Raw genomic sequence first — 72,089 nt, forward strand, 5'->3', positions numbered from 1 at the left:
ATCTGTTCGACCCGACTAATCTCAGACAGTTGGAAGTGAAGCTCGCATGCAGAACCAAATAAAGCCGTGAACTGTTTCTAACACTGCACAGTGACTCGTGGTGGACTGTCATCCAAGAATACCACATAAAACCAAATCACTCTTATAAAGCTCTGCTGTCCCCACGGCTTTGAGCTGGGGCTTCAGAGCTTATAAAGGGGATACTAAAACCCCTTTAAGAGACTTTGTGGCCTTGGGGTTAAGGTAACAGCTAATTGTTTCGCTTGTGTCCTGAAGATATTCTCAGTGAGCTCATGAATCAAGCATGTGACTTATGCATCAAGCCACATCCCCTCGTTCTTCTCATGCAGCACGCGGCCTGTGATTTATGGCTGGACAGTGGCCTGCAGAGGTGTTGGATTCAATGAAATACAAGGGAGAACATCTGGAAAGCCTATTAGCTTGGGCCAGTTTGATAGCGATGGCTGATGCAAGTCTGGAATTGACATGCTAGTGCACACTGAGGGACTCTGTGTCTTTCTCGTCGAATGGACATGTGTGAACCTAGGTTGTTCACATTTTAAGCAGATCAATATTAATGGTCCTACTTAAAGCGCCAGGTGAGCTAACAAGAGCCTTAAATGAGCCTCTTCCATGTGTCCTAATGTCTCCCAGATGTAGAGTACTGCAGTCATGTTGGCGTCCTTGGTTGGAAGCAAGAGAAACTCTTAATCTGAAAAATGAAAAGGCCTTGATAGGATAAAACATCCATTCCAAAGCTGCGTGACACAGCCAGTGTTACACAAGTCATTCCAGTCAAGGATAATTGGGTAAAAAGGAACATCAGCGGGGAATGTCTGAACAAGGTACCCCTGCCTCTGCTCATCTCAGCCCCGTAATAAGAGCATGGGGAGGTGTGTTGAAATACAACCCCGTCACTATTCATCCTTACCCCCTTGATGCAACAACGACTAGCATGCAGTCTGCTTTTCATTTAAGGGAATTACCTTTGGGAGGCCAGCAGACGTCTCCTGAGTTACTCTGTGTGTGTTCCTCTCATCCCTGCAGAGTTGTCTCATTAACACAGAGCCCAGCAGGCTCGGTTTAGCATAGCCCCATCTCTGTCCCGCTGAAGTTTGCTACATGGAAGCTGAAAATAATGAGTCACACATTACAAAGTCCCTGCACACAGTCGCTAGTTCCAACACCACTCCCCAGGTTACTGCAGCTCAGACCTCCAGCCTCTCTAACGAGTTGACTTTAGTGTTGAGGCCATTTAAGACTGAGAGCAAGAGAACGAGTGAGCCAGATGGGGGGAGAAGGGTGTTATGTGAAGTGAAAGAAGTAGCACTGGCTTAGTCTAATTTATGACTTTCATGAGAGAATTTGTGACAGTATGTGTAGCTAACCTAATGAGGTTTTTGACATGGTACATGAGTTCTTATAGCTTTTCAATATGAAGCATATGACCTGTTGTCTTATTTCAGTTTGGAGTGGAACAGCTATTACTCTTTTCCTCTGTAAAACATGTTTTACAGCCATTGAAACGACCTAATTATTCAATCATCAGTAGGGTGGCTACTTCCTTTAGAGCACTTATGAGTTCAGGCGTCATCTCACCAGGGTGTGGCTCATATCATTTACATTTCATTAAAGCACGCCGTGAGACATCATTGATTTCTCAGCAAACCAGGAGTTTCCATGATGCAAGCTCATGGGTGGGGGGGAGTGGTAGACGTGTCACCCATCAGGAGCTGTCAAGAGCTGTCAGAGGACAGGATCCAGACCCTTGGCCAGGAGAGGCCAGGCCAGCCAGCTGTCACCTCCTGACACTGGCTGAGACCATCCATCTGGCTCAGAGAGGCCCACCATGGGTGGAAAGAAACTCACCAGGTCCCAGACTACATGCATATGAAGGCAGGAATTTGCATGCACTAGCGGACATGTTTTACGTGCACATACACACATGACCAAACATTTTGCACCTACAATAACATATATGCAATCCTCTATGTATTAATGTAGATCTTGTACAATGCTACATGCCAGGGCTATTTTGGGTAATCACCAGCTCAATCTGTGGTGCTGTCCGCATGAATCATTCCCTCACAGATCTGGGAAACAGAAGTGACACATTGCCGTCAAGCTGAGCTGACACAAATAAACAATTATAACATTTGGCTGTAACGCTCGCTTTCACAAACAGTAACTCTCTGTCTCACAGAGTATGCTTTAACAGCAGGACTGTTTTTCCATACACCTACTGTATGCATCATTATGGAGTACATAAAAACTCTGCTCTGCTGGCAATAATATTTGAATCAGTGGCAACCTTCTCCTACTACAGATTTAGACCTGCCACAGAAGTAGATCCATCTCCCCTTGTTAGGTTTCACTGGAATTTTTTACTGCTGTGATACTTGTGTAAAGTGAAACAACAACACCACAGCGCGTTGGCCGAGCGTGGAACACATCCACACTAGCATGTTGAAGTAAGAGGGGTCAGTGGAGTTGCCAGACATATGGAGAGCATTTGGAAATGTTCAGACTCCACATCGACCACAACAGAGCCAGACAGAGTGTTGTACATCTTGTTTTGGTAACATCTCATTTTCATAAAAAGCCTAAGTAGCCACAATTGTCCCAAAAATTCTGGATCCATTTTACTAAAAGAACCACATTTAACTCTATTATCATTTAATATTTTCAATATTTTTTCATCTGAAGACTCAATTTATTGTATTAGGATGTAGGCTTTGACAGAAAAGAATATTACATTGATAATTACCCTCTCTTTTGGGTTAGATCTTAATTGTTCAATTCCATTTGGTTAGAGAGGACTAAGATTAAACAATTAACTGAGGCACAGTTTAAATGTGGGTGACCTCCATGTCAAAGCTTTAGTTTCTACCATCTGTACTGTAGTATGGCAAAAATCTTCACGTTTCCTCATTTGTGATCACACTGCATTTATTTATGTTTCCGCAAGTGTGAGAAGTAACTTGTGCCTTTTACAGTGAACTCTTAGTTAAGTTCTCAAACTGACAGCTATGCTCATACAGAAGGCTCTTGTAATTATCATAAAATGTTTTTAATAATTGCTGTGAACAACGCCACTTGATACTTGCTGTCACAGAATACCCTACAGGGGGCTCTGTGATGGTGGCAGGGAGCCATGCCATCTTTTCAGTGTGAAGACAAAGCAGCCATGAATACACCATCACACTGGCAACAATTATCTAGAGCTGTGGTCCCGACACATTATTTTCCTGCCATTACCAACAGTCTGTTAAGTATTAGAGTCAAATAAAAGTGATTATATTATGTGACAAAAACAGTTAAAAGAACATCTCAGTGCGCTCATGTAGTATGTTATTGTGGTGAAGTGATCATGATTTCTTATCTCTCTCAGGAGATGGGAGGCACCTGTAAAACATGTAAAATGTTACTGAAAAGCACAGCGCAGACTCAGGAAGGCAAAGACAGACAGAGGAAGGGAGCGGGAGACTGAGATCAATGATAATGCGATCTGATGACATAGTTGAGCGAGCTGTTCCCCTCTGGTGGTCTCGGCATCGACCAACTTAGAGAGAGTGAATTTTGTTTGGATTGGCTTTAATCTTCCCATCAGACAATACGAAGCAGGCAGTGTGCTGCAAGTGTTTTCCATTTTGCCACAAGAGAATTATGTCAGGTTCTGAAAGTGCACAAGCACAGATACGTCAGCGTGGCACACTGACAGGCAGCTTGTTCAAATAAAGAACTGACAAATCTCTGAACTGAAAGACTTGACTCTTGAGAAAAGTATTTACAGAAACACATGCACATGACAACAGAAAACAAAAACAAAGTGATTCCCTCGACTTTCCCAGACTCAGAAACTGTCTGTCCATGGTACTGAGGGGATATATATCCAGTCGCTGAAAAGGGCAATGCATGCTTTGCCACTCCAAAGTTAATTAGAAATGGTTACAGAGTAGGCTAGTTTAAAAATGTGAGCAAATGGAAAACAAACTTTTGTGACAGCTTTGCCTATGCAAAGTCAAGAGTATTCAACAGCTCATCTTTGACAAATACCATCATATGGTGCTCATTGTTTGACACAAAAAGAGTGTGAAACTAGATGAGGAGTCATACTTGTTTAAACGTATTAACGTGACATCCATCTATTTTTTTCTGTCTCGAGATGTCCATGCTCTGCAGGACCTTTATCATTAAGAGAAATGTAATAGTGTTCATTCTCTGCTTGTGCCCTGAACCCACAGGTCAGGTGGTATCAGATCACTGATTTTCCTGACAAATAGCACTAGGACAAGACTGAGCATCTACAGCCCTACTAGCAGCATTGTGAGGCTGAATTTAAAGGCTCAGCAGTGCTCTGAGTTAAATGCTAATGTCAGCATGTTGACATGCTTACAGTTACAATGCTAACATGCTGATGTTTTGCAGGTAGGCTATAATGTTTACCATGTTCACCATTTTAGTGTTTTAGTTTGCTAATGGACATTAGTTTTTCAGGCGTTTGGTCATAAACCACAGTACTGGACACATTTTAACCTGATGATGGTGCTTAATGAAGGGTTAAAGGATCATCGTTATCATCCTAAGGTGGACATGAATGTCTATATCAAACATCATTGCAATCCATTCAATAGTTGTAGAAATATTTAACTCGGAACCACAAATGTCAACCTCATGGTGGCGCTGGATGAAAAGGCAGGGGATTACTAAAGTCATACATTCTCTGGAAATCATGAAGATCTGCACAAATGTGTGCCCAGCCATATTGTAGATGTTGTAATATTATGTTTATTTTGATTTATTTGTTTAATTAAGTGTCCTTTCTGGTGCCCAGCCCATATGAGCTTACAAGACACTAGACAATAATAAACAGGATGACCACATGACAGATCAAGATGGACAGTTCCACAGATTCAAAAAGAACATTTAGTTTACATGGAAGAAATGTCCTGTTATGATGGAGTGTTCTCTGCCTTAGCAGCCAAGCCTCTCCTATAAATCATGCTAAAACAAAAATCTCCATATTAAAAAGCCAACTCAACATACCAGCTTCGGACAACCAAAACAAATCAGGGATTTTTAATGGGATCTTTTCAAACCAACAACTCCTCAAGTACACAGTGCAAAGGGCAATGGAATACAAAATGAAATCCATCCTTGACGGGGCTGGCTGCTTGACAACACCAAGATCACATAAACGTTGCTCTTCAGGAATACCTTTATATCTGCCTACCTCAATTGCCAGTGGTTCCACAGCCTCACCATTTCACCTCTCTGCTTTAAAAGATTGTGAAAAATTTGACCTACTGGTGGCGCTAGAAGAATTGTCAAGGGGTCAACAAAATCATTAGGAGTCATCTTCTGGGGACCATGAATGTCTGTACAAGATTTCATGGCAATCCATCAAATAGTTGTTGAGATATTTAAGTCTGGACAAAAGTGGTGGACAGACCGACCCATACTGTCAGCTGTTAGCATGGCTAATAACATACAGTATATTACTTAAGTCAAAATAATGTCTTCTAATGTTTTACAAAAGATGTTTGTCCACACTGTTTAGATAAAATACACACACAAGTTAGGCCATGTTCTGTGTCCCTACCACAATGATGAAAGCTGTCTCCAATGCAAATGTTCAAGAGAAACTTGAATGAAAACATGTGGATAAGTTTCTTCCTGGCCATACAGTGGAAAATATTTACATATTAACAATATGAATAATTTATGTTTTAGAGGTAAATTATTGTCAAGACATTATGTGACAGAGAAAGCTGTGACTGAGCTCCAAACTCCAGCCAGGCCACAAAGGGCTGTAATTAACTTTAAGCTGTCCTGATGTTAAGGAATCCACCATGAGACTCACACAAACATTGCTGCCACTGTGCACACCTTTCTTCAGCAGGGAGGTCTAATAACTAGTGTTTATAATGTGGTCACCAAATATGCACATGGCAACAGTGCAGTGTTTAATATGGTTGAATTATTGTTCAAGCACAACCAAACAGTACATAACATCCTCAAATTAAATTGCATATTAGTGAAGTAATGACAACATTATAGCTGTATAAATCTTTATAATGATCACATCAGGTTTCCCCCCCACAAACAGCAGGGCCTCATTTATCAAGATCACAAAGACGCTGAGATATATTTGTAGTTACTTTAACTACTCCTGACTACTGAGATCATTTTTGGTTCAGAGAGGACAGTCAAACAACTTTCAATCTACCCTACACCTATTTTATCTGTCCCATTTGTAGCATTTATAGGAATATAAGTGGTATATTAATACATGTTTCCACTGTTTTAGGTACTGCCGTGGGTATAATAATCTTCCTCCCTTGGGCGGAGTTGAATTTTACATGACCCAATGTTAGCAGAAAAATAAGAGCATACACATTGAGTTGGACCCAAATATACAGTCATAAACATCATTACCCAAGAGGGAAACCTTGTTTAATACAGTGCAATAATAACAGTGACAAACAATGCTCTGTCATTACTTCTCATACGGTAAAAGCAGAATCCAAAGACAAATCATGACTTAATAGGGGTTTTTTATAGAAATAGGAAGGGGATATTATTTCATTATAGTGTCTCAACCACACAAAAAAATTTATCCACATAATTATAGTGGACGCCCTAGTTACACACTTAAGTATGGCCCAGACAGAGCCAAGAACTTTTATTGAGCTGATATTAATTGATTTGTCCTGACCTACCCAGATCTGGCCTCCCAGGGCTCAGCTTCCTCAGTGGAGCAGTGCCAAGGCTCTGTCCTAACTCTGCATAAAAATAAATGAGAAGCTATGGGGCTAGCCTTTAAAGTCAGAGGATATTGTTCGATTTCACGTCAGCCCTCCAGGAGGCAATTTAAACAACCCAGCATGCTAATCAACCTGGTATAAAAGGCCGTTCTGGAGGGTGGCCCATTCTTCTTTTTTCCCCTCTCTCCTAGTGCAACAGGGCCAAAAAGGACCCAAACTATCAGAGGGGAAAAGTAATTGGACTTGTATATGAAGGAACATTACACTCCAGTGTAATGTAACTATACAATGTGGAAAAGCAAACAACTACTCTTATATAAAAGGATAAGGCTGGCGATTGTCTAGACTTTTCTAATTATCGACAAATATAATGTGCAGAGCCAAACCAACAATGAACTGATCTTACTTACAAGTAATGTGTGTGTATCCAAAGTCTGATAAATTCCTCTGTGCCGCAGACCTCCATTGTTGTCCAAAAGCTATTAAAAACATGTCAATGAGCCTCACCGCTGTACTGGGTGACATGTTCCTTCAACACGGACAGTAGTTTGTTTAGAAACTGCTCCAAAGACTAATAACAGGGATCACATTTTCAGTCTCCGGAGTAGTTCCGTGTAAGGCAGACGCCATTGCGCATGCTCGGGAAGGTGGTTCCCTTTGCACTGAAGTTCTTTGAGAAATTTACAATGTAGCACAAAGTCAAGAGGTTGTGATATGTAGCACAACAAGCTAGTGAAGCTCTGTAAATGGAACGGCGTTCTTGTGCATGCGCTTGTGCAGTCTGGAGACTCAAAACATGATTGCTGCTATTAGTCTTTGGAGCTGTTTCTCAATAAACTACCATGCCCAAAACTCTTCATGATGAAGGAACATGTCACCCAGTGCAATGGTGACGTGTTTTTAATAGCTTTTGGACAACAACGGAGGTCTACAGCGCAGGAGGAATGAAACATATCAGGCTTTGGATACACAATACTTGTGAGTAGGATCAATTCGTTAAGAAAAATATTGGCAGCCATATTCTTTAAAAGCGTGCCCGAGGCCAGTTGCATGTATATATGGGCCGGCATGCCAGTGTTACATTTTTCGAAATCCTGGAAAAACTCAAAAAGCCTTTTTGCTGTACAGTAATCATCATGCTAGAGCTGGGATTCTTCTATAAAAATATGTTGGCTTGAAGAAACAAAGCAGGACTCCGCTAGGGGAATCAGAGCCAGGATGTAAGCTCTCCTGCTGCCTTCGACACATTAACAATGTCTCAGTGAAACCACATTGTGACCCTCATCTGAAGAGGCAAAACCCTGATCCCCACAAATAATTCAATACTCTAATATCCCCTTGGTATTTGCTGTGACCACGGAAATATGATAGCGTTCATTCTCTGCTTGTGCCCTGAACCCACAGGTCAGGTGGTAGCAGATCACAGAGTCTTCTGTGACTCAGAGGTTAAACTAATCATGCATGACTTTCTCACATGGCCTGACCAGTACCCTTAGAAATCTACACCAGCTTGTCATCCAGCCATGGGTGAACCTGCTTTATATTCATTTACATCACTGAGGACTTCTGTTGGTTTGACTGGTGTTTACTGTAACAGCTACACTGATCGTCATTGAATTCAATTATGTAGACATACATACATTAGATTGTGCATGTCAAAATGTTATGCAACTGCCCAGTAAGACACACATTTCTTTCAACTGCACCAACAACTTCTTTGAACGTCTCACACACAGCCCAAACATGCCTACATACTGCAGCATTTGTACAACTTATCAACACCTTGCTCTGAACTCAAAGCAATATCACATACTTGTGTGTTCTTGACTTATGATAGGTTATCTGCAAGAAATTCCTGTAAAGCCACATTTCACCATCACATTTTTCATCTTTTTATTTGTCAAGCCTGTCTTTATAGCTAAGAATGTCCTTCAACCATGTCTGTGTTAATGTCTTACAAGAAAAAATAAATAAATAAATTCACATCCCAGCATAAAAATCAACCCATGACTGGAGGTAAGGGCTGATAAACACTGCCCCCTACTGACACAAAAATGTTCTTACAGTTACTTGCTGTATTTTTTTTCTGTGTGCAGGTTATAGATTAGATTTGCTGTGTTAAACTGTCAAACACAACACCAGTTTATTAGATTATTTTCCTCCTATTTCATTGCAAATGTATTATATTTCATTTCAATAATCATTTTTCTCTTGATGCATGGTTTCTTCTGTACATTTTCTGGCTCCATTTCTCAGCTTTCTTCAGGAGTTTTAAGGCAAACCCTGCAACCTTCAATAAAGATTCTGGTACTATTACTAAGATATTTCTATAAACAATTTAAAGAAACTGAAATCTGAGCTTTTAGTGTATAAAAAAACCGATATTGAAGAGGAAATAAACTGCTTACAAATCACAATCACACTAGAAATGAATTTACTGGTCAGTGCAATAAACAATACCCAAAACATCAGCAAAAAGTACAGTGAGACAAATGAATAATTAAAAATACACCCTGAACTCTGAGAAATTGGAATTATTATCACAGCAGTTAATTAGCAGAAATAAGCCAGCCTCAAGATTAATGAGTGCAAGAAGCCTTGTTTTAAACACATAGAAGAAAACACATCTGACAGTGAACCCTCATTTGATCTTTTTAAAAGTGTGTATGGGGGTTACTTTTATAATGCAGCAGTATACAGCATCATAATATTACATAGTATATTTTTCAGTCCTTTATGAATCCACAAGAATCTGATGCTAATGCTGATATTCTCCTAAATCACCTTCAATGAAGGTTTTTGATTCTAATAAACAACAAAGATCTGTTTTTAAGTTATTTTTGCACTTTAGTGTATTCATTATGAGTAAAGTCAAAAGTCATAGTTTCAGCTTTATAAGATTAGTGTTCATTTCTATTGTCAATGTAGTGTCTTCCTAATATGTTAGGTCAAAGGTCAGAGCAACGCATTTGTATGATTTGTGCACTTAAAATGATTTAAGAGTTTACCTTTTGTGAAAAACAAACAAACAATGAAAAATGATACACAAGAAACAAGAGATAAATCAAGAAAAAGTCTTCTCTGGCAGTCCCTTCCTTCAAACTATAAAGTGTCATCTCTGTAGGGTCATACATACATAATGCATGCATAATGTCTCTCTGAGACTGACTGTTCACTGTGTATAATTTGGCTGACTCTTTTGTTTGTTTAATCTTTCTTTAGTTTTGTTTTCTTCAGTTATGAAGATAGCATACTGGTATGGCTGGCTTAACCCTCATCCTTGCCGCAACATATTTAACATACAAAAAGCACCGACGGGGGGCCCTGGGGACCCCAAGAATACACTACTGTGAGAAACAACCATTATAGCAAAATGTTAACTTTTTTTCTTGTCAAAACATTATTAGTTATGCTATTAATGTCATCTGAAAAAACAAACAGATTATTATTATTATTTTAGGAAAGTTACAGTTAATTTGCATATTGTGTAAAATGAAAATATAAACTAATCTTTGATACAAATTGCAGCTTTTATCCCAAGTACAATCATTCTACAAAGCCTTCAAAATGACTGACAGAATGTCCCCTATCCCTCTGACAGTGTGTGGTACTTTAAATTAGGACCCATAGCAAACATGAACTCAATAAATAGTTCTATCTATGAAAACTGCATAGACGGAATTGGCTTTTGACTGGGGTCTCCCAGGACCCTGATACATTAGTATTTTTTAAAAAGCATTAATTAAAACAGAAACAGAAAACAATGAATGAATTCATTAGGAACAAATTGACTGACAAAGTCATGAACAATTGCAATAATAGAATAAAACACCTGTGAGATATGACAAAAAGTATACCTCTGGGGTCTGCAAGTACCCAAGTTGGTAGGATTAAGGTTAAAGGAGACAGTGAGCCTTTTATATTGTTACTTTTTTTTTTTTTGAACAAGTAGTGCACTTCACTTTTTACCTAATGTAAACTATTACTTTCCTGGCTCATGTTGCCTGGCTTCCTTCTTTTGGGCCACACTGGACCTCTTTTTTCTCTTCAACAGATTGACACTCATCTTTGTCTTCCTCTGCTGTGCTTCTGTCTGGCTGTCTCTCAGACTCATCTGAGTCATGTGTGGTCTTGCCCTCTTGTTCTGGCTCTGCCTGGGAAGTGTCTAGAGACTCTTGACAGGTATTGGTGTTACTGTTGTCTGGTGTTGTCTGGTGTTGTCAGTGTGGCACTCTGAGGCTGCTGGGAGGTAGCTACAGACTGATTCTGTGCCTTATCTATTGATTCCTGATCACCTACACCATCAGATTCTTCTGCTGAGTTAGACTCCATGTGATTTTTCTCTGCAGTTTCTCCAGTGACCTGATCTGAGTTGGAATCTTCCTTGAGGTTAACAGTGATGTCCTCAGGTGACATATGTGGAGAGCTTTGGGTCAAAGGGGGATGAGGCTGAGGAGAAGAAGGAGGGACACCACTGGCAGGAACAGACTTTTCTTCCTCATCCTCATCTGCCTCCTTTTCTGGCTCTAAAACAGACAATAAAAAGTATAAGAAATTGCAAATAAAACACTGCATCAGTCTACTAAGAATTTGCAAAGTGATTAAATTGTTCATAGGCAACTTTGGTTTAAAATTAATCAGTCTTACTCCAGGGAGGTTTTAAAAATGAGCAAATCTAAGAAGCCATCTTTCAAGTGAACCATGGTCTGCATTAAAATGAACAATAAAGTGAATCAAATAAATCCTAATTGTGCAGTCATTTTTAAAGGGTAATAACTGGTTGACTTTAATTCTTTCTTCTAAGACCCAGGACATACTGGAAAGATTTTTCTTATCTGCCATGGTCTAGAATAATCAGTAAATAATTGTAACTCCTGCTGCTACACCCTTTGTAATGTGTATCTGATATTATCAAGTATGTACAAACTAACTTAGATGTCTTGGTTTCATGCAGTGGCACTGTACTGATCCTCAGTTTCAAATCAGACTGCTATACTGTACAGTGAAAGGCATACATGCTCAAAATACTTCATCATATAAATACACACATATATTTTCGACAACTTAGTTGTTTGTTATCCAGTCTAGTTATCCAAACAAGCTGCAAAGCCATTTGAATGAGATACATTTACAAAGTAATAAAAATTATTATAAACATAATTTGTATCAGCATGTCAGAGATTAAAGGCTCTGAGAGTAATCAGTAAAGTTTTAAAGTCAATCCTAAATTTCAAAAAGTAGCCAGTGACTGCCCACAGATTAGGTTAACTGCCTGGCAGCAGCATTTTGTAGACGGAGGCAGGAGATGGTCTTAGAATAGAATAGTTACAGTGATCTAGCCAAGTCGATATGAACACATGAATTACCATTTCAAAGTCAGCAAAAGACAGAAATGACAGGAATGCAAAGGACAGTTACACACACCAAGATTACAGGTACCATGCTAGACAGAATTTTGGGGGTCATATGAGCTTTTCTCTCGGATGTTCTCTCATATCCATTACTTAACATTTGATAAACAGAGTAGAATGTGAGACCAGCCACACTCATTGCTGGGTTTTAAAAGTGAAGACCTGAGAATCATCAGCATAGTGTTAATTAATGGTTGAATTTTGTGTTTGTGAATGATTCAGTAATATAATTTGAAAACAATAGAGAACCTGGGATTGATCCCTGTTGAACACCACAGGGCAGGAGATGGGAAAGAGAAGATTTTGTCTAACAACAGAGAAACTTCTGTTGTTCATCAAAACAAATCAAGTCTGAAATTCCAACATATTTATCTAGTTGACTGATTAAAATAGCAGGATATACTTTGACTAAAAGCCACAATCAGATCATAAAAGATTTGCATTTAAAAAGTAGATTGCTAGTGACCTTCAGACCTTCAGCCTTGTTTTAAAAGAAATAAATTACTTAAAAATATTGTTTTCTAAATTTTGATAAAAGCAGAAAATCAGAAAAAAAGGTCTATAATTGCTAAAAAACTATGGAATCACTGGGCTTCTTCAACACAGTCTAATTATAGCATATTGTAAAGATCAAGGAAATAAACCAAAGACAAGGAGCCGTTAACAACTGCAGGTATGCTTTAAATGACTGACTGATACACATTTGTTCCTTTGAAAAAGGAAGCAGAAGGACCTACAAGTCCATTTCATACGATCAAAATCAATCAGCATAATATATATCTGTCAGTTAATAAACTCTAACATTACAGCACTATGTATAATATGGATATTACACAAGGATATGTACTTTTACAGTGATAGAGCAATATATATCACAATATGGGCAATTTCCTGACTTTTTTGGCTAATCCAGCAAAATAAATACCTGACAAATCAAGGTGCTTCATCATACTGATACAACAGTATTGTTCATTGAGTTGCAGCATTATCTGCAATGACCAAATACACCTTGTGATATTACAGCAATGACTATCTTGCTATAAACAGTAAAGTAAAGTGACAAGTCTCTATCCTACCATAGTATACACTGTCATATCACCCAACCCTAAATTCTGCATATCTAATTTATCATTTCATGTTCAGAAACTAGAATGTCTTTTCATTGCGGGTTAGTTTCTGCTGTGTTTTCGTGAATGCTTTTTTTCCCTGTTACTATTCTGAATCTAACTCAGACGATGTAGTTTCCAAACCTATTTGTTCAGGAGCAGTGGATGATTGCATATCATACTGCATGTCCTCACTGTCTGGTTTATTTGCCTCCTCAGAGTTCGAGGAATCACATGGAGAAAATAATCAAAAGAGTAACTGGTATGAAAATAAGTATTAGTTGCAGCGTTAGCTAACAAAAATTACCTTTCCTTGTGTCTGCTGGTGGTCTTTTGGGGGTAGTCTGTCCACCATTGTTTGCCTCAAAACGTTCTTTAACTTTCATGACGTAACCTGGAAAGAGCGAACAGTTAAAACCAGAAAAAAAGATAGGAATTAAACATAAAATGATTACTGGTTCAGTCCGTAATAGTTTCAATCAATTATGATTTGTTTCACATGCCATTCCCTGAAATTATCTAAATCTCACTGCGTTCTGTATTCTACAATGTAAAGATAAGGACTGGACTGTTCATTGCGTATAAGCTGGCTGACTCTTTTGTTTTTTAATCTTTCTTTAGTTTTGTTTTCTTTAGTTATGAAGATAGCATACTGGTATGACTGACTTAACCCTCATCCTAGCAACATATTTAATATAGAAAAACCACCGACAGGGTGCCCTGTGGACCCCAAGAATAAACTACTGTAAGAAACAACCATCATAGGGAAATGTTAACTTATTTCTTCTCAAAACATTATTAGTTATGCAATTAATGTCATCTGAAAAAAACAGATTAACAGATTGTTAGTTTGCATATAGTGTAAAATGAAAATTTATTCTTTTATTCGATACAAATTGTAGCTTTTATCTCAAGTACAATCTTTCCAAAAAGCCTTCAAAATGACTGACAGAATGTCCCCTATCCCTCTGACAGTGTGTGATACTTTAAATTAGGATCCATGGCAAACATGAACTCAATAAATAGTTCTATCTATGAAAACTGCATAGACGGAATTGGCTTTTGACTGGGGTCTCCCAGGACCCCGATACATTAGTATTTTTTAAAAAGCATTAATTAAAACAGACACAGAAAACAATGAATGAATTCATTAGGAACAAATTGATTGACAAAGTCATGAACAATTGCAACAACAGAATAAAACACCTGTGAGATATGACAAAAAGTATACCTCTGGGGTCTGCAAGTACCCAAGTTGGTAGGATTAAGGTTAAAGGAGACAGTGAGCCTTTTATATTGTTACTTTTTTTAACAAGCAGGGCAAGCTTCACTTTTCATCTACTGTAAACCATCATTTTCTTGGCTCATTTGCTTGTTTAACGTTGGTTCCAATCTTGCTTTGTTATAAAAATCTTTCCATCTGAATTTTGAAGTGGAACATCTAATAAAACAACTTTCTTTGGATTTTCTTTGGATGTTATACTGTCTTATAACTCTTTATCATTACATCTTTGCATGGAATTTTCTCTTTTGTCTCCTGTGTGTTATGTCACTTTTACAACTTCACTTTCACTATCGGCTTTTAGGGAAGCTATTCAACAACTTCACCTTTTCTTTGTTATTCAGGCTCATGTTGCCTGGCTTTCTTCTTTTGGGCCACACTGGACCTCTTTTTTCTCTTCAACAGATTGATACTCACTTTTATATTTCTCTGCTGTGCTGCTGTCTGGCTGTCTCTCAGACTCATCTGAGTCATGTGTGGTCTTGTTCTCTTGTTCTGGCTCTGCCTGGGCAGTGTCCAGAGACTCTTGACAGGTATTGGTGTTACTGTTGTCTGGTGTTGTCAGTGTGGCAGTCTGAGGCTGCTGGGAGGTCGCTACAGACTGATTCTGTGCCTTATCTATTGATTCCTGATCACCTACACCATCAGATTCTTTTTCATCTTCAGAAACTGGTTTGTCAGTTTCTTGCTGGTTATCTTCTCTTTTGTCAGTTTCTCCCTGTGCCAAGTGTGAATCTTGCTCATGTGCAGTTGTTTCTGAGCCTTTCTGGTCAGAAATGGTGGACGACTGTTCCTCCTCACTAGAGTCATCTGCTGAGTTAGACTCCATGTGATTTTTCTCTGCAGTTTCTCCAGTGACCTGATCTGAGTTGGAATCTTCCTTGAGGTTAACAGTGATGTCCTCAGGTGACATATGTGGAGAGCTTTGAATCAAAGAGGGCCGAGGCTGAGGAGAAGGAGGAGGGACACCACTGGCAGGAACAGACTTTTCTTCCTCATCCTCATCTGCCTCCTTTTCTGGCTCTAAAACAGACAATAAAAAGTATAAGAAATTGCAAAGTGATTAAATTGTTCATAGGCAGCTTTGGTTTAAAATTAATCAGTCTTACTCCAGGGAGGTTTTAAAAACAAGCAAAGCTAAGAAGCCATCTTTCAAGTGAACCATGGTCTGCATTAAAATGAACAATAAAGTGAATCAAATAAATCCTAATTGTGCAGTCATTTTTAAAGGGTAATAACTGGTTGACTTTAATTCTTTCTTCTAAGACCCAGGACATACTGGAAAGATTTTTCTTATCTGCCATGGTCTAGAATAATCAGTAAATAATTGTAACTCCTGCTGCTACACCCTTTGTAATGTGTATCTGATATTATCAAGTATGCACAAACTAACTTAGATGTCTTGGTTTCATCCAGTGGCACTGTACTGATCCTCAGTTTCACATAAGACTGCTATACTGTACAGTGAAAGGCATACATGCTCAAAATACTTCATCATATAAATACACAAATATATTTTTGACAACTTAGTTGTTTGTTATCCAGTCTAGTTATCCAAACAAGTAGCAAAGCCATTTGAATGAGATACATTTACAAAGTAATAAAAATTATTATAAACATAATTTGTATCAGCATGTCAGAGATTAAGGGCTCTGAGAGTAATCAGTAAAGTTTTAAAGTCAATCCTAAATCTCAAAAAGTAGCCAGTGACTGCCCACAGATTAGGTTAACTGCCTGGCAGCAGCATTTTGTAGACGGAGGCAGGAGATGGTCTTAGAATAGAATAGTTACAGTGATCTAGCCAAGTCGATATGAACACATGAATTACCATTTCAAAGTCAGCAAAAGACAGAAATGACAGGAATGCAAAGGACAGTTACACACACCAAGATTACAGGCACCATGCTAGACAGAATTTTGGGGGTCATATGAGCTTTTCTCTCGGATGTTCTCTCATATCCATTACTTAACATTTGATAAACAGAGTAGAATGTGAGACCAGCCGCACTCATTGCTGGGTTTTAAAAGTGAAGACCTGAGAATCATCAGCATAGTGTTAATTAATAGTTGTGAATTTTGTGTTTGTGAATGATTTAGTAATATAATTTTTTGGGATGTCTGGAATGTCTCTTTATTGTGGGTTAGTTTCTGCTGTGTTTCCCTGAATGTTTTTTTTTCTCTGTGATTATTCTGAATCTAACTCAGACATGTAGTTTCCAAACCTGTCTGTTTGGGAGAAGTGGGTGATTGCACATCACACTGCATGTCCTCACTGTAGTCTGGTTTATTTGCCTCCTCAGAGTTCGACAAATCACATTGTGGGGGCTCATTCTCTGTGGGTTCTCTGACTACATCTGCATCAGCTTCTTTGTCCTTGCTAGCATGATGGACAGGCTCAGTATTCACATCCAGATGTGAGGGAGGCTCAGGACCAGGAGAGAAAAGAGGTTTGTCTGCATTCTTCCCTAAACATGAAACACAAAGAAGAAAATAAATTGCAGAAAAAGAATGCTATTAGAGATGAAATCATACAGAAGCAGAAGTTGAGAGTCAAACAGTCCAGGTAAGTAGTGTTGAACTTACTTAAATCAATAGTTGATCAACATAAAATGGATGATTATCACTTTTAATTATGGACTTATATTTTAGTCATTTATAAAGCAAAAATGACAAATATTCACTAGTTTCATAACCAGTGAGTACTTGCTGCTTTTGTCTGGCCTATCTAATTGTTAATTGATTTTTTTACATGTTAGAGATACAATGATTAATTGATTAATCTATAAAAGGAGAAAATAATCAAAAGATTAAGTGATATGAAAATAAGTATTAGTTGCAGCATTAGCTAACAATAACCTTTCTGTGTGTCTGCTGGAAATTTTGAGGGGAAAATCTGTCCACCATTGTCTGCCTCAAAACGCTTTCTAATTTCCATGACAGACCCTGGAAAGAGTGAACAGTTAAAACCAGTAAAATTAATTGGCTGCACCCTTTATACCATGTAACAGTTATAATAACAACATTTGTGTTGGTGTAACCTTTTTTTGTCAACCAATCAGATACTTCTTGTGCTGTAAAAGAAAAAAAAGAAGATAGGAATTAAACATAAAATGATTACTGATTCATTCCGTAATAGTTTCAGTCAGTTATGATTTGTGTCACATGTCATTCCCTGAAATTATCTAAATTTCATCACTCTATTCTCTACTCATAAGCACAATTCTTGATATTTATGTTAGTCCTAAAAGGCAATGTGAGGCATCCACAAGCCAAATATTTACATACAATGAAGGTTTTATTATTATCATTTAAAATTATTTGATACAAATTTTGTTTTTTGCACTCCTGATCAGGGCTTAACAGCAGATAAATGACATTCAGAGAGAAAATGACAATGCAAAATGTTCTTTATCCATTATTAGAAATATATTCCTTATTTGCTTGCCCATGTTTTTGCCACTGTGACAGCACATATTTAAATGTTTCTTAGCAAAAGTGAAAGTTGTTATAAACCTGCCTATAGCCTAAAACAGGAACATAAAACAACCCAAATCAGAAAGTATAACATTCAGCATCCTTTACCTTTTTCAGTGTCTGGATCTGAGTATTTGGCTTCTTTGTGTTCACTAGCAGAGTCATTAGGCTCCGTTTGGACCAATGAGCGAAGTAGCTGTTTAGAGGGAAGTGTGGGTGCTCTGTCAAGGAATGGCTGATTTTCCTCAATCTCAGATGCCTTGTTATCTGACCCTGACAAAGAAATTGACAAATTTTTCACATGAAAGCCATGGACTGCATCATTTTGAATGACATAATGCATCAATACCCATTATGAATCCTCAATATAATAAATTACAAATAATTCATTATAAATCAAATGTTTTGGGGTTTTGGTCAGTTAGTCTGACAAAACAAGCAAATCTGAAGACAACTTGTGATGGGCATTTTGTTATTTTCTGGCATTTTGTAAACCTGTGAATTAATCTCAATAAAATGGTCAGGTGAATTGATGATAAAAAAAAATCGTTACTTGCAGCCCTACATCTGAGACTGACCAATGAAAACAGAGTATCGTACCTTCCATTCTCCGTTCTCCTGGTGACTGTTCTAAATCACCTCTTTTTCCTTTTTCACAGCATGCTGGAAGAGCAAGAGGACAGGGAAAGACGAAAAGAAACAGTATGTTTTAGTTTTATACAAAATGTCTGCACATAAATGCTTTTGTCTACACACTGCTGGTAGTCCTGTAGGAACATGGGATCTCTAAATGGCAAAGAACCTTGTCCCGGATAGAAATGGCTCCATGCGTTATTGTTATATTCAGTAAACCTCTGAGAACACACATCAGTGAACACTGTATATACTGTATATATCAGCTAGTTCTTCTCAGTTGCTTAAAAATATGTGCTATTTCCAGGAAATCAATAATTTGGAGATCAATGTTTTTGGTTAAGGTGTTTTTTTTTTACTGTACCTTTAGCAAGTTTTCTACGGAATATGAAGCCCAGGAACAGGAGTAGAGCAATAATTGAAAACAAGATGACGAGGCCGATAATCAGTCCTGTAGATGAACTTTTGTCTGCACAGAAATACAAAAGTCAAACTTACAGAAACCTCTTAGTACACAACATTACATCACTATAACAACATTCACATACTGTTGTACCGTAACCCTAGACATTTCAGTCTAGATTTATAATATACAATACATACATACAATACATTTATTCCATTATTATTGATAAGGTACACATCATCTGTGTGTTTAATTTTCTATTTTCATTAATGTTATCACTGTAAAAAAAAGAAATCTTTGAAAGATCAAAATCTCAGCTTTGCATTCAATGTTACTGTCAATGCAGCAGTGCAGGTATGGGTTTCTTATTAGTTGATTAATTGATTAGTTGATCAACAGAAAATTAAACAGCGACTAATCGAATTATTGTTTTAGTCATTTTTAAGAAAAAATGCCCAAAATTTGCTGATTGCAGCTTCTCAAATGTGAGGATATGAAGCTTTTCTGTGTCATACATGCTTGTAAACTGAATATCTTTGGATTTTAAACTGTTGTTAAGACAAAACAAGTGATTTGAAGATGTCACCTTGGACTCTTAGAAATCATAACAGGTGTTTTACACTATTTTCTTTTTTAAATTTTATAGACAAAGCGATTAATCAAGAAAATACTCATCAGATGAATTAATAATGGAAACATTAGTTGGAGCCATAATCCAATGTAAATTACTGTAGTTTTCTGAAGGTATATTTGCTTGAAATGACAAAATCTACAGTGAAATCTTACCAGGGTAGCAATCCTTTGCAATGAATGTAGCTCTTTCATTACTCAGAGGGTTGCTCACACTACAACTGTATTCTTCATCATCATATCCATCCCCCAGAGATATTGTTATGTTTGGGCCAGGCTGCACTGGCTGGCCAGGCCGTGAGCTCCACTCTAACTTCATTAACGACTGAGGGTGACTGGGCTCTGCAGAGCACATTAGTGTTGCCTGGATTCCAAGTTTGTCTGAGCCGCTGCCGTCGATCATCTCACAGGATATGGTGGGCTTGGCAACTTTGTCTATATACGAAAACATAAATGGAAATAAATTGTTTATACAACATCATACATTACATTCCTGCATAAACACTTAAAGCATGGTAAAGTATATAAAAGGCAAAAAGTGCTTAGCAAGAATTAGCATTGCAAGACAAGATAAAATTTTAATAAAACTACTAAAAATTTGATTTAGTATTCCATAGAAGATGTATGAAAAGAATAAAATAAAACAGAATTCAGTAAGAGAAATAAAATAACAATGGCAGGGATATCATCATCATTATTATCATTATTAATTCCTATCCATAAATCTTCATTATTACAAAATGACACTTGTTGTCTTCTGATCCACTGCCTCTACATTTAAGGCATAATTAGGTTTAGCAAAGTATAACTACTTGGTTTAAAGGTCAGGGGAACATACAGGCCATGACAAATTAATTTTTAACAGTGCGGTTAGGGTTAGACCATCACACTTGGTCGATGTGAGGGAAAGAACGGTTAAAAGAAACAAACACTGACTACTAGTGCAAGACACAGGACACGTCAAAGTCAGTTGCTTTGTTCATCCATCCATATCAACTCATTTTCTACTGCAATATAAGAAAGTCACACTAATTCCTACTTTGGCACTGATCATACAACTGACCAATATTTTCTGGAGGGCTGCTAAAACCAGCATGCCAACTATAAAATCCATTTTATAGGTGACTTAATAAGTGATAATACTGGTTTGATAACTTAATATCCTCACTACACACATGGAAATGCATTATCAAAAACAGTAAACTTTTAACTGTGTTGAAATTATCAATTTGAAACACACACCCTTTCAAAGCTTAAAAAAGCTATTGAGGTTTACATTCAACTCTTGAAAGTAAAAACAAATCCTAAACAAGTGATCTAAACTGAGTTGACAGTAAAACACATGTATTTGCCACCTCTTAGGTCCACATTATTTAGTGTAAGCAGCATAACAGCCTTGACTCTGAGTGAAAAGGTTTCTATCAGCCTTGCACATCTGGCCAGTGCAGTTTCCCCCCATTCTTTGTTGCTTGAGCTCAAAATTTATTACAAACTCTGAACTGGATTGCTAGAGAATAAATCTTCTGACAAGTCACGATTACCTTGCCAGTTGCAACAGGTTTTCCTCAAGATTTCTTAGTATTTTGCTGCATTTATTTTCACTCTACCTACCGCCACCATGCTTCTGATGTGTGGTGTTTGACAACATAAAACATGGTTTCCGTCTCATCAGAACATAGAGCCATTAACCACTTTGTTTCATAGTCTCCCACATCTTCTGAGAAACACTAACCCACAGACCATGTGAAGGTTTTTTTTTAACAGCTTTCTCATTGTCACTCTACCATAATGTTGCAACTGGAAAAATGCCCGAGCAACAGTTTGTTTTATGCACAATGTCTTACATTGCAGAACTGAAACTCTTACAATAAAAAGTCTGTTTTCTGTTTAGTGTCAATGCAAAGTTGTAAAACATAAAACATGAAAGGATTCAATACTTCATATTGGCAGTGGCAGTGACAGTTGTGAGTCTACTACTGAACCGGATATTGTTTTGTGTTGTGTTGGTTTTTTATTAACTTAAACAACAATTCCTTGAAAGCTATGAAGTTTTACTGAGTTACTATGGCAACACATCAACTTAAAGGGAATGCAGGTATCAACGTTCATAACACTGACTGACTTACTGTATATCTACTTTAATATGTAAAGGGTTGAAAAAGTTCAAAAGTAAAAAACTTACCCATGACCTCTAATTTGTGATTTGAACGATGAACAATTCTACCCTTGGTTATTTCCAACTCATAGTCTCCACTGTCTTCATATGTGAGATGTGTGATAGTGAGCTCTGCAGTACTCCAGTCAAGAGTCACCCTGTTTTCATAATTGCCGAACACCATCTGCTCCATGCCATCATACTCTACCGCTTTGTGGCCTTTATGTTTCCACAGAATATCATCAGGATGTTCAGGGATGGCTGGTTTCAGTTTGACCTCCCGCCCCTTGAGTGCATATTGTGGAGACTGTCCTATAACTAACACAGAAAATGGAGAATTGTAGGAATATTCAGGATTCAAGATTAAAGGACATGGTAACAACTTGCTTTCAACTATGTTTTGTGTGCAGCAGCGGATGGAGTTGCACGGTTGTCATGGAGATTGTTCAGCTGCCATCAAAATTCACATCTGACACCAGAGAAAGGACCACCTGCTATCACATGACAGAAGTTCCATGGTCACATGATGACAACTCCATCCTCTGATGAAGACCATGTAACAGGGTTAGAAGCTCCAGAAAAAGCAAGTAAATAATAGATCTTCAATGTTTTATTTACATTGTCAAATCCTTTGATATAATTCAGTCCTATTTTTTTTCAAGAATACATCTCTGTGGAGCTGCAACGGTTAGTCGATTAATCGATTAGCTGTTTGACAGAAAAATAACCTGCAACTATTTTGTAATAGTAATCAATTACTGATTCAAACATTTAACATTCCCTAGTTCCAGCCAATAATTTGTTGCTTTTCTTATGTGATAGTAAATTGAATCTCTTTGGGTTTGTTGGACTAACAAACTTAAAGATAGTGTGACATTATTGCAGAGTTGTTGAATTATTTAATTGTACAGGTGTAATTACAGGTGTAATAAATCAGTGAAATCTGCATACAAATAAATGTTGTTTTGGGATATATCTCTCACCTTGTCCCTCTGGTAAGCTAGGCTATAAATGGAACAGCATTAACTGAAAATATGATAAGATTAATACTCACAACTTGAATCGTACAACTGAGGTAAATCATTAACATGTCATATCCTGTCAGGCCTGAGTCAGTCTCGTAGGTTTTAACCTTCTGTACTGTAGTTTTTATGTCCGCACTGCAAAGCTTAAAAAAACAAGCACAACTAAGAAACTCACCTAGGGCGAAAGCACAGAAAAAATAGGCCAATACATGTCGATGAGCCATAGCAGAAAAATCACTTGTACGTAGCCGCCGTACTTCCCTTCTGGTCTTCGCAGGTGTTACAGGAACAAACAGGTTAACAACTTCCAGATAAAATAAGTCGAAAAGCTCATGGGTTCTTTTTCCTGGAACAGGTTCGGGCAGGTCTGAAACAAAGAGTACCCGCAGGTTAACCAAAGGGTGTGTTTGGTGGATAAACGTCGGAAAACTTCCCAAAACGAAAGTTACTCATACAGACGCGCAGGTACGCAACACCTGAGTTTCTGGTTTTTTGTGGTTAGCAGCGGATGGAGTTTGCATGGTGATTCTTCACAATAAGACCTTTAGTTTACATTGAAACTTTGTAAGAGAACAAATCAAGTAAGTCAATAATCTTGGATATCATGGAATATATAGGAATTACAACAAATATTTGCTAACTCGAGTGTTTTTATCTCCATAGTTTTCCACATTGACCTCAAATCCTTCTCTTGTCAGTCTGCGCTAAAAGGCTACATTTGTTACTATAAAGATGTGGCATAGTTTTGTTTATTCATTTCCTTTTTAAGAAATTTCATATTTAGTCTCACACTTTTAATTACTTTTTTTACTGGAGTGGTCATAGCATATGATTTAGTTTGAAAATACCGGACATTGACCTTGGTATTTATACAGGATATTCCTCTTCTCATTCTGTCGGCTACAGGAATGTGAGATATGTGTTCATGGAAATGTTTCAGGACTTCAAGACACCACCGAAAATAAACAATCATGGTTGTGTCTCCTACACTGAAACTTGTGTTTTCTGTGGTCTGTTTGGTTGACTGAAAGCAATTTGAATAGAACGAAACTCTTGAGTTATGTTCACCACTTGATGGCAGTGTTCACAGGAAGACAGACAAGATCAAGCTCAGCAGTGAAGAGCAGTAACAGACAAAAAGACTGTTGTGTGTGTATGGTCTGTCATAGGCTACTTTTGGGGACAAATTTCAGACTTTGGACCAGTTAATTGGGGACAGCTTGTCCAACTGGGGACAAAAGCAGAGTCCCCAATTGGGAAAAAGCGTATTTTTGAGTCAGTGGTTAAGGTTAGGGTAGGGGTTAGGATTATGCAAGTAGTGGTTATGGTTAGTGTTAGGGTAAGTCTCCAGGAAATGAATGTACGTCTATATAATGTCCCAAAAAGTGACCAGGGTCTGATATGTGTGTGTGTATGTGTGTGTGTGTGTGTGTTTACCAGGAATTCCTCATTTAGGTTAGGTATGTGATGGTTATGGTTAAGGTTGAAAGTCTCCAGGAAATGAATGTAAGTCAGTGTTATGTCCTCTGAAGTGATGAAAACACAGCTGTGTGTGTGTGTGTGTGTGTGTGTGTGTGTGTGTGTGTGTGTGTGTGTGTGTGTGTGTGTGTGTGTGAGTGTTTGTGTTGTGAATCAAAAGCCCCAGGTGTCAGGGCTTTTGGTTTGGTTCCTCATATTCCATTCTGACAGCAACATTTCTTTGTTTAGCATGTTTGATTTAATGTCAATGTCTACCATAGTAAACTGTAAAAACCGAGAAACAGCATGTTAACTGATCTGTAATTCGACACTCAGTTATTGCTCTACATTAATTTTTATCAGTATCAAATCAAGTTTAAACGATATTGCTCCAATAATATAGTATCACACAATGTTCTCCAGAACAAAGTCAGGAAAAAAGGCAGCACTCCATAGTAAAAAAAAAAACAGTAAAAAGAATCACTTCATGTATCAGTCCTTTACATTAATTTATTCATAATCAATAGGCTGACAAATATGTTGACATATTTCGGCATAAAGCCTTCCTCAGAGTATAGTATCATACTGTTAAAGTATAAATAGGTGAGGGATTGGGATACTGGATCGGGTCTTACATTGTGGTTTTGTTGATGGGTTAGAAGAAAGGACTATCTCTAGTGTTGAATGACTGCATGATTTAGCTGATGTTTCAGTCTTTATTTGTTAACCATTTTTGTAAGTACTCCATTTAATTTCCTTTCAAACATATTTATGAAATAATTACAACATTATTGCTTCACTATGATATTGTTTCATGTCTTTATATTAGTCTTAACTCAATGATTGACTAATATTTTAAAGTGTCCACTCACATGAATTGAGCATTGTAATGCAGGTAAAAGCATTTATTTTAAACACTTTTTTTCTTTCCATGTGTTATTGTTGCCTTCTCAGCAACAATAATGTCCTGTTTGCTGGAGCCTGTGTCATTGGCACTCTGGAGTAGGTACTATCCTGTGTATATGTGTGTAGGACTTCATCAGTGTCACACTGCCATGGTGCGACACTCCCATAGGTAAAACACACTCCTCTGTCAACACTCCTCGGTCAACATCCCAGCACATCACTGTGGAGATGACTTGGTTCTTGTTATCCCGGCCCCCAGTGATGAAGAGTTTGTTGCTACAGGCAGCAATGGCACAGCTTGCCCTCTCCCCAAGACGGGTCACAAGTGACCAGGAGTCTGACAGAGGGGAGTAGCAGTACATGGCGTGCATGGCGCCGCCTGGGAGCAGACAAAGAATTGGACATAATAAGTTTCCCAAAAAATAAACATATCTATTCTTCACTAAATATGTCATTACTCTTGTTTATTTTAAAGCCTGTCTCTCAATTTGGGATGAAACTCTTCTCATGTATTCTCAAAGGTAAACACAGAAACATTGTCCAAATTTAAAGCCACCAACTTACCAACTATATAGATGCAGTTCTTGAAGGTGACTGCATTAGTGCATTTGGTTTCGATGGGAATGGGCGCCCGTAGTTCCCAGCACTCTGTTCCAGGCTCCCAGCACTGAACTTTATCAGTTGCCAGCTTTCCATTCGGCCCACCACCAATCACATAGATCCATCTGTCAAAGTTTGCAGCAGCAAAGGAGCTCACACCTACCGCAAGAGGTGCCACCTGCAATAAGCACAGCCAAAATGACAGTAAGGCATGATGTGAAGTACAGTCAAAGAAACATAGAGGTAAATATGTGAAGTATAGTGTTTAAAAGCAGTATGCTCTATGGAGCATTGGATGTACATTACATAACACCTCATGTACACAATAATAGCACAAAATTAATGAGTATGGTATGGGGCCAATCCAGTGTCTGAGGAGGACATAACTTCCAGTTTTGAGAAAGACTGAACTTTTGGCTGAGGGGTATATGACCTTTAGAAGACCAAATGATATCTTTAAAGGGACATATCATGCACACTTCCAGGTCTATAGTTTTAATCTGGGGCTCTACTGGAATATCTTTACATGATTTACAGTTCCAAAAACTCCTTATTTATCTTATACTAACTCTCTGCACAGCCTCTCAGTTCAGCCTCTGCATCAAATAGGCTCCTGTCTCTTTAAGGCGACCCTCCAGATGAGCCCACTCTGATTGGTTAGCTGGAAGCTGTGTCATGGCTGACTTCTGGCCACTCAGGGGGCCACGTCAACAAACCATGAAACAAACTATAGTAGTATAGTATAGTAGTAGTATAGTAGGATTTCAGTACTTTTTCTCGTTCTTTACTTGAAATGTCAACTTCTTAAATACATCTATACAAATTTGAGACAGAATCCAATCCGAAATATGAGAGTGGACAATACAAACAACACATGGAATAACCTTAGCAACAACCTTAGCAAGCAAGGCTACGGAATGGACACCCGTTTTTGGGCATGCATCATTGCAAACAAAGCCGTCAGGGCAGGTTGAAGCCTTAGCATTTGACTTGCAGGGAGCATGTCTAAATACATTAACCTCAAGTTTTGGAACTTTGACCATGTTTAACATAGATATCCGACATCATAACAGTTTATAAATAATAGACAACCATAAAAAGCACATCATTTCCCCTTTAAACATGCATTAATTGATTTTTAGGTCAGTTGGGGGCAGCAGAACCAAGCTGAAAACACAAACTCTCCTTATAAACTTGATGTGGCAACCATGTTAGCAAACAGTTTCCCATTCACACATCTAGCAGACACAGACAGACCAACATTAGCCTTTATATGGAGTCATGTGTCTGGCCAATTGATGAATGAAAATTCTTATATTCACTCTCCTTTTAGCTCTATTTTAGGCTCTACCAACTCCTGAGGGAATGTCTAGCTGCTAAATGCTCCACTATGTGCATCAGCTAGTCACCAATTTTGTCTGTCTGCCATCTGATGCTAAAGGCAGGTAGCTTACAGTCTCTCCACAGAGCTGAGGGGAACTGCAGAGTCAATGTAAAAATTATATAGCTTAATTATATCTTCTTTAACAATTATTTGGTGCAAAGTTACACATAAGTGCCACTATTATATAAAATATTTGTATGTTTACCTGTGTCCAGCGATTGTGAAAGGGATCATAGGCCTCTACGCTAGTGAGTCTCTGAACTCCATCAAATCCACCCAGTGCGTACACCTTCCCCCCATGGACTGCCATCTTGTGTCTCCAGCGGCCAGTTGTCAAGGACTCTATCTGAATCCACTTGTCCAGGGCACCATTATATTTCCAAACATCGTGCTGTGTCTCTTTACCTCCTAAAATAACAGGAGCATTAGAGAGAGCAGTCACCTACAGACTAAAAACTAGGTTAATGTGTCACAGAATCTGCCTGACAAAATTATCATTCTGATTAAAAATGTAAAATCTCACAACCCAGTTTTAATTTGCACAGTGTACATGTTGCTGAACCGTTACAGAAACCACCATAACTGAGGTGTCAGTTCCTGAGTTGGGAAATGTAAAAACCACAACTCCTGCAGATGATGTCACATCCTCCTGTTGTTTTGTTCAGTGGGTTTACTGAGTAGAACAACATTACATTTGAATAAAAGAAGCCACATTTATTTCAATATCTCATCTAGAAAGTGCTTTATAGAGGAATTCTGTAAATCTTCAATGTAAAAACCAATTTGGCAGTCTGATCATTCAGTAGTTGAGCAACTGTTTCACTTTCATCTGCGCTATAAGGGGTCCCCCACATATTACAGTAACTAAGCCGTTTTCTGAAAGTGTGAAACAGCATCTCTTACCAGATATATACACTTCATTGCGGAAGGTAATGCAAGAAAACTCCACCCATTTTCTGTTTAGAGACTCATCCTCCAACTCTGTCATTGGCAGCCTAGCGACCTCCAGCCTGCTGCGTCTGAGAGGGTCCAAACAAGTGACAGTGGAAATGAAGCGTTCATCTTTAGTGCAGCCTCCAATAATCAGGAACACCTCAGATAGAAAGTGCCGCACACGGGGTTTGGTTCGTTCAGAGACCACCTATAAAACATGATACACACATACAAAGCACATGAAACTATAAAACAATAAAATACAGTAGATAATTTGATCACAAAATGAGGTAGCCACAAAAAAGGTGGTTTAAGCTTTTTCTACTGGTGGACAAAGTGACACACATTTAGATCTTTAATACAGCCTAAGTTTTTCAGATATATTCAAGGTATAATGTTTCCCAAAATAGCTGACCAGTATTTTGTAAAAGAACTCTACTTATATCCGACATATTTTGGTCCCCCCTGTATACTGACCTCCCTGCCGGAGAGATGATAGATGCGGGCCTCTTGCAGCAAAGGAAAAACCTCACTGCAGCGACGAATCAGTTCATCCGACTCCACTTTTTCTACAAAGTATGCTGGCTCCAATAACGGCAGTCGTATATGTGAAAGCAACCTGGCCAGCAAAGGATAACGTTCGTCCTGCCGGGCTCTGACCCAGCGCATGAGTGCCTCGAAAACACACTCCTCACACTTCACATCAAGATCGTCCCTCTGCAGAACAGTCTCCAGCGAGTCTGCTGGCAACTCCAGGAAGTCCTCCTGATGGACTACCTGGGAGAACTGAGAAATGATGTAGGCCTGAGCACTGGTCTTCAGAGCCAGCAGGGCATGACTTTCAGCCAGATTCAGAATCCCAATGCAACTCTCCAGGTGCAGTGATTTGCTCAGAAAGCCAGCACATGCATCCACCACACGCAGGAACTACAAGAAACAAGCAAGCATATGCGTTACAATTTCTTTTTAGCTGAAAATGGAGTAAGGACTCTGATGTAGATGTACAGTTTCTCACTATTGGGATTGTGACCTTGTTGATGAACAGATAAACCTTCAAAATTTCTTAGACTGATGAGTTCTACTATAAATTTCTTTAATAAATAAATTTTTAAAAAATCATTTTAGTATGCCACATTGAAAAACTGACAAGACAACATGAAAATTCTCTTGAAGGTCCAAAATGGGGTCAGAACAGATACATTAACAGTCCATGCTTAATCTCAAGCTGCACCCTAAATCTTAATCTGATTGTAATTCTAGCATCAAAGAAGCGAGGACCAACCAGAATGCTTAAACTTAAATTGCTTCTCACAAAAATAGAAGTACACAGACACCTGTCTCATGTGTTATGTAGCACAGCTGTGTAGTTAATTTAAGCCTGTATGGAAAACTGATCCTGACTGTAAACAAGCGGGCAACTTTCACTTCCCTCTTATAGCGACTGGTCTTTTTTTAAAGTATGTTGTTTGTCTCAGTGAACAGGAGAAAAACTGTTTAATGTAAGGTTGGAAACAATTTGGTGATTTTCAATATAGTTCTACACTATAGTGGTGCCATGATATTGATAAAAATTATCAATGTAATATAATATGCCTTTTTGAATATAAATAAATACATTTTCTACATTTCTGATGCTTTTTGTTTCTAATTCTGTCCTACAGTGATTTCTGTCATTCTTTCTGTGTGCTAACTGATAATTCTGTCACTGAATCAATGATTTCAATCATAGACTATAGACTATATTAGGTCGAGCACAGTGTCGAGCTTCAGATTTGACTAGAATAGTGAGGGGAAGACAGATTTTGTTGAGGAGAACCTTCTTTTCACGAATGGATTATATAGGCAAGGTTGCTTCATTTGATCAGTATGTGATCAAACTGGGGGGTTGGTTGGAGCACAGTATAATAAGGACTCTTAATGGACCACACTGAAGATATATGAAATGAGGCTTATTGAAAGTCAGATATATTTGTATACAGCTTTGTGATCACATGTAATATATGCATGTTTAAATCTGAACATAGGTTTAGGTATGTACATGTGGGTGTATGTGCACAAATGTTAATCCATATGTATATAAACTGTATGTGTGCTGGTATGTTGTTTCGTTTTTGTCCATATATTTATAGTTTGGGGGGTTTTTTGTATGATTTTCTTAGATAATTTCTGTGCTGGTTTATACAGCAAATATAAATCACAAAATGCAATGAATATCAGCCAAACTGTACACACAATAAAATGTTGCTGTTGGGTTAAAGTCTCTAAACCACAAATTTTGGTAGTATGATCCTTCTAGTAGTAATACTTAAATCGAAATGAGAAAACGTTACAAGTCTCATGCTGATAATGCACTTTTACACCCAACTAAACAAAAGTTGTAACAAGTTAAGACCGTTTTATTTACTGGTTGATTTATGTTTTGAGGGTATTACAGCTTTTTGTCTTTACTTGCAACCCATTTTTAAGATTAAAAGTTTGTGATTGCTACTAATAATGTGCTCCAGCCTGACAAGGAACTTAATGTGTCACAGATGATTATCGTGCAAAGTGAACTAATCAAGTATCTTTTTAAAAGTTTGTGTCATTTAAAAGCTATACTGTTTTTACCTGGAATTGACTGGCAGCCTCTAGTATTCTCTGGACATTTGAGAATGTGAAGAGGGCTTGACTGGTGTAGGTATATTCCAAAAGAGAGCGCATCGTCCCACTGTCCAACCCTTTAATTTCAACACGCTCCTCGTGACTCTCCTTCAGACCGCTGCAAAACATTGCCCTACACACAGAAAGACATTCATTCAGTAAAACTAGCAGTTTCATCATAATGGAGTCCGACAATGCTTGATTGTTATTACCTGAAATATTGACTGGCGGCAGCAAGTATGGCTCTGTGGCAAGGGAAGTCATGTCCTTGAACACACAGTATCACATCAGTCAGTTCTCTGTTCACTCGTAGGGTCTCCATCCCTTTCTGCAGCTCCACAGGAAGACCTCCATCTTCCCAATGTAACTCACTCGAGCTCGTCACATTCCCTTTCTCCTCGTCCGGGCTGGGGTCATCTCCAAGAAGAGGCAAGGGACAGTCTGTAGTCTTCTCGAGTGAGTCACTCATCTTCACACCAGAAGCTCTTCAGCGACTCACTCTACTACAAAGAACAGCGTGCAGCTACTTTAGGTGCACCTGCACTGGTAAATAGGAACAAAATAAACCCTGTGGTTTATGCTTGCAACTGTTATGTCGCTCTGAAATGTGGATTTGTTTTTTCCTGTCCTCTTCATACTTCCTATTCCTGTTCTGTGAAGAACACGTATGTAGCAATGCTTGTGTCTAGACACTTCCTCTTCTTGTGCTGAGTAAATTTCCCCTAAGTAACCCAATTTTCCTCTTTTCTCAAGTTGCCAGGTCTCATACAACAGACCAAACAATAACGACACTCAGCATCTACTCTTGCTTGGGACAGAAAAGTCATTTAAGTGTCTGATGTCAAATAAATTTTTAAATATTGTATACTAATATGTTCTTGTGTTTCCACAAAATGCTTTCAACACAAACGATTTTTCTGTTTTATTATCTTACATAACTCCATAATTCTAAATGGGATAGATTTATCATAATAACAAGACCAGACGGTTGCCCGTTTGTTTCCCCAAGAGTAGCACATGCTCCTCCCTCATTACCACCTATCAGATGCCGCTGAGCGAGGCCCTTAAACTCTTAATGCAGTTGTTCTCAACCTCTTTGTCTTATGACACTTTAAAGTGAAGTAGTGTCTACTTGTGACCCCTTGGCACAAGTACCATATGTCTTAGTTGTGTTGTGTAGTTCCAAAGTAATTCCCCTTTCAGGCAGTTTTTCAGAGGCTTGAAGAAAGAAATTATACTGCCCAAGCAAAGATTAGAGAAAAGTTGGAAAAATATCATTTGTGTAGCAGATTTTTTAAATTGCTATCTATGATACATCTGCTCCTTGTCCACAATATATCACTATTTTTATTATTACCACTGAAGTGTAAGTAGTAGTAACATATCTAACACTATACTGTATATTACATTGCTTTATGTTACTTAATACTATATTACTACAATATTTTCATATTTGTATATATATATATATATATATATGTACGTATAATATGATGCCATGCTATTTTGTGGTATTATTTTCATTTTTACTAATATATTTCATATTTTTGTGTTAATTCTGATTGTTGTGTGTATATTATATATAATGTACATATTTTATATATATCACTATATACTTTAATATCTTATCATGTGCCGTATATAGCATTTATTATTCAGTATATACCGATACATATATTATAAATAGTACACACATCTTGGTTGCTGCATCGGATTACTGGGTTTCTTCTGCACAAATATTTGCACAGTTCTCTTAAGTAGTTTGAAGTATTATAATGTACATATTGTATATGACCTTTTGATGACATCACCTTAATTTCCTAAATATCTTATTTTATTATCAGTTACTTCATTTTTGAGGATTTACCTTTGCAATTATTGGACTAGAGCAGGCTGCAGTGAGAGTCAGTGCAGGCAATGTTGTCATCTTCTCCACCATGTGGCACTATTGTCTCATTGATCCACAACACAATTTCAAACCTAATCAAAATGAATGACAAAAATGTTCATGTTTCAATATTTGATCAGTTGCCGAAACAGGTCAGACTTGGACCCCTGCTGCTTCCTCTAAACGCAATTAAACCACAGGCCCCTTATCTTCCATGACCTTCCTGTATGATCGGCTTATTGGAAGCATTGATCAAGTCAATGAATAACTGCGTTCGGTAAAAAACAGAGGTTATATTTTATTCTGAGATAAAATAAAATAAATACATGTAATCCGCTCTAAAGGCATAACACTTACAGACATAGGAGGATGTTGATGGAGTGTACATCACCTGCCGGCTGCAGAAAGGAGCAGAGAGCATCACGTTATTTCACTGCACATAACTTCAGGTGTCACTGAGGTAAAGTGAGCGCATTCCACCTTATTTCCAAATAAATGTTTGTTAATTTACATTTTGTGTATATTTTTCAGTCAGATGTATAACTAACTGTTATAACTAACTAGCTGTTGATGTAGGTCAGAACAGGGTTGTTTTATGTGACTTTTTCCCTTCAAAAACCCACGCAGTACCACGCGCGCATGCGCACATCGCATATCACTTTAAGTAATTGTTTTTGGTCTGTAACACATGCACTAATGTGTTAACTGGCTGTGTGTACAATGCAGGAAACATTTCAGACTTCCTCTTGGTGTACCTACAGGAAGCATGAGCCACTCTAATAGGCTAACTCTGTCTTCATGTAGAGAGACAGGCGGTCACAGCTGTTATGGTGTGAACACTGTGTTCCTTCTTCTGAAACAGTCTCAGGATGAAGTGTTCCCTGCGATCCTTTTGGAGGGTTTACCTGCTCTGCTGTCTGGGTCTACTCTGGTACTGTGGTAAGTAGTATTAATTACTGCAGTTGAGTTGGATTCCAGTGAGAGGTCATGCTGAATGAAAATGGTATAACTGTGGACAAAAAAGTACAAAATAATATAAATGATCATTTATATAATAATAATAATTATATTATAATAATAGAAAATGTTAAGTGTAATCTTTTGTGAATTAAGCTTAATTAAGAACAGAAAAGAAATAAGCAATTTTGAAGATTTCTGTGATTAAATTTGATTGAAACATTTCATAGTTGATGTTTTAGTTTTGTTCTTGTATTTTAAGGAATAATTCAATTGATATAGACAAACAAATAATTTTATCATTAGACTGAAACAAAAGCAACAGCAATTTTTGGATGGAAATTAATGCCCTGTAACAGACCATTTCCACTATTTGCAGGTATTGGTCCTCATGGTTACTTATACAATACATACTTCACACATACTGTGAATAGTTAATATTTCATGCAATCTACAGTGCAACTTAAATGTTATGGCACCTTTGTAACATGACTGAAACAAACTTCTAACAACATCTGTGTTTCATCTATGCTCCACTCAGGAGAAGCCAGAGTGCTTACTGAAATTCAGGCTGGTCCTCTGTATCGTGTGGTGGGCTCCCCACTCTTCATCTCCTGCAATGTGAGCGGCTTCACCAATAACAACACTGAAAAAAACTTTCAATTTCGCATTTCCAAGCCTGAAAAGCCAAGTTTCGAAATCAACATCATCAGCACCGATGACCCAAATTTCGGCTATGCCATATATCAAGATCGTGTGAGAAGCAATGAAATTACTCTGAAACGTGTGTCGCCAAACTCTGTCATCTTTAAAATAATAAGCCTACAGAAAAATGATGAAGGGGATTATGACTGTACTGCAGTCAATGAGGAATCTACTTATGATGGAACCTACAGTGTTAAGACCACCGTCAAAGGTAATCAATCACCATTCTACTCTTAAGACCTATTTATCAATATATCTGGATTCATGTATTGTAAAGCTACGTCTTTCTTTTTCTCTGTTTGTGATGTGGTACTGTAGTGATTGACAACTCCCTAAGTGTTTCATCACAACCTCACTCCACCTCACTGAGCTATAATGAGGGTGATGCTCTCAGTTTAACATGCCAAGCTTCCAGCAACACCGTCCAGCACACCCATCTGTCTCTCACCTGGTATCTCCGTAAAGCTGACGAGGACGACGCACAGCCCATCATTTCTCTGGACAGAGATTTCACACTGAGTCCAGGCAGGGGGTTTGAGGGGCGTTACCAAGCTGGACTCATAATGTTAGATAAAGTGGGAGAGGCCACATACAGGCTGAAGATGACTCAGGTGGAGCTGTCAGATGAAGGCAAGATATACTGCCGGGCTGATGAGTGGATCCAAGATCCAGACCGCTCCTGGTACTCTATCACACAGAAGGATGCAGAGGAAACTACCCTGCATGTCAAAGCCAAAGGTTAGGAGAAGCATCATTATCAATCATTTCATTTATATTATCTGTTAAATAGCACCAAAAATATAAGTCTTGAGAACACATAAATTTTTGCTCTTCCTGTTGTGGCTTCTTGACAGGATGTGTGGTGCATTTTTATCTCACTGTGTGTGTTATTTTTTGCCTTGAGTAGAGGTGGTGCTAGACACGGCGTCTCTGGTGGTGAGAATTTCGGCACAGCAGACAACTCTGCAGGAGGGGCAGGAGCTGTCGCTATCCTGTCACGTAGACACACAGAACCTGGAGGAAAGGTTTTTCTCTGTAGCTTGGCTCTGGGGAAGTGTTGAGCTGGCGCGCATCGGCCCTACGGGCGTTCTGTCTTTTGGGTCTGAGTACAGTAGTCGAGAAAAAGACGGAGAACTCAGGGCCGCCCGGATCGGGAACGGAGATTACAGTCTTATATTGCAGCCTGTCAGAACCAAGGATCAGGGAGAGTATATCTGTAGAGCATGGCCTCAGGAAAGAGGCCAGGATGGTGCCTTTAAACAGGGTGCAGCCCAGGACTCCAGCTCCCAGCTGGTCAGCATCTCAACCACAGGTTAGTCAGCAAGTGAGCCCATACTGACTGACACACACATACACAGGCATTTATTAAGGGTTTATTTTCTGGGTTTTCATTTTTAATTTCATCTCCTATAAAGAAGGTTTCAAAAAGCACAAGGTTATTAGTAATATTAATAATTTTATTACTATTAATGAAGTTATTATATTATCTAATATTATGTTGTCCAACACACTCATGCCCTCTGTCTGTTATACATAGATTCACCCTGTGTCTTGTCTCATCACAGAAAGTGGGCTCTCAGTTGAAATGCAAAGCACTGTGACTGTTAACGAAGGTGACAGGCTGAATCTCACCTGTAAAGTGCAGGGGGTCAAAGATCAGCTCTCCATCAACTGGCAACACAAATTAACATCAACATCAACAACCACCTTCGCCGATATCATCGGTCTGAGTCAGGAGGGTGTTATAATTTCAGCGGAAAAGTTTGTAAATCGCAAAATAAAGGCAATGCGTCCAGCAACTGACACCTTCACCCTGGAGCTTGATGAGGTCACAGTCACTGAATCAGGTGTCTACCAGTGTACTGTGTCTGAATGGAAAGCCAATAGCAAGACCAAAAGCCAATCAAAGACTGCAACTGTGACAGTGGCTCCTACAGGTATGATATGTTGCTCTCTGTCCATGTTGACAAATTCATACAGTAAAAATTATTCAAGGTGCATGAAGTGTTAAATATGCATATTGACACAACAGGACCCTTCTCATCAAGTAGATGGTCTGATGACTCTTAAAGAAAACGCCATTTTCACCGTATTTGAAAAGTCTATGGGAACACACATTTAGCAATTTTTGCCAAACCTGTGGAAGTGCTAAGGAACAGGATGCTAATCGGTCTGTCCATTTGAACATCCATCCAGTCCATAGTACAGATGAGATCTGCTGGCCAGATTACCATTGAAATTCATGATTCTCAGAAGATCATTCCTAATATTTTGATGATACCCTAATCTTCTCTTTAGCACCAAAAGTGCCAAACTTCCATTTGAACCCTTTCCACTTTTAACGCTGCATGGGTTCACCTCTCCTGACATCCAAATTGCACAAATTGTTAAGCATTTTGCTCCCCAGAGAAAAAATGTTTTTGATTTTAATCAACCTTCCTTGCATTACCCTCAGCACAAACTTTACACTTTTAACCCTACTATAGTAAAGTTCTAAGAACCACCTAGATTTCAAGGATGTTTTTTGTTCCGTCCATTGGGTGTAATGAATATTGCAGGGTTCACTTACACGGCTTTAGACTTGAAGTCTTGTCACTGTGCATGTGTTGAAATAACACAAAAGTATAATCTTTGGAGTGCCTCATTGGATAAATTTGCATATTATTTCTTAAAAGCGACTGCTTAATGCTTTTAGTTATAAGTGTTATGTGAATACAAGCATGTGGACATAGAAATATGTGATATTTAATGCTTGAATGGTAAATTTGACTATATCTTGATAATTATGGACATATGAAACTTTTCTTGTTTTTGAGAAGGAAATGGTATTGAGAAATGATGTGTGAGACAATGAGCGTGAGCTGAACTGAGACAGGAGACAGACAGCACTTAGGAAATCTCATTTACGCACATCTCTTTATTTTGAGCACCACCAGCTTCTGCTTTTCAGTCATCACTGTTTACTTTTTTGTATTTGTGTCACAGAGTCGCTTGTGAGAGTGAATCTGATAAGTCGCAAAAACATGGTGACTGTAGGAGAAAATGTGGAGTTGATGTGCCGCGTCAAAGGGCCTCGCCTGCAAATCACACTGACTTGGAGCCTACAGCGTGATGCCTCGACCTTAGATAACATTCTGACTCTGCACTATAATGGTGCCATCAGCTGGTCTGGAGACCAGCATCGCTACCAGCTGAAAGTAAAAAACGAAGGAGATGCAGTCACTCACTATCTACTTATCAACGGTGCGAGCCACAGGGAGGCAGGAAAATACCAGTGTGGAGTGTCTGTCTTCATGGAGAATGCGTACAAGAAGCTGCCTCCATCCAACCAGCTGGCTGTCATGGTGCAGAATCCAGGTACTACTGATATTTATAAGGTTACATATCATCTTGCTCAAGCTGTTTTGGATGAAAGCCATACTGTGTTTTCTGTTTCTTTTTTTTTCACCATGTAATGTATGTCTCAAATCTGTCTCTCTCCTTCAGTGAGCCGGCTCGTTCTGACCTCCACCCCTCTCTTGACAAGAAATATCAACACTGACATAGAAATAAAATGCTCCATTACCTTAGCTCACACGTCCTCTCGCTATGCTGTCACCTGGGTACTCCAGCAAAAGGCAAAGAATACAAGCCTTGTAAGCTCCGACCGGGATTCTTTAGTAACGTTTGGGCCCCAGGTAGACAGACAGCGAATCAGCATGTGGCGCACTGAGGGGCCTAGTTTTGAGCTGACTATTCGGCAAGCTCGGATCTCAGACAACGGCTCATATGTATGTGAGGTGGTAGAGTGGCTACAAGATCCTCGTGGTGAATGGTATAATCTCCCGCCAGTCTCCAAATCTACCGAGCTAGCACTGATTGAGCCTGGTAAGTTTGATTTCATTAAACACATAACACATCTCATCATCCACATTTAGTGCATACCATTTTGTCAATAATTTAACAAAGTTTTTGATCAACTTGGATTTCTGTTCTCTGCACACTCTCATTTTCCAGCCAATGACCTTTATTTAGATAAGAAAGAGTAGAGCACAACAACACAGCAAAAAACCCACTTCCCTATTGATGAAGTCATATCTTTTGCCTTAGTGGGTTTTTTCTGGTTTATGTCTTTTGCTATGTCTACTTTCTAATGTGCATCTGTCCTACTTGTTCTGCTTTACTGTCTCTGTAAGTATTGCAGATTTCTTTGTGTTTTGGTCTATGCCCTTTGCAAATCCCCCTAATCTCTCTTTTGTCTCCTTTCCCCAACTTCTTCCATGTCTGACTATACACCAGGAATTTGATCTTAAGTCCCATTGATTGGTTTGCCTGGATAAACTAAAGTTGAAGTTGAAAAAGTGAAATTAAATGTGAGCAGATCCCACAATTTCACCATCTCGTTTCATGTCACCAAAAATTCCAGCCTTGAATCTAAGTTCTAGGTCACATGGTTTTAGCAGGAGGAGACTAAACAACACCCCATATTCACAGCTTACCGAAACTCAACCCTACAAGACAGGTTTGGGAAGGGAGATCAACTAAGATTTAGTCACCCTTTGCCCAACCAATTCAACCTTACAGTCTTGAAGCCAGTTCCTGCAGATAGTGGCCTGTGTTTCTGTGAGGTAGAAGAGAATCCCTGTCCCAAGGGTGGAGGATGGTTGCAGTAGAAAAGTCAGGATATTTGACAGTCAATGTCTATACAGTGTCTCTCAGCAAACAGCAGCAACTGAAAATCATGTGAAATCATTTGTCTCTTTGTCTACTTTGCAGGGGACGCCCTCTCTGACACAGGATGCAAGTCAGATATCTGGATGGGAGCTTTCATTGGTGTTATCATCTTCTCACTGTTCATAATTCTGTTGCTGGTGCTGAAGAAATACTGTGACAAGGGGTCAGAAAAGAAGTCGGGCCAATCTCTGTGGGCAGAGCAATACCCTCTGAACACCAAACCCGTTGTAGAGACCTGAACCTAATAGACCGTATTGTTATATGTGTCATCTATTATATGCAATAATGTTTTATCATTTAAATAGTTGCACTTGTTTTTTATTCATTTTATAATTGTCTTTAGCAAAGTCCAATATTTCTTGTTTAAGTGAATCTGTTTGTAAATGGATATTTTACTCTCTGTGCAGCTGTGAATAATTTTGCCTCTGTGAATTAATAAAATTCATTAAACCTTTAAAATTAAACAGCCATTTCATTTTATAGCTAAAACTTCTTTGCATAATCACCCGCTTCTTACTGTCTGCCATGAACAGTCGAGCTAGGCAGAAGCTCGACTTTGTGTCTTTACACTCTTTACACTCCCAAAGCAACCTACTTTGAATGACAGATTCATTTTTATGCAGCAACGTGATCGGAGGAAGTCACAACATAGCATGACTGGGGGAGCAGCTAGGCACAAAATGTGGTAAGATTTGAAACCGTCTTCTACATAAAGAAGCCCAGCGATGAATCAACCAGGAAGTGCTCTGTGGTTTTGCAAAAGTACAGGATGACTGTGTGGTCTGCAATCTGCTGAAATGTGTGTCTAGTATTTGTGCAGACAGAGCATTATCATAGAAGTCAGACATGGAAACTGTGTGTGTGTGTGTGTGTGGGCGGGGGTCTTTCATAGGCTACTTTCAAGGACAAATTTACAAGTTTTAGACTAAAGACCAGATAATTGGGGACGGCTTGTCTAATTGGGGACAAAAGCTGTGTCCCCAATGCAGAAAAAGCTGATTTTTGGGTCAGTGGTTAAGGTTACGGTTATATTAATCTCAGGGTAAGGGTTAAGGATGGGCAGGTAGTGGTCAGTGGTTAAGGTTAGGTTCGGTCTCCAGGAAATTCATACAAATCTATGTAATGTCCCCCAAAAGTGACCTAGGACCATGTGTGTGTGTGTGTGTGTTGTCCATTAGTAATATAACAGTGAAACATTTTTCTCTGTCTTGGCACTCTCTCCAGCACAGTAGATCAGTAGATTTGACATGAAACCATTTGTGTCTTAGCGGACAGTGTTTTCCTTTTCAGCTGCAGTCAAAGGATAGTAAAAAGAGGGAATTTGGCACCTAAAAGACAGTATCTTTGAAATATATTGAATTGATTTGACTAATCTGAGTGCATTAGTTTCAAATAAACTTTTAAATACGTTTTTGCACAGAAAGAGGGCTGTAGATTTTGTCCTCCATCACTTACATTCAAAGTGTATTATGAAGGGATCACATAATGGACAGTATGAACAAGAGGAATAATTTCAGCGAGAAAAATGTGTCAGTGTTCATTTGGGCACCTGACTATTGTCTTAGGAAAGACTGGGAAAAATTAAGAAAGGAAAAATTGTGAACCTGTCCTCTAAGGGCCAGTGGAAGGTTCTTGATTGGGCAAGTCAATAATCTCGATCCAGTTGAATAATTCCTATTCTGAAAACCAGACTAAAGGTAAATCTATACCACCTATACAAGCAAGAAGTGAAAATGACTGCATTACAAGCCTGGTAGGGTATCACCAGAAAAGATACCAAATGTCTGACGATGTCAGTGAGTCGTAGACTTCAGGGAGTCAGTGAATGCAAATGATGTGCAACTAATTTTAAATATTTTAATTTGTCCTGTTTAATTTTGGTGCCCTGTTGTTGGGGGACTGCATAAAGAGGGCTACAATTCCTAAATGGTTTGTCTGATGCGTGTGTAAGCATATTCAGAGTAAAGATTAAAGTCAACACTTGAACCTTTAAATCAAATGTGCCAAATAACAAAAGTGTGTCACTGTCCAAATACTTACTGGCTGCCTTCTACTTGTATATGTTTGCATGTGAATGCATGTGAGGTTTTGAATCTCTCCCATAATATCATTCCTGTATGTTAACAGATGTTCCAACTCGATAAAATTGGATGCTGGAGAGTAATCAAATCAAAACTAAGGAAGCACAGAGTAGTCTGATTCTCTCTCTCTCTCTATCCCTTTCTCTCTGCATCAGCCCTATCAATGTTTAACACCCCATCTGTGTAAGAGACTAGAATAGAATCCATTTCTCCCTCTCACTTTGGAAGAAACAGGCCTAGGCACCAGATTACTCCCATACAGAGAAAGGCTCTTGTCTGATGAGTGTATACCAGTTATGTACAACTTAAGGTAAAACCAGCAGTGGCTTTCAAAAAGGATGTGAGAGACTAAAAGTACACTGAGAAACTCTAAGGCAGGCTGTAGTCTTCTCAGCCCCAGAGACATGATGCAGCTCTGTCTTTGGTCTTGAATTATACCAGCTCTTCACAGTCTGGTGGACTGCTTACAGCCTTCCTCTTAACTTTACTGTAATTCTACTCCCTTGTGTTTCCATGGCAATGCCTGTCAGAGCAAACAAAGAAACATCGAATTTGGGAGGCGAATCGATGCTTGTGTATATGCAGGAAAGACTTGATGTAACAGGGACAAACTAGTGTGTACGACGGCAGCCGTGCCAGAATAAAGTAATAAAGTCTGAGCTTTAATATATTTAACAGTCATATCATCAGTTCTTGATGTGACATTGGCGCTGTTGCATGCAGTGCATGGAGTGCAAAATGGGATTTCTAACACTACATCCCTAATATTTCTCTCTCCAAATATCCAAAATAGGTGTTAGATGACATTGTGGTTCTGAGTTTCCCAGCATGTAGCTGGATGCTTTGAGCTTGTTATCTCCATTGCTATAATCTCATTCCAGATTTGATTTGGCATTAGTTTGATGCTCTGTCCTTCATGTGCCATGAATGCACTGGATTTATGAAAACTGTGTGGGCACAGTTCCATAACATCTTGAACTACAGCTACAACAGACAGGAGCATGCACATAGAAACACTGCTATGAAAAGTACACCACACTGAATGTAAATCAGCAATATCACAGCAGTATATTACCTGAGTTAAAGCAAAAGCTACCTGTTTGTAGGCAATGAAACTGAAAGAATGTTACTCATCCGAAAGCAACAGTAACTTCAGCTTGCATACCTGTAGACTTGTCAATCACAGGTACAATAAGCAACATTAATAATAGTTTGTGAATGCTGTCTGTCTGGCTTATTGACACACCTAAATGGCACGTGTCATTATTCATGTTGCACCTGTGTGTTTTGGTTTTGTTTTCTCCTAGCACCTTCATGCGGTTGATGTTTTTTTTTTTTTTGTTTCGTTTCATTTTGTTTTGGGGTTTTTTTGTAAAATGTCTCACTCCAGCAAGTCTAGTAAAACCATGTATACATTAGCATGAAATTTGGCACAGATATCCATGGTGCCCAGAGGATGAATTCTAATAACTTTGATGATTTCCTGACTTATCATTTAGTGCCATCAGTCTAATACTTCGGTTCATGTATCTAATAGCTTGTTAAAATTAGTCGAATGAAGTCATGTCTTTCATTTTAGTGCCAAATTCTCCTCTTTTTGTTACATCTGTCAATACACAAGAAGGATTTTTTTTTTTTCTAAAAAGACTGCAACTGTGGAAGATATTCATTTTATTTGACTAACTCACACTGCTGAAGCCTCATATTATCTTCAGATAAACTTTTAAACACATTTTTGCACAAAATGACGACTGTGGATTCTGTCCCCCATCACTTGCATTGTAATAACATTTGGAGTGGATCTTCTAATGGTGAGTTCAGGGGACCTTTTCCCACTACTTAATTCAATAGTTACAAGATAAAAGTTTGAATTTAATGATTTAGTTAACCTTTTTAAATTGTAAACATTATTTTAATTGGTTGTGTTGACATAATAATGTTGGTAATTACATCAACCTTAGATTGTGTGTGATTTCAATTCAAATTTTTGCATTTTTTGATTTAAAACAAAATTCAAGTTGTTGTAACTTAATGAAATTGGCTTAATTTCTCCCCACCTTGAGTGCAGTATTTCATTTACCATCCCCCACCCACTCAATATGCCTGGATATAATTAGACAGTTCAAACTGTGTATTACAGGAGCTACAGGCTGAATAAATATCACACAGGTATACAGAGGACATTTTCAAGGTGAGTATCATTTAATTACAAACAAATTCTACTAAAGAAGTGTCTTTGGGCATGTTCTCTATTGCAACATGACCAATAGTGGACTCATGTGCAGAAGTTAGTTACACCTGCTAACACACAACTTGATGGAATCTGTCACTACCAAGAGTAGTCATAGCAGTGGATTAAAATGATAAAGTTTTATTTGTGAAATCTACTCAGCTAAAGAGGGCTTTTCATTTGGGAAGTGGGGAGGAAAAACATGTTTTTCATATTTCATATTCCTGTAACTGTTAACTACATTATGTAATCGAAATTCAGCCACAGACACTTTTAAAATCTGCTGGTTTTCACATAGATAGCCTTGTAGTTCCACTGTAGGCAAATTGCTGTTGGCCAACTTTAGGAGCCCTTGGACTGTGGGTAGTTCTGAAGGATGCGGGTGGTGCGCTGCAGGTTTTTTTTTCTCAGTCTCTTGCTCAATCCTCCAGCGTTGCTCTTGTGTCTATAAAACCTGCAGCAAGAGATGTGGTACAATGATATTGTAAATCATTTGGGATTTTGGTTACTGTGATATTGTGATACAACTTAAAGTTTGTGTTTTTCCTTGTCTTAAAGGTTGCATTACATTTTTTCTTAATGTCAAGGAGCTGGGTGAGTGGAGCAGGTAGACCCAAACGCAGGGATGGTAAGCAGGGAAAATCCGATGCAGATATTTTTAATGAAAATGAAAAAAGTCACAGGAACAAACCAGAATGCAGAAGACACAGGAACATCAAGCAGAAGCAGGGCAGAAGCAGGGCAGAAGCAGGGCAGAAGCAGGGCAGAAGCAGGGCAGAAGCAGACAACTCGACAAAGACCGAACTGAAAACTGGACTATAAATACACAGGGAGAGATTGCAAATGAAATACAGGTGAGGGCAACAAGACACAGGTGAGACACATGAAATAATCAAACACAAGAAGTAAAGTGACCAGGCACAAGGAGGAAATATTTAAAAATAAAACAGGAACTAAAGTAAACAAACAGGTGACACAAAAACCACAGGCAGAACACATAAGGGAACAGAGAAAGCCAAAACCAGGAAACACATGCAATACAAGGGAAAGAGTCCCTCAAAAAGTCCAACTAAAAACAGAAAACAGAAAAAGTCTGAGGGCATCAGAAGGATAACAAAAACCAAGGAAGTCAGAGGAACAAAAACACAAAGAGTCCAAAAAACACACAAAAGTCCATCCAGGGTGGACACTTAAGACACTTAAGATGTCAAGATGTGTAAAATATTGTTAATTTAAACAATCCAACTCTTTATCTCAAACACGCTAACCTATCTTTTAATTTGTTTTATACAGACACGGAGGAGTTCGAGGCTGGCTTTGATAGGCAACTGAAGAAAACTGCCATCATGTGTGATTGCTCCACCCTAGGATCTGACCACAAGACAGCAACACTGTGGTCAAGGGAACCAAAATCCTGGAGAGAAGTGATATCCCAAGCTGCTGTCCTTTACTGAGGGGCATAATGTATGCTCTGAATCTGGGCTATCCCAAGAAACTTAAATGTACTTTTGAAGCGTTTTCAGCTGTTCCTTGAACCCGTTGGACTAAAATCCAGTGGAAAAGTCTGAAGAACAGTATTTTCTGAAGATTCCACTTGTTTCACAGCAATATCAGATGATGTTGTTTTGTATGTTGAAGTCCACTGAAGAGGCTACAAAACTGATACTGAAAAGGAGACAGAAGACACCATTTGAAATTTTTTTGTGAACTGTCAAGACAAAATTTGTTGCACATACAGCATACTCTTGACAGAAATTTTGTAACCTTGAGCTAAAAGGTCTTTACTATATTATGCAAAAAAACCCAAAAACCAAAAAAACACTGCAGTACCTGAAGAAGATTGGGGGCCATTGAAAGTTAATACTTCATAAGCTTTGTTATCACCTGCTAGATTGCAGATTTTTTACTGTAGTTTTACAAAATGTTTCACAAAATGATTTTAAAACCAGAGTTAACATTTTTTTTGGCACTGTGGTTTTGAATACTTTAGGCCCATAACTTTGTTGTGATAGCATAATTCAGTATGCTTACTGCTTGATTTCCAAAGACAACATGGATATTGCAGTGCAGTGCAAAATAAAAAAAAAAGGTTAATTTCCTAACAATTTTTTTGTTAAATGAATTTATTTCTTTAAGCCACTACATGAAAAAAAACCCAAAAAGCTAAAAACTACTGAAGAAAGTATAATTGGACTGACTTGACCAACTTGTCCACTTAAAAACCTGTGTTCACAATTATGGTAATAAGGTACATGATACTTAAAAAATTCTTTTTAAAACTAGTTGGAACAACAAATTTTATGAAAAATCAACTTAAAAACTTTATGCTTTATGTTTATGCTGCCAATTATGAAGCACATGGTAATTAAAAATATCTTTGACTGTAGAGGAAAAGCTCCCCTAACTCACTGTAGTTTGTTGGTTCAACATAATTTCATCGGAAGTTGTCCTAACTCAAAAAGCTTGATGCAAACTGTTGCATTATTTTTTTTGTTGTCATTGAGCCAAAACATTTTTTCGAGTGTGTGAACTAGAGGAATCATTACGGCAAGCAAAACCTGTTTCAGGGTTCATACGGGCACCTGACTGTTGTTTTAAGACAGACCTGAAAAATTGTGAACCTGTCTTTTAGGGCCAGCACACATTGGCGACACCATGTAGTGTCACATCAACAGACATTTTTGAAACCTTGTTACTATGACAATTAAAAATATCCACTGTAAGAAAGGGATATTGTGGCCTTCTAATATTCAGCACATCCTGACTTTCACCATACTATCTAAGAATAATTTGCCTCCTTAAGGTGTGGCGTAACGCCTACTCTCTCTCTCTCTCTCTCTCTCTCTCTCTCTCTCTCTCTCTCTCTCTCTCTCTCTCTCTGTCTCTCTCTCTCTCTCACACACACACGTACACACAGACGCACGCACACAGAGTTGTTTCCATGACTTCAGAGGACATTACATTGACTTACATTCATTTCCTGGAGACTTATCCTAACCTTAACCCTAACCACCACATACTTAACCCTAATCCTTACCTTAACCCTAACATAACCCTAAACTAACCTTAATTTAAACCAAGTCTTTACCCTTAAATTAATGATTTACATCAAGGGGACTAACTCTATGTCCCCACAGCATGACTGTGTAAACAGATTTACGTCCCCACAATGTGAGGAATATCAGGACCACACACACACACACACACACACACACATACACACACATGCAGCACAACTGATCAAAGTTAGCCCTGAAACTCCCTCCTGAGCAAGAGGATAATGTGTCCTTGCAGAGGTATGGATGACACGGGAGAAGAGAGACACTCAGACTACCATCTGCACAAATTACGTAAGGCCTCTCCTGAAATCTGAAAGACTTCTCTGAAGCACTTTATTCCTCCCTCTCACCTCAACTCACTGAATCTCTTTGCTTATACCCTCCGCTCCTCTCTGGTCCCCTATGGCCCTGTCTTGTCTTTGATATTCCCCTTTCTCACAAGGAGAAGACACAGGCCTGACAGAAATACCTTCTGTTCCTCATCTGAGCCAAAAGCTACATGGTTTTACTCTCTCTCTATCTGCCTCTCTTTCTCTCACTTTCTCTCCACATCAGCCTCATCATCTGTCAACACTAGAGGGAGCTATTGCTGTCCTAAAGGACAGAGACATACAGTAGTCAACAGGTTAACATAGAGAAGGGTGAGTCAGAGTGCTTCAGAGCTTGTCATTGCAGTATCCAATCTGAGATTCTGATAGCATCTCCAACCAGAAGACTATAATCTTTTTCTGCATTGACTTGTTGATATGAGCCCCCTCAGTGCTCAGAGATTGGTGAGCAAGTCTGTACGTCTGAGAGCATAGAGAGGGAAAAATGACAACAAAGTTGGACAGAGACATGCGATGCGAGTGGAAGTCAGCATGAGGTCTAAGAGCATGTGATGGTGTGATGGTGACACCTTAAAAAATGTTGTCATCTAGAATAGCAGCATTTGAGAAAAGTAGAAGCAAACTGAGCATGAGTGGCAGCCATGGTGTCTTCACGCAAACACACACACACACAGACACAGAATTACCTCCTTTATCCAACCCCACCCCTGCGCACAAATATATAGACACACATAGTGTATACAACTCTCTGTTCAGAGCTGTTTGCCTTTTCTTGTTGAGGCCTGATTGCTATCCCTAGAGACAGCACCGGCTGGTAGAAGGAGCTGGGGAGTCCAAAATAAAAACAGCTTAAATGGTGCAATATGAAGTAATAGCCCGTTCTGCTCTCTGTCAAGGGAGCTCTCAAACAAACTCAGAGCTCCTATTTTTTTCACAGCTGTACACTCACATACTGGAACCGCATAGATGAACACCCCAATGCTGCTGTATCTGAGTGTCTCCTGTAACTTAAAGATATGTTTTTCATACTTGCGCATGTATCTTCATGCACATGCCGTCGCTGCTACCTTTAATCATGTTTGCTGTGTGCTGTGTGGCTCCCCTGACAGAAGATAGACACAAGATGGAGGGGATGATGACAAGTTCAGATTTCATTTTTAACAGCATCGTGAAGCATGTATTGATTCATGTGTCAAAATGAAATGTACCTTTCTTTCTTTTTTTTTTTATTTATTTGTTGGAAGCGAATATTGTGCCAGTAGGCACATGAATAAAACAATAATTCTTAACTGAATCTTGATTTGGCATATTTCTCCTTTGTCATTCCTTCTCTCCTAGTCTCTAGAGACCACGTTTAACAAGACAAGCAGAGACATTTCCATCCCACTGACAAACAAGAAGTAGATTTTTCATTTCGGGATTAAATGCAACATATTCCCCAGCATACTTTTGATGTTTCTCTATAGGATTATAGGTGCCTTTACTATATGAGACTGCTTTTTCTTGTGGTGTGTAGAGCATCCTCTGGTCGCTATCATAACTTCATTCAGTCATACTAGAATCACTCATGCATCTATTTGGCTTGCCGATGACATACTGAAAAGGGCAATCTGAATCAAGAATCACCAAGGAGACAACAGAAGACAGAAGTAGTATGAACTCCGGGATGTCAGCTGGAGCAGGACTTTTTAATTTAGCACAACTGTGATTTCTGGCTATAGCTGTTGAATTGAACTTTTCTGGCGGAGAAAATGAGAAAACAACAGTTAAGCTGGTTCAACGCTGTCTATGTACAGTTTGACGTTATCTGATTTTGATACAGACAGAGCTCCTGCAGAGAGGAGGCCTCTTAGCTGAGGGATGAGAGCGGAGCAAAATGTCAGCTGCTTCCAAAACATTCACTCATTGGTATCTCAGAGCACGGGAATAAATATAGCTCTCCAGCTATCAGGGAAGTCTATCAGCAGAGGCCACGCCAACTGCTTATCAGCCAGTATATCAGCCAGTACCACTGAAGGCTTTCCTCACACCCAGTGCCCATCAGGGTCCAGATTCCAACATGTTTTCCTAAAAGGCAGAGAGGAGAGAAATGTCATGGTCAGTTTGACATTAACCACACTACACCTTGTTGTTACACACTGTGTGAGGAAAGAAATCAGACCAGTAAAGAAATAGCTGTCACAGTGTTGTTGTTGTCTGAAAGCAAATATGAAAATCCTGCATAAGCGTGTCTTTGCATTTTCCTCCACATTTTTTTTTGCGGTATGTCTGCATGATGTTGCTCTCATCTCTATTGTCCTCTATATTACTTATTTCACCTTATTCCACTTGTATAAGGTACACCAATTGTGTGTTTTTTGTGTGTGTGTGTGACTTTGACTTTGACTTTTAGGCATCCAAAAATCATAGCCACGTGTGACTTTTACTTTCTTTCTTCATGTACACCTACATGTACTGTAAAAAACTCTGTGATGCACAGTTAAGAAATGTATGTTCTTTTTCCAGTACTGTAGCTAGCCTTCAAATTGTCATGGTAACAACATAAGCACAATGAGAGAAGTGAAAAAGATAAAGATTTTCAATTTTACCCTTTGCTGCTCAGCCTCTCTATTCCAGCTGCTGTGGATTACTGTACGCAAGCAAATACTGTGGAGTGGGAAAGACTAAGATGAAGACAACTCAAATCAGACAGATCCATCAAACAAATAGAGCCAGTCTGACAGTGTTTGCTGCTTTCTTTTTATTTTAGTTCTGCACATTTGACTAGCTGCTCAATGCCACCAGGACACCACCATTCCTACTGGAGTGAGATGATGGAGTGAGTGTGTGTGTGTTCACAGGCACCAAATGTTTTTGTTCTCTGCGCCGCAACGCCTGATCAGTTTATTCACGCCACAATGCCAGTTTTGACGGCTGCCTCGCCTGTGACTAAGATGGCTGTGCTAGTCAGCGGATGTCTTCATTAGCAGTGGTTTAGATGCTGTCACCCCCTCTTCCCTCCCCTTCCTCCTCCTCAGTAACCAGCAACGATGCTCTGCTGTGCCCATCAGCTCCCATCAGCCTTTCTCTGCGTGTAAGGAGCTCCCACAACTGCTGTCGCACTAACTCATGTTGCTAATTAGCTGACAAACACTGTACAGTTCAACCGAGGGCCTGACACATCTGCAACACTCATGTTTGTGTACATCTGCATCCACACACACACACACACACACTTTATTATGATACATATGCACAGTAGCATTCATATGGCCATACACACATTCACATAAACACAAACATTCTCCCCCACCTCAATAGCTTCATTTACATTTCTTAATCTACACCACCAGGAGTACTGTCGAAATGCTATAATTAATTCAAATCTTTCCTCATATAGCAAATATACATTATATATAGATGCTTAATGTGCATATAATGATTTCAACTAAAATAGAGGATATGATTATCATCCCCCTTTCAAATCACTATGTTGCTACCATGGTAACCAACTCCTTAGGAGTATAACAGTTTTTCTCATTTGCTTGAACACATTCTTCCATTCAGAAGTTACATTTTCAAAACAGTTCACACACTGACCTAAACTGAAAGTCGATGACCAAAATGATACACTTTGTTTGCAAAATGCTCTAATAGTCACAAAACACTAAAAACATTCAACATAAGCAAATATTTCCACCAAACAACACAACTTGTGGTCAAATTAATATATTCTTTCAATCAATCATTACACAACAGACAACAAAATACAAATGACAGCTATCTATATGAACCAGTTCAACCTTAATTTATGCTATATGCCTGTGCCATTTGTTGATGCTTTACATAGTTACAGTAAGTGCCAAACAAGGCAAACAAGCATATCACAGCATGAATTGTTTTCTTTTCTCCAAACATGATTTAACTAGAGATAACAAACCCTGCTGCACTCTGAACCTCCACTTTTTACACTTTTTTGAGATGCCCTGTTGAAACAAAAAACCAAAGACATTTTCTAAGAAAGTTTTCTTCACTCATTTTATTCTTGTGTGCAGCTCTTTCTGTGCCCATGAACTGTCGCTGACATGTAAGACCTACAGTAAGCACCTAGACTAGACAAACTCGGACATTCATTATGGTGCAGCTTTTGTACTGCATTCTTTCTTCACCAAAGAACCAATAAAGAATTTCAGCTACTCAGAAATATTCAGAAACAAGATTTTTGTTGTAATGCATCAGATTTTTCCATACTTTTCAAACTCAGAAATGCTGAATACTGTAAATAAAAATAAAATAAACATAAAAGCAACCATATGAATCTCCAAAAAACAAAATAAAGAGTTGAAATACTCAGAACTTAGGCCACAGGTTCTCATCAACATCACCTTGGATGTTTTCCCTTACAATACACTGAGGGAAAAACCTCCTTGCATGGCGTATCCATCCCTGACAGTCCTCTGCACCTATTGACAGGAAACCAGCATTCATTGCCTCCAGGAGGGACATCTGGTTATATGACTGGTGATCATATACCTTCCATATCCAAGCAGAGAAGAATTCCTGAGTTGGGTTCAGAAAAGGAGAGTATGCAGCAAGGAATTGCATCATCATATGGGGCTGTGCTGCAAACCATTCATTCATAAGGCGAGAGCGGTGAAGGCAGTATGTCCCAAATGATGACATAGAGAGTCACGCCAGGCCTCAACAGCCCTCTCTCTTTGGATGGAACCACTCTTTCATTCAGTGCTGTACTGTATGGGCTGATAGTTGGTATGTAGCAAAGGACAGCATCATTGGAAATGGCAGCACACATGGTGATATTGGCTCCCCTCTGACCTGGCACTGTAACAGTGGCCCTCTGCCCAATGATGTTTCTCCCTTGTCTCCTCACTTCAGAGAGGTTGAAGCAGGCTTCATCCACATATATGAATATGTGATGTGCCCCTTCAGCGTCAAGCTCAATTATTCTCTAAGAAAAAAGCAAATTCATTAAGCAAATCACTCCAGCTGCATGTAACTGTACGGTATGACAAGACATTACAATAACAAATCCTTACCTGCACATACTGGGGTCTTGCCTCCTTCACTCTGTACAGCTGCTTCATTCTGACTCGATCAGTAGTAGCCAAACTCACACTGATGATATTTCTAAATGCTCCCTGGTCTGCAATTACTGCTGCCTGGTTTTCACACAGTCTGATTGCATTGTTTGCTACAACCATATCTACAATGGCAGCCTCCTGTTCAGCACTAAAGATCTTTTCTATGCCACCAGTGTGTGGTAGTGTGTAAAGTAAATGCAAAAAGCATGTCAAAATTGACATTATGACAGTGGATCCCAGTTTCATTAACCGTGTCTTAGTAATTTAAAAAAAAAACTAAACAAAAGGAAAACATCTATTCACAGCTGATAGAAATTACTTGCATAATTATGAATTTCTAATGCACCATGTGTGAAACTGTGTGTTGCTATTTGAAAGCATGGATCAAAGAAGCCAAAGACACGCAAGGAGAGTAAGAGGCCATGGCAAAGGAGCATGAGGAGGAGGAGTTTGCATGTGTGGTGGAGGAGCAAGAGGAGAAAATAGCAACAATTATTGACCATATGATCAATCATGGCTTGTCCTTTAGAGAGGCTGGACAAAGTGTCCAGTCCATTCTGAGTCGGAGCACTGTGACGTCTATCGCCAGACTTTTTCTGAATGAGAATAGGTAAGTCACAGTGTTACTGTATTTCAGCTTTACTGTATTGCCCTGTTGGCAGAACAGAAGTAATACAGTTGTTTCGTCAATCCCATTTATATAACTGTCATAATGTCAATTTTGACATGCTTTTTGCATTTACTTTACATACTACCACACACTGGTGGCAGAGGAAAGATCTTTAGTGCTGAACAGGAGGCTGCCATTGTAGATATCGTTGTGGCAAACAATATGATCAGTATGTGTGAAATCCAGGCAGCAGTAATTGCAGATCAGAGACCATTTAGACCATGTGAGTTTGGCTACTATTGATTGAGTCCTTACACGCAACCATGTCGGAATGAAGCAGCTGTACAGAGTGCCATTACAAATAAACTCTGACATCGTGAAGGAGGCAAGACTCCAGTATGTGCAGGTAAGGATTTGTTATTGTAATGTCTTGTCATACCATACAGTTACATGCAACTGGAATGATTTGCTTTATGAATTTGCTTTTTCTTAGAGAATAATTGAGTTTGACGCTGAAGGGGCACATTACATATTCATATATGTGGATGAAGCCTGCTTCAACCTCTCTGAAGTGAGGAGACAAGGGAGGAACATCATTGGGCAGAGGGCCATTGTTACAGTGCCAGGTCAGAGGGGAGCCAATATCATCATGTGTGCTGCCATCTCCAATGATGGTGTGCTACATACCAACTATTGGCCTATACAATACAGAACACCTCATCACATTTCTTGATGCACTGAATCAAAGACTGGTTCCACCCAAAGAGCTGTTGAGGCCTGGCATGACTCTGTATATTATCATTTGGGACATACTGCCTTCACCGCTCTTGCCTTATGAATGAATGGTTTGCAGCACAGCCCCATGTGATGATGCAATTCCTCGCTGCATACTCTCCTTTTCTGAACCCTACTGAGGAATTCTTCTCTGCTTGGATATAGAAGGTATACGATCACCGGCCATATAACCAGATGTCCCTCCTGGAGGCAATGAATGCTGGTTTCCTGGCAATAGGTGCAGAGAACTGTCAGGGATGGATACGCCATGCAAGGAGGTTTTTAAAACATCCAAGGCGATGTTGATGAAAACCTGTGGCCTAATCATCAGAAAGGAACGAATGGACTAAATGTGAAGTTCTGAGTATTCCAACTCTTTATTTTGTTTAAAAGGAAAATGAAGGTCTTCATCAGGGTACCCTTTATGGTTGAAGCCGGTTGGGTTTTTTTTATCGTAAGTAGCCATGGTGAATAAAATTTTTAACTTAATCCTAGATTTTTTCATTCTTGCTCCACACATGAGTGCCTGAAGTTTGTTTTTCCTTTTATGTGATGACCCTTATCTTCAAGAGCACTTGCGTTTTTCTTGAGTTTTATATGATCAACACAGTCCTCGAGCACACCACTACCTCTTTTTCACAAGTTTTCTTTATTTTGTTTTTTGGATATTTCCACCCATAAGTTTCCTTTGGTTGCTTTTATGTTTATTTTATTTGTATTTACGGTATTCAGCATTTCTGTGTGGGTGAAATTCTTTATTGGTTCTTTGGTGAAGAAAGAATACAGTACAAAAGCTGCACCATAATGAATGTCCGAGTTTGTCTAGTCTAGGTGCTTATTGTAGGTCTTACATGTCAGCAACAGTGGGCACAGAAAGAGCTGCACACAAGAATAAAATGAGTGAAGAAAACTTTCTTAGAAAATGTCTCTTTTTTTTTTTTTTTTTTTTTTACAGTATTTCAACAGGGCATCTCAATTGTTACTTACAATATGTGCCTTGTTTGGCACATACTGTAACTATGTAAAGTATCATGTTGAACTGGTTCATACTGATAGCTGTCTTTTGTATTTTGTTGTCTGTTGTGTAATGATTGATTGAAAGAATATTTTAATTGGACCACAAGTTGTGTTGTTTGACAGAAATATTCACTTTTGTTGCATATTTTTCATGTTTTGTGAGTGCTAGCCCATTTTACAAACAAAATCTGTCATTTTGGCCAGCCATTTGTCATTTTCAATTTAGGCCTGTGTGTGAACTGTTTTGAAAATGTAACTGAATGTAAAAATGTGTTTAAGCAAATGAGAGAAATTGTAACACAGTTAATCCAATAGAGTTTTGGGTCTTTCTATGAGATCTATGTTAAATGTTTTGAAAAAGGGTGTGGAAAAATGTGTGAAACCAATGAAAAAGTGTTAACACATTTCCAAGAGAAGACTTCTGCTGTGCTAAGAAGGTGATGATGAAGATTAAGTGGATCCCAGTTTCATTAAGTCTGTCTTAGGCCCTGTTCACACCTGGCATTAACATGCGTCTTGGGTGATCAAATCACAGGTAGACAGCTCCAAGTACATCAGTGCACAGCTGGCATTAGTATACGTCTCCACATGTGTCTCGAGTAACCACTTGTGATCGGATCTCACTTCCCTGCTCTATATGCAAATAAAGACGTACATCATTTCTGTTTGCAAAGACCAAATGTGTTGCTTTTAACCGGCGGAAGGCAGCAAGGCACTTCCCGTGCCTAGTCTGCCAAAAATTAAAAGAAGTTTCAAAGACCTTGGTGTGCGGGCAAAATCAAAACTCTTCGGCCCAAATAAAAATCAGACAGTGTGTTTCGTGTGTACTCCATCCACAAGATTCCATTTTGCCTGTTGTTGTAGCTTCTTCTTGTTGTTTCACACTTAAATATGACGCCATTGGTGCGTGAACAAGTGCATACTTCCGCTTACGCAGAGGACATCAGCTGAGTAGGCAGTCCTTCAATGTGGCCCAGGACATATTCACATACACACTGTTAAAAGAATGTGGCCATATGGGGCCAAAAACCACCTCCGAATGTGGTCTGAGTGATCGGATCTCAGTGCATCCTCAATACATCTTGGGTGCATTCACACCTGTAATTAGAGCTGTCCGGTTGTGATCGGATCACATAAGATGTATTTTAATGCCAGGTGTGGACAGGGCCTTAGCAATCGAGAAAAACTGTAAGTCAATAACTCAATTTACATTTCTTAATCTACACCATCAGGAGTACTATAGAAATGCTATAATTAGTTAAAGTCTTTCCTCATACTGCAAATATACATTATATATTGATGCTTAGAGCTGGAGTGTGGGACTTTTGTCTCCCCCTTCTGGCAGTGAGAGTAATTACAAAAACACTGCTGACAGACCGAAATACAGAGAGATTTATCTGGAGGTGATAGGCTTAATCAGCATTGTGTGAACTCGTTTGGCAAGGGCTTTAATGTGACAGATGTTCATTTATATGTAAAAGTTCAGCACTGCAGGTTTAATGTGCACATAATAATTTCATCTAAAATAAAGGATATGATTACCATCCCCCCTATCAAGCCACTCTGTGGCTACCATGGTAACCAACTCCTTAGGAGTATTAACAGTAAAAGTGAAAAATAAATGTTTTCATGATAACCAGTTACAACTGACATTAAGCCCTATTATATCTAATTCATAATCATTACTTCACTAATAATCACTACATTTTCTGTGACACTTGCAACTATTCCATCTCTGGTTAAATCTTTTATAGTAGTATATGCAGAAATATGAAACTAAAGAACTTTAAGTCTATATCTGTCACTGCCTCTCTCTCACTCTCTCAGTCCTGCAGCTTCTCTTGTTCTGAGCAGCTGGTTGAAGTGACACTGAGGCAGGCAGGCCTGTCGCACATCATCAGAGTCTTACGGTGTGACACATAGGTCTCGAGGGCAGAGAGATGGTCTGGTCCACGTCTACATGTAGGTATATCATCTTTTTCTAGTCCAGAGAACACGCAGACTCAAAGTCAAAATGGAGGTAATGAGAGGTCCCATGATACTTTTATGCGACGTTTTCTTTTATTCATCATGTGCCAGTCTCTGCCTAATTACATACAGTACTGATCTGTTACATCAGAGAAGCTACTCTTTTTATGTCATTCATGGTTTGCAACCATGAATTAGGAAATGACCTAGCAGGCACTGGCACAATATGACTATTTGGTGCTGTTTTGCAGGATTTTAATTGCATGCAACTAATGCAATGCTGATGGGGGAACATTATTTTGAGTACTATTATAAATCAGCCTTTCCTCTCTTTTCTTCCTCCTTTAGGAGGCAAATCTATTCTGATTCATGTAGGGCAGAAAATTGCAGGTGCAATGAAAGTTTGAATCATTTTGCACCTCCATGAACAATGTAATCAGAGATATAAAAGCAGGTGGCTCTCCTTTTCAAAGCTGATGGAAAACATCACAGACTGGGGGTGTGAGCAGAAATGCAGCACTTCTGACAGTTTCACCCACACAGAGAATGTGAATTCAGTGTTGATTTATCTTTTTATTTATTCTTTTGACAACCAGAATCACAAAAACTTTTTTGTCCTAAACCATTTTTTTGGAATCAATCATCTTTTCAATTCAACATTTTGACTTTCTTTTTACTATGTATATTTTTTTTATCAATATTACATAACTTTTTCACACCAGTACATCACACTTCATACACATGACCAGACTAATGAGTGTTGAATAAGGTGATCACAGTATAAAGGCCATTCAGGTATTCACAGGTTACAGGTGATGCTGCTTGTTTTTTTTTTTTTTACACTTTAATAACACAAATATTTTCTTAGCATTTAATAACCTATTTACAGCAAAGATAGCCGATCTGCTACAGACACAGCTAACATGAAAGGCTAACCCCTGGAGGAAAGCATGTAGCCCGCTAGTGTTTTTGTCACGCTTTTCTGTGTGAAAGTGTGATAGCAAAAAACCTGAAGCGAGTTTAGATCTGGGTTATGGTCACTTACTGTAATGGCAGACGCTGTTCTTTCAGTATGTAAGCTGAACAAGAAAACCACAATGAAGCTTTATTATGACGCAGTGTTCGCATTAGGTCCTTCATAACTGTACTGGTAGTTTTCTTACAACAAGTTGCAGAGATACAGGTTTTACTGTAAGAGAACTTACAAGTATTTCATCCTGAGCGTCTCTCTGCCACAGCAGGTCCATTAGGCCTCATGATGCAGTGTGCAGTAATTGGTATTTCTGTTGGTAAGCAGCTTCTTTATCCCGGGGCTGAGCCTCACACTGTGCAGGAGACTATATGATATCAGACAACACGAAACTGAACCTGTATAGTGAGCCACACACCAGTCGCATAAACACCTCAGAGGATGAACAAACTCCAATACTTTACTGAGAAAATTCACTCATAGAGAGATTTGGTTTGGTTTTTGCTCCACATCCTGCTATGCTATGTAAATTCGCCCCGTCTCTGTATAAGCATGAAGCAACAATCCCTCCCCCAATGGATAATGGCTGTTGCATATCTTGAGCATACTCAATAGGATGACCCTGACACAGCTAAAGGGAAATTCATAAATTAGCATCTTTCTAAAATGCTGTTAGTCATCAAAATTGGCGGTTCAGTTTACACAAATGGCAAGAGGGCGGTTGCCCCTTTGATGTGGTAATAGGCTGTTTTGATTTCTGTGTGTCAAGCATGTTTTAACGGTGAGAGGCATTCCCAACAGCTACCACTTCAAAATAAATTAAAACCCTTTCACTAACAGCCCTGCCTGGTTCAGAAGGAGGAAAAACTAATTCTCTCTTGCAGTCATTTGAAGAATGTGGACCAAGGAGAACAGGGATAGGGTGTGCCAGGGGAGTGAGAGTAAGTCCTGGATTCTGATAGCTCGGCTGCAGCGTTATCTTTACTTTGTGTGCTGCTCACAGCACACAAAGTTGAGTGTGCAGGCAAGGGACACGGGCCAAATAGGCCTATATAGTGTCTTTTTTGTTATTCTAGATGTATGCATTTAACTTCATGATTGCTTTTGCAGTGTTGGGAATTAATTGCATAATACAGTTTGTTGTTGCCAAAGGAGTAAAAGCCAATTTACATATTTTCTTCTGATAAAACTTAATCAACCGTTAATTGTTTTGAATCATGGTACAGTTAATGCTCATTAGCCATGCAATCCAAGCCAAATCTGTCAACGCCAATCTGATTAATTCCTGCACTTCCTGTAGCATTTACAAGTCCTTGAATTAATATCCCCTGAAACGGTTAATCTGCTAGAACTAATATTACATGATTTGATACTGGCTCTAAGTATCCTATTGATTTAAAATGATAATTTATTATTTGCTGATGAAAGTCTTGCTCTAAAACAACATTCCAAACCATAATTACTTTCTTCAACAGCTCACAGTGCCAAAGGTTGAACCCAAAAATCAATACAGACAAACAGGAATTATTTCTGGCTTCATGATATAAGATGAGAATGTCAAGACTTAAAAGTATCGTATGATATGATTCATAGAAGCCAGAGTCCTCTAATACACAAGCACTCCCAGTATAAAGGATTCGGAATTCTTTTTTGAAAACACGTGAGCCTGAGTTTGTTTGGGCAAGATTAGATTTTGTGCACATGTTTGTATGAGCATGCATGTCTATCTGCAGGTCCATGCTTGTTGGTTACTTTTACAGCCATTCTCTCCAGGCTGTGAAATCCCTTTGACATGCTGATATTTTGCAGATTCCATACCTCTCAAGAACAACATTTCTCCAGCAAGGCAGTCACGAAGAGCAAAGATACAGCACTGCGTACCTCCATTTATCAATATTGAAGGACAAACGTGTATATGAATGTGTGATGAAAAAGGAGAGCAGGCTCGAAAACATGTCAGGGATGTGTTTTGCATAGGAGTGATAGCATGAGATGGTGCATGAGATCAGAGGCAGTGCTTTTCATAGCAGGTGTATGTGTGTCTTAAACTGTGCGTGCGGGTGTGTCTTTGTGCGAGTGTGTCCATTCGCTCAGATGAATATGCAAGTGTGTTTGTTTAAGAGAGTGAAGTGCATGACTCAGCTCGAGGTAGGCAGGCAGCTCATGTTTCTCCTGACCTGATCATTTAAGAAGCCCTGGGCTTTACCTCTACCAAACAACACACACACAGCAGGCTCAGAAATCTGTAAACTCTCAACTCCCATCTGACTGGTTTGATTAAAGATCCGTGCACAGATTGCCTTGATCTAAATCAAAATAATGGTACTTAATCCTCTATTGTCTTTGTATTGTATTTTATTTTACTTGCTTGAGCTCAGATAAAGCACACATAACAAGGGGTTGCGGATAGATAGATAGATAGATAGATAGATAGATAGATAGATAGATAGATAGATAGATAGATAGATAGATAGATAGATAGATAGATAGATAGATAGGGGATTTGCTCAAGGACACTTGACAGAAGTCATTGCTGATTAGAGTAACCACATTACTCCTCATTGGCAGCCATAAGGTCAATACTGCTATGCTTTATGCCCATGTGTATTAACAATGAATTTGGGTTTGTAGTTCAGTTCATATGATGTCTTATTTTCATGTATATTTCATTATTGAATATGATTTGACTGAATTGAATGATGCAACACAGTTGCTCAGTGATGGGCTCTGGCACTGCAAAGGAATAGTTCAAAATGTTGGGGAAAAATGTGATTATTCTCTTTCTTGCAGGGAAAAGAGAGGATCAATATCTTCATGTTAAAAATATAAAGCTAAAGCAAACTTGGCTTAGCTTGACTTAGCACAGTGACTGAAAACTGCTGGGGAAAGAGGTAGCGTGGCTCTATCCAACTGTAAAAAGCAAATGTTTTGAAGTAGTTTTTATATTTTGGTTTTATATGGATTCAATAACTAGCTGTTTCCCCCCGTTTGTCGTTGTGTTATATTAAACTAAACTCCTGGCTCCAGCTTCAGATTCAGCGTGCTGATAGGAGAGTGGTTTTGATCTTCTTATCTAACTCCCGTAGATAATAAGCATATTCCCCAAAATGTTAAACTATTCCTTTAAATCAAGAAGTACTATGCACTGCTGGATTCCCAGCCTTGTACATAAGTATGAAGATGAGAGTATAGTTTGTCTGTCTAGAGATGTGTCCGGTGTGTTTCTATGCTTTGCACCCCAGTGTATGATTGAGAGCTGCATGTTCCACGACGATGAAGAGTATTAAGCCAGTGAAGAAAAAAAACAACTGACCTCCAAGCACATTGTATAAGACAGAAGTAAATTTGCATTTTACAGTCCCCACTTGTGCGCAAGTTGAAACCCATCCTTTCTTATTTCACTTTCACACATAAGGTGACATTAATCAGGTTTGACCCTTTTCAAGGTTCAAGGTTCATTTTAATCGTGATTATACAATGCAGGATTTCACAATGAAATTCAGTTGTAGCTCCCTCCGTGCTGCACACATAGACAATACATACATATTTATAAATATTAGAATATTTTAAATGAGAATAGAATCAATTTGGCAGTACAATAGAGCAAAGTACATAAAGTAGCACTAAATAAGAAATAAAAAGGAACAATTGTATTATATATACAAGGAATACACAATTACATAGACACATATAAACAGCATATATACTGTATATACCCATAAGTCTTTACAATATGTGCAAAATGTATGTTATATGCAAATTATAGTGCAAAAAAAGTAGTAGTTTTACCCAATAGACAGTTATCATTAACGCTGTTGTTTCATGCACATTATCACTAAATTACAGACTTATGCCAGATCTAAACAGGGCAATAATCTTTCAGTTATGGTTCCTGCAGTGTTTTCATTGGTTATTCAACAACAACACAATATATGTTGACATTAAGTTCAACTAAATCCATGTTTGTGGTTGTTTATCTGAGGAAGGAGGGACGGAAATGTTCCTGGGATTGAACCTTGTGGTTACAGAAATCCCAGCAACTGCCGGAACAGTGACATGAACTTGTACTATGTACACAACCACAGTAATGTCATAGTCCTTCTGTTTTTAATTAAATGAATGAAATTATCAAGTGAAACATATAGGGAATATATAAGGGATATACATAGGTGAATACAAGTAAACATCAACACACTCAGCAATGAAATTTCATTAATTTGATGTTCCAACTAATAACATTTCACATGTGGTGACTCTCTTTTGTTACCAGCTTGGATAATGCTGTGATTCAGTAATCTGGTGGTGTATTAACTGTGCCTCCAAAAGCCTTTTTTTCCCCCACATACTTCCTTTTCTAGCTATGAGTCATGTCCGATTTTTTTTCCCACCTTGTTGTGCAACACAAACTAAAACCTTCAGTAAGTGTGACCATGAAAAGCAATGTTTTTTCAGCCTGAAGATGATAGATAGCATCTGCTTTGTAGTTGTTGTTACCCAACAGCAAAAAAGGGCGAGCCTGTACCTGTGAGCGATGATGACGAAACGTGCATATTGTGTAATGTGGTCAGTGTTTTGGGGCGTAAAGTTGAGCAATCTTACAGTGTTTCTAAGCTTACCTTAATACCTTTGTCATCATGAGCTACAGTGTGTGTGTGTGTGTCACTCTGACCAGTACACTACAGTACAAATGAATAATGTATGACATTCAGCTGTGCACGTTGGGCAACACCCACATAATCAAGATAAGAGAGAAAAACAAAGACAGACAGACGGAGAGCAGAAAGTAGATGGATGCAACCCTCAGGCATGAACCTCACTAGAATTATTTTAATGAAAATCCCAGAAAATTATTATTTCTGCTGCATTTCAAGGAAAGAAACAAGTGTAGACAGCCGTCCTTCTTCATGACACAGGAGGATTATCGTACTGCCAGAAACTTAACTTAACGTAATTGAGTGTGACCTGCTTTGTTATTCAGTGTGGCCTGGTGGCTCTGCTGCTAACAATGGGTGTATAAGAACACCTGGTGTAACACAGTGTAATAACAGCTACAGTAAGCTTACCCAGGCTGGGTGAAAGGATCTATTGTTACTCAAATGTTCACGTATTTGTTCACTTTATTTAAAAGCCTTTAATTGTCACTTTCGGCTGGAGTAATCACTTGCAATGAAATAAATATAGGATATTTCTTGCAGCCACCTGTCAGCTAATGATAATGAAAATTACATGTAGTGTTCGGTCCTGTTGCAGCGTCAGCTCTGCTGTAATTTGAAAACAAAGGGGATTTAAATAAACATATGTTAGCCATCTCAACTATCTGCACATGCACAAAGAAAAGATTAGACACCTTCTCTGTAGCATAGTAATTACTGCGGTACCTGTGTGTTATTGAGAGCCTACATGCTTACATGCATATAAACATCTAATGCAGTGTATTTTTATATATTGGGAACAAAAATGACATTCACATAGAAAAACTAACACATATTCAAGAACACACACACACACACACACACACAGACATACACACACACACATAAATACCGGTACATATAATTATCAAGCAATCATGGCAATCAGAGCTTTCAAGTGGAAAGAAAAACAGACATGGGGTCTGAGTAGCATGCGACACAAAATGACAAAGAAAGGGAGAGAAAAAGTCTGTCAGAGATGAAGGATGGAAAAGGAGACAGACAGAAAGAAGGCAAAAAAAATGGTAGCTTGACAGTTATTTCATATTAATACCCTACATTAAAAGCCCCCATGATGAATAATTAATCTTCTGGAAAATGTAGTGATTTGTGCTCCTGGCAGGCTAATGCAATGTAAAATAAAACCTTGTTACAGTGGCTGTGAACATATATACTGTAGAGAGTCAGTTTGTTGTGTAGTAATGTAAGTTTTGGAGAACTGAGCTTGATTTTTAGCTTGTGTTTGGCACTTTGTTTATTATATGAAGGCAAAATTACATCTCTGACTGCACCGGTCTCAGCTGTAAATAATCACAGGTTATCTGGCAATGCGGGGTGTAATCTTCTGAGCCGATGTGAAGTGTGGCGTGAGAAATTGGACTGTATTACTTTGACTGTGTTAGTGACTCAGCACACATTAAATCCTCGATAGAATAATGGCACTGTTGAATCTGGTTGGTTCCAGCTGGAGCGTTGCCTTCTGGCTGCTGTCAATATGTCAGGTCGGTACCTGTCACTATACTCTCTACATGCACTTATGACCCCCTGACAAATGCTAGTTAAAGGACAGTATTCAAGTCAGTCTTAAAACAATAGCCAGGTGCCCAAATGAACACTTAGGCAGGATTTTACAAGCTATAATCAGTCCTTCTTTTCATACTAGTCATCAAAAGATCCCTTCTTAATGTGCTTTCAATGGAAGTGATGGGGACAAAATCCATAATCCTATTGTGCAAAAATGTATTCAAAAGTTTATCCTAAGCTACTATAAGATTCCAGCTGTCCAAATTAGCCAAATCAAGTGGATATCATCCAAAGTTACTGCCTTTTTAGAACAAAATTCCCTCTTTTTGTAACTATCCTTCCACTGTAGCTCAGCAAGAAAACACTGTCCAGGGAAACACAAAGAGGGAATTTTGTATTAAAAAGACTGTAACTTTAGAAGATATCCACTTGATTTGTTTAATTTGGATAACTGAAGCCTCATACTAACTTCAGATATACTTATGAGTATATTTTTGCACCAAACAAAGACTGTGGATTTTTTCCCCCCATCACTCCCATTGAAAGCACATTAGGAAGGGATCTTTTAATGGTCAGTATGAACAGATGGAATGATTATAGCAACTAAAACCTGCTTCAATGTTCATATGGGCACAATACTATTGTTTTTAGACAGACCTGAAATCTGTGACCTTATCCAGATCAGGGCATGATAGCCTGTCACGTGTTTTGGATTATGAATAATGTTATTTGATTGTGAATGTGTCCATATGCCCACTTCTTTTTCATCAACCTCACTTGCACTCATGTTTAATTCACATATGGCAACATAAGTTTCACTTGACAATGAAAAGTTATGCTTCATCTGTTCTCTGTTTATCTTTACCCATCTGGTTTATTTCCACATCCCTCCCTGCCTGGCTCACTCCTCTTGGAGAAGCCTCTTAGTATGAATATGGTCAGAAGTAGTTTCAAACGCTTTTTCCTCTTGCTTTCTGACTCCATCAGAACAAAGAGCTTTTGTTGACTTATTTATACATTTCTCATTTGTTTCAGAGATCATTTATTTAACAGGACTCATTGCATAATCTGCGCGCGCCATCTTACAGTCAGGATTCATTAACAAAGTGGCTGCATGTGTGTGTGCAGTGTGTGTATTGAATAGTATGTTTTCACATGTAAGTGTGCAGTCTCAATTAGAAACTTCCCTCGATGCTTTTTTTTGGTTTGGTCTGCATGTTTTAATGAATGTATCCATCTGTGTGTGTATATGTTTTTGTGTGAATTGCCTCCCCTGTTTAATAAGACTCGCAAATTCACTTGAGACTGTGTGAATGATGAAATAAGCGAACAAATCTTTCTCTCTCTCCGCATAGAGCTTCTCTCAGCTCTCCTGTGTAACCTTGCTGACACCAGCTCAACAGATAGTGCCGTAAGGGTACTAAAATATTAAGAATTTCAAAAATTAAGTCTAAGACAGTGCATCAGAGGAATGCTGTGGCTACCAAGATTTCATCTGGGTGATGGACTCTGTTATGAAGTACACACAAAGCAGACTTCTCTGTTTCCATGGAGACCTATTGTGATCCCCATCACCCACTATATTTGCAAACATTCCTCTGAATCCTCCCCCCAACCCTTGAAGCAAACATACTCGTGGATAGTCGCCAAAACTGGCGTGAGGAGCCAAAGGTGATCCGATCGCCAATGTTATTGGAGACTTTTAGCTGCCCGCTTGTGAAAACTGTGCCATCACTGGGCCATGCAAGGAGGAGTCTGTGGAGAACTGAGCTAAATTTAGGTGCAGCAATATGTAGACCAGGTGTAATGCACATGGCCTACCTAGCCAGCTCTGTTTGCCCGTGTATTAATTCTGCAGCGTCGAACCCGGATAGACCTTTGAAGAGGCTGAACCAATAGCCAATATGCTCTATAACAGTGTCTAGTCCCATTCTGGTTTACTTTTTGTTGGCAGCAATGTGTGCTAAAGCCTTTGTTTTCTCTATACAAACATGCCAAAAGCTGTCTGTCTTTTCTCTTAATACCATGACACAGTTTTAGACAGAAGGAGGGACAGTGTTTTTCACTAAATTGTTTGGTAAATTGTAATTCAGATGTGAAGTTATGGTTAATTAATGGACTGTATTCTGTAAACATTACTCATGGTGCCTCAGGGCCTAGACCCATTTCACCGTTTGTTCAGGAAGTTTTATCTGAGTTGAAATCCGTGAGCGCAGCAAACGGAGAAGAATCATTTTTACTGCTTCCAGAAAAGAAAAAAATGGTATTCATGTTGCATTCAGGCAGTGTTCGAAACTTGCAATTCCCAGATGAAAAAGTGAACACCAGATGGGTCCATCGCAATTACTTTTTATATGCACATGCGAAGGCCTGCTCATTTATTTATGGATTACACAGGAGAAAGCTTTGGGTTTCACTAAGCTTTTTGGATTCTATATTTCCCGTCCTTTCCCAAAAGCAGCAATCTTTCACAGCTTCACACCAAAGCTGTATTATCTCACTGTGCTATTTTCTGTTTCTCGGCAAACTCCCATTCACTCTGTCTATTTTGAGATCCTCCTAATAACGCAGCGGAGTCGTGCAAATCGATAAATCTGAGCATACTTGTATGTCAAAGTAATGCTTGCTTATGATGTGAATAAAAGAGGGATGGAATTTGCAACTTTCATCCCCTGAACACGTTGAGAAAGGAAAAAGTGTTTCCCAAGCAGAGTGACAGCTCATTATGTGTATTGCCTGTTGTGTCTATGGAAGTGTGGGGGGTGGGGGGTGGTGCTGGTGGAGGTGGGGGGTGGTGATATAAAATTTCTGTCTATAACACACAGAGACTGCTGGGTAAATTATGCATGAGAGGGTGACTTTTGTGATCAGCGCAAGACAAGTAAACACCAGGAATGAAAAGCCTAGTATTTTATACAATGATTAGTGTCTCTTTTCTTAGAAAGACCCTATCATTATGTACTTAATAGCTAGGCTATACAGTATAATGTGATTTTGTGGCATCATGATTCAGCTTCAAAAGGTGGTTAAACTCTAGCCTGCAAATAAAAAGCAGAGAAAATTGCCACCTTTTCAGGCTTAATTACCCTCCACTTCGTTTAACCTATTCAAACCATCTACTTCCTGGCCTAGAATTTAAATTCAGAAATGCAAATATGGCCTCTCCCTACAGTGGCTGGTGTCCCACACGGCCGGGGCGTGGTCTCTGTGAGGCGGGGGTGGGGGCAGGCAGGCAGGCAGGCAGGCAGCACGCTGTGAAGTTTTCAAACTGCCGGTCAAACAAAGTGCTTTGCCAAGCAGGAAACAGGAAAATAACCTTGGAGGTAGAAACGCTGGACTGTTTCTTTTCCTGGAATCAGGGATCAGATCACAGAAAACTGCCAAAACAGAATTAAGCAGGAGTGTTTGGACTCGTGCTCAAGCTTTTTTTTTTGACGATTAAACCGTTTTTGTTTGTAGATTTATTTTAGTGCTATTCATGATTTAGTACACTGGCTCAGTAGTAGTGGCACAACTGAGGAGCCAAAGCTGTGAAGTGAAAGTATTTATTGATTCATCAGATTTATTGTGTCAGAGCACAAAGCCTTGTCTGCTTCATCTAGAGCGCCCGCCCATTGGGGTTTCTGCGGAGCGATAGTGGGAGATTGATTATAGTCTCCGGGATTTGCCGTGGAGAAAGCCGGAGCCTGCTCGGACTGCGATTTGCTCTCTCTCTCGCTCTCTCTCTCTCTCTCCCTCATCAGTGGAAGAGCTGGATAGGAACATTTTTACGAGGACTTTATTTGCAGCTTGGCTCCGTGCAGATCCGCTGTACACGCTTGGCCCTGTGTTTAATCAGGTATCCAAATAACGCGCAAGTCACGCAGGACTTTTTGTCTTTTCGCCGAGGAGGCTGCGAGCGTGAGTCGCCTCCGCAGTCTCGGATGCGTAGTAAACGGGGAGTGGGTTGGGTCGCCCAGGCGCCTGGCACACGCACACGTCGTCAGCGATAAAAAAAAAATAAAAAAAAAAGCAGATAGGTGAGGGTGAAAGCGAGGGGGGAAGCGGCACCGGAGGCTTTGTGAAGCAGGAGGACACCGGGGGAAGAGAGTCGGACACTGGCTGTGGATTTGACTCTTAAAGACAAGCCCCCCGGCAGCTTTTGTCGTCCGGGATTCGTAGATCCTCCTCTTCTTTCCTATTCAGGACAAGCGGTCAAGCACACTGTCAAAACCCCCGGCCAGGCATCGTCTCCCTCATACTGGAAGTGAATCTGCGGGGCAACATACAATGGCAACCGGTGCGCTCCTTCTTGCCTGTGCGCTGCTTGGTAAGTCATGTGAAGGTCTCAGTCTGCATTTCTGCCGTGATTTATTTATTATTTTTTCTCCCTCAAAAGCATCTCCTGTGTCTCAGTCACGGCACACCTGTATGACACATGTGAATTTCAGCGGTTTTAGTTGTGAGAGCAACTATTAGTCACTGTGAGTCAGGTGGAGGCAGGGTGCATCGATAATCACTGCAATAATAACAGATGCCTGTGAACAGCTGTGTGTGTGTGTGTGGTGAACTAGGTTAATGTGATATTTGGACTTTAGTCACAGATTAACCCTACAGCTACAATCTGACCTCTTGTGTTCAAGGGGTGATGGGCAACCTTCTATTGTCTGTTTAATTAATACACACACATTCATAAATACATGCTTACAGATAGCACACACACATCATGGACACACCTGGATCACACATCACCTGGATCACACATCACCTTAGGAAATGAAGTCATCCAGAGTTTGGGAAGACACCCGGTGACACTGAGGTAAACCCTCAGTGTGTTTTTTACTTCTCACATATTTGTCACTTACCTGCTGCTCCTGTTTATTGGATTTTCACAGACAAATGCCAGTTCAAGCGTGCGAAACCCGATGACGCTGAGTGACACATACAAACATTCATACGGGCATGATTGCTGACACACACGTACACACACAGAACATCCTGCCTGTGAACTGTCCCAAACAAACACCAGATGGCTTTTCTGTTCCTGGACGGGGAGGCCTGTCAGTGCTGCCGGGGGGGAGAGGGGAAGGAGGGGGTGGGAGTGGGAGTGGGAGTGGAAGTCGGCCCGCTGGAGGCCCCCACTTGGCCAAGAGGATTACCAGTCTGTGCCTTGTTTTGCCTTCACGTTCCCTGAAGGTGCATCAGAAGTCACTTTCACTTGAGGCAGCAGACAGTCAATGATTTTTGTGAGGTGTATTGTTCTCTCTACTGTAGAGAACACTGCACACAGACATAATACAGATCGAATCACCGGTATAGGCTGGATAAGGGAGGGTTTTGATATTACGTAATAATCATGAATCATTTGTTTAACTGGGAAGCAGTTTTAGCTGGTGAGGAACATTTCAGGTGTTAGGAAGGCGTATGGCTTTGTTAAATGTGATGTGAATCATAGATACAGATCACAAGGGGATTCGTGATACTCTCTAATGCTATTATGATATCTTGCCAGCATTATTGGTGATGCTGGCCATTCTGCAATATGTGACATGTTGCAATCATTTTCTAGGGCTGGAAAATTAGTCATTTATTGGGCAACAATTTTGATCATCAGTTTTAGTTTTTAATTGTTTTTTTTAGGTAAGTCTGGCATGGGTTGGACTGCTGGTTGGACTTCACATTGGGCTTTGGGAACTTGTGATGGGTATTTTTTTGCTATTTGCTTACCAATAAATCAGTAGACAATTAATCAATATTGAAAAAAGTAATTTGTTGCATCCCTAAAATAATCAGCTGCCTGTGACGATGTTGAACATACCTGTAAAACTACAAAATTATGTTTCAGAAAAAGAAGAACCAAACATTGTATTTTTTTTTTTAATACAAAGAGCTGTAACAGACAACATAGGTCACGCCGTGTGCAACAGTGCATGAATCTGAGTCTTTAATTAACACATCACAGCGGCATGTAATATGTTAATGTAAAACAGGCATACACAAGCAAAAGGCTGATCTTGCAGAAAGCCGAGCAATTACAGTACATATTTAGTGTCTCAAGGAAGGAGGTTGGTGCTTGTGTATGAACGCACGGCAAAGAAAATGCATTGTGATTTCTTGTTTTCTTTTTTTAAACCGCCATATCGATTGTTTATCCCATTCCTACTGTTCATGCGCAGGTGTCTGTTGTAAGTGAGATGTGCTTGTGTCTGATTTTGACATGTGTGCTTGCCTGCTCGCGTGTTTGCACCTGTGTTTGTTTGTGAAAACGTATAAAACAGAGGCTGACAGCTGTGTTAGACGGGGACCAAATCAGTCATTGTTAAACCCAGAGGTGCCACTTACACATTTTTTTTTTTTTTTGGCAGGCGAATCTTATATCGGGGTTATTTATACTGCTGAGTTTGCAACCAGGTGTGAGTGCGTGCGTGTGATTATTTGTGCCACCGGGGTATTTGATATAAAGCATATAAAAAGAGTTGCCAGAGGGAACAAATGTTTATTAGCTTTACAAACAGGATGCTTTCCTTCTCCCCCACAGAGAGTGAGAAAGATGTCATCATGTTTTTGGTGTGGTGTGACACAGTGTGCTTTTTTTTTTTTTTTTTTTTGAGGGGTGTGTGTGTGCTCCTGTTTGCGTAAGAGTGTGTTTGAAACGGAGAGCCAACCCAAAAAGTACCCAAGACGTCTCCGTTTATATAACTAAATTGAAAGTGTAATATGTGCGAGGCTGGCTGGTTTAACTGTGAAATGCCTGAGTGGTTTCCATTTACTCGGCTGACAGGAGAGCGGCCCGCAGTAGCAGGTTCAGATGAGCTGCTACTGGTCCTGTTAATCAGCTGGTCTCAGAGCAGCCGTACATTGTCCAGATGAAAGTCTTAAAGCTTATGTTTGGCAAGATACACATCCTGCCACCTGCTGTTATTCACACGTTTGACATAATGGGATGTTTTTTATATATATATATATATCTTGATTAGCTCTGCCAAATCAGTGACAGGTGCTGTTTTCATCCTTCTGTCCGTGTTCACATAATATCTGGACATGTTATGAATACATTTGTGCAAACTTTAGTAGGGAGGTTGGTTGTCGGGTTAGGAAAGATGTCATAAATTTTTCATACCACTCGGCCAAAAGATGGGGGGGGGGGGTTGCAGTGGGTGTGGCCCCTCATTCAAAAGAACAAAACTTTTGAGCAGCTGCGCATTAACACCACTATAATCTCCTTCTTCATAATCAGAAGTAAACAATATACTTGGATAACATGGTATAGCACTGAAAGCTGCATCTTACCTTTTATCTCAATAGTCATCAAGCAATTTTGCATATTTTGTTGTTTGATTTTTTTAATCTATTTTTCCTTCTCTTCATTGGTTTCCATTCATTTCTGTAGGATATGAAAATATATTAGCAGACGCTTCATGCCTATATGCGTTTTTGTTATATTGTTGTGTTATTTATATTTAAGGTAACTAAATGACTTCCAGACAGTTAAACTGCATTTACCACACAACAATAATGGAACTCAACAGTGTGTTAATTAATTTGAATACTATTCCGATATGAAAGAAAACCAGTGGCTACTTGGAAAGTAACAATAATAGCTTAAAAACTCTATTGTATGCTTTGAAAACTGGTCAGTGGTAATTTTAAATATACATATCTTGTAGTCAAGGAAGTAAAACTCACAAAAAAACTTTGTCATTCATCGTCCTGCGTTTTCTTTCCTGTCACTATTTGTGCAGTGGATGTTTTTTTTTATTTCCTCTCAGTCATCATTATGTCTTAGTGATGTTTTTGATGCTATTTTTGATCATTTGTTTCAAGTCAGACAGGAAACTGAAACAATAGCTTGTTATCTATTGATTTGGAAAGTTTTTAAAGTAGTTCTAGAAACACCATCAAACTTTGTGCTAATCATTAAAGCCGGCCCTCCATTATTGGCACAATCAAACATGAAGGTACTTAGGAGCTCATTTCCATTTTAGGCAGAGCTACTCTGTCATTTTTTTCCCCAAACATATTTTGTACAGTGTAAGGAGGGCAGTCCTTATAGCCACTTATGTATATATTTGATTGTCCATGTGGTGCTGTGACAGCTGTCATGCTTGAAAGTGGCTTGTTCGAACAATCTAATTTTTTTCAGACCCAGTGATTAAAACGTGTGCATTTCATAATGTGAAACGAGTTTATAATTAGGCATGAAAGAAATTAGAAATCCTGATAATATGCCCTTCACTAATTACCATCTAGTTTGTCAATATTATGATGTAAGTTCAAGGAAAAGTAGGATCATGCCATTTTTGCGTAAAGACAGACAAAGAACATTAAGGTAAACCGTTTTAACTAAATGGAGGTTGAAGTGAAAACAGGCGGCGTTAAAAGACATTAGATACACATGCAGTCATTATTTTCTAGGGCTGTTGAGGTCAGCTCAGAGGTATTTCAAGGATTCAAACTTTTGTCAGGATTCAAAGTTTGCAGTGCCACTCCCTGATGCCCACCCCGGCCAGTCCCAAATAAGAATGACAGCTGGAAGTCTGCGATCCTGAATGACAGGGATTTTTACTTGTGTGTGTGGTCAAGCTGTGCGTCCTCTTGCTGTACATCTTGTGTCAGCTGTTACCACCCTGGGAATGTTTTCCATGTGTTTGTAAGCCTCAGCTGACATGAGAGAGAGTTCTGTCTAGACAGTGGACAGTGGGG

The 72,089-nt window shown here is 39.1% G+C and overlaps 4 protein-coding genes across 11 annotated transcripts in view; 2 read left to right on the forward strand and 2 right to left on the reverse strand.

Annotated features, from left to right (window-relative positions):
* Window positions 1-10,274: 10,274 nt before the first annotated feature.
* cd58 (CD58 molecule) lies at window positions 10,275-23,372 on the reverse strand. The gene is made up of 13 exons (XM_042425354.1): window positions 23,345-23,372; window positions 23,065-23,256; window positions 21,892-22,182; window positions 19,866-20,144; window positions 19,038-19,142; window positions 18,641-18,703; window positions 18,149-18,313; window positions 17,605-17,637; window positions 17,423-17,509; window positions 16,789-17,031; window positions 14,984-15,589; window positions 13,592-13,678; window positions 10,275-11,293 (listed from the first exon to the last, which is right to left on the reverse strand). The coding sequence occupies exons 2-13, from the start codon at window positions 23,111-23,113 to the stop codon at window positions 10,959-10,961; spliced, it is 2,343 nt and encodes a 780-aa protein (XP_042281288.1). The 5' UTR covers window positions 23,114-23,256; window positions 23,345-23,372; the 3' UTR covers window positions 10,275-10,958.
* Window positions 23,373-24,831: 1,459 nt separating this feature from the next.
* klhl6 (kelch-like family member 6) lies at window positions 24,832-33,289 on the reverse strand. Of its 8 annotated transcripts, none has more exons than XM_042427219.1 (10): window positions 33,260-33,289; window positions 33,056-33,096; window positions 32,678-32,790; window positions 31,023-31,348; window positions 30,778-30,943; window positions 28,648-29,097; window positions 28,141-28,378; window positions 27,443-27,645; window positions 25,818-26,031; window positions 24,832-25,632 (listed from the first exon to the last, which is right to left on the reverse strand). In XM_042427219.1, exons 4-10 carry the CDS (start codon window positions 31,277-31,279, stop codon window positions 25,334-25,336), a joined length of 1,827 nt encoding a protein of 608 aa, XP_042283153.1. In that variant the 5' UTR covers window positions 31,280-31,348; window positions 32,678-32,790; window positions 33,056-33,096; window positions 33,260-33,289; the 3' UTR covers window positions 24,832-25,333. The 8 variants fall into 8 exon arrangements, with proteins under 8 accessions (XP_042283153.1, XP_042283151.1, XP_042283158.1 ...); XM_042427217.1 differs by having other exon boundaries at window positions 33,210-33,262; XM_042427224.1 differs by lacking the exons at window positions 32,678-32,790; window positions 33,260-33,289 and adding an exon at window positions 33,210-33,251 and having other exon boundaries at window positions 31,023-31,313.
* LOC121907579 (immunoglobulin superfamily member 3-like) lies at window positions 33,113-39,497 on the forward strand. Its single transcript, XM_042427215.1, has 9 exons — window positions 33,113-33,158; window positions 33,503-33,637; window positions 34,197-34,571; window positions 34,679-35,098; window positions 35,268-35,672; window positions 35,926-36,297; window positions 37,346-37,717; window positions 37,847-38,227; window positions 39,116-39,497. The coding sequence occupies exons 2-9, from the start codon at window positions 33,568-33,570 to the stop codon at window positions 39,310-39,312; spliced, it is 2,592 nt and encodes an 863-aa protein (XP_042283149.1). The 5' UTR covers window positions 33,113-33,158; window positions 33,503-33,567; the 3' UTR covers window positions 39,313-39,497.
* A 27,161-nt stretch (window positions 39,498-66,658) lies between these two features.
* The window catches only part of LOC121907207 (immunoglobulin superfamily member 3-like), a 72,393-nt gene continuing 66,962 nt past the window's right edge, over window positions 66,659-72,089 (forward strand). Inside the window, exon 1 of the mRNA XM_042426636.1 lies at window positions 66,659-67,716. Coding sequence (XP_042282570.1) covers window positions 67,677-67,716 — 40 coding nt within the window. The 5' untranslated portion in view covers window positions 66,659-67,676. The remainder of the gene's footprint in view (window positions 67,717-72,089) is intronic.

The sequence above is a fragment of the Thunnus maccoyii genome, chromosome 11, assembly GCF_910596095.1.
Source record: "Thunnus maccoyii chromosome 11, fThuMac1.1, whole genome shotgun sequence".
NCBI classification, from domain to species: domain Eukaryota; kingdom Metazoa; phylum Chordata; class Actinopteri; order Scombriformes; family Scombridae; genus Thunnus; species Thunnus maccoyii.

Excerpts from the sequence above, each read along its gene's own strand:
- cd58 (XM_042425354.1), bottom strand. The coding sequence starts at position 23,113 with ATGGCTCATCGACATGTATTGGCCTATTTTTTCTGTGCTTTCGCCCTA. Across the intron at positions 18,704-19,037 it reads CCGTAGAAAACTTGCTAAAG|CATGCTGTGAAAAAGGAAAA; the intron begins GTACAGTAAAAA and ends TTGCTCTTCCAG. Across the intron at positions 11,294-13,591 it reads ACCAGCAGACACAAGGAAAG|AGCCAGAAAAGGAGGCAGAT; the intron begins GTAATTTTTGTT and ends TGTCTGTTTTAG.
- klhl6 (XM_042427219.1), bottom strand. The coding sequence starts at position 31,279 with ATGAGTGACTCACTCGAGAAGACTACAGACTGTCCCTTGCCTCTTCTT. Across the intron at positions 30,944-31,022 it reads GCCGCCAGTCAATATTTCAG|GGCAATGTTTTGCAGCGGTC; the intron begins GTAATAACAATC and ends TTCTGTGTGTAG. Across the intron at positions 25,633-25,817 it reads GAACTGCATCTATATAGTTG|GCGGCGCCATGCACGCCATG; the intron begins GTAAGTTGGTGG and ends GTCTGCTCCCAG.
- LOC121907579 (XM_042427215.1), top strand. The coding sequence starts at position 33,568 with ATGAAGTGTTCCCTGCGATCCTTTTGGAGGGTTTACCTGCTCTGCTGT. Across the intron at positions 35,099-35,267 it reads CCTGCATGTCAAAGCCAAAG|AGGTGGTGCTAGACACGGCG; the intron begins GTTAGGAGAAGC and ends TGCCTTGAGTAG. Across the intron at positions 37,718-37,846 it reads TGTCATGGTGCAGAATCCAG|TGAGCCGGCTCGTTCTGACC; the intron begins GTACTACTGATA and ends TCTCTCCTTCAG.